Source organism: Ursus arctos, unplaced genomic scaffold (assembly GCF_023065955.2).
Source record: "Ursus arctos isolate Adak ecotype North America unplaced genomic scaffold, UrsArc2.0 scaffold_4, whole genome shotgun sequence".
Taxonomy (NCBI): domain Eukaryota; kingdom Metazoa; phylum Chordata; class Mammalia; order Carnivora; family Ursidae; genus Ursus; species Ursus arctos.
The window spans coordinates 93,395,174-93,464,984 of record NW_026623056.1 but is presented as its reverse complement, the minus strand read 5'-3'; the positions used below and the strand labels follow the sequence as shown (position 1 = coordinate 93,464,984).

The 69,811-nt window shown below is 59.6% G+C and overlaps 1 protein-coding gene across 5 annotated transcripts; it reads right to left on the bottom strand.

Annotated features, from left to right (window-relative positions):
- Positions 1-22,707: 22,707 nt before the first annotated feature.
- SLX9 (SLX9 ribosome biogenesis factor) lies at positions 22,708-57,954 on the bottom strand. Of its 5 annotated transcripts, XM_026492404.4 has the most exons (7): positions 57,779-57,837; positions 56,324-56,395; positions 55,357-55,465; positions 37,994-38,062; positions 30,634-30,784; positions 25,682-25,750; positions 22,708-24,093 (listed from the first exon to the last, which is right to left on the bottom strand). In XM_026492404.4, the coding sequence occupies exons 3-7, from the start codon at positions 55,451-55,453 to the stop codon at positions 23,970-23,972; spliced, it is 510 nt and encodes a 169-aa protein (XP_026348189.2). In that variant the 5' UTR covers positions 55,454-55,465; positions 56,324-56,395; positions 57,779-57,837; the 3' UTR covers positions 22,708-23,969. The 5 variants fall into 5 exon arrangements, with proteins under 5 accessions (XP_026348189.2, XP_026347966.2, XP_026348045.2 ...); XM_026492181.4 differs by lacking the exon at positions 56,324-56,395 and having other exon boundaries at positions 57,779-57,954; XM_026492260.4 differs by lacking the exon at positions 56,324-56,395 and having other exon boundaries at positions 25,682-25,747; positions 57,779-57,954.
- Between the last annotated feature and the right edge of the window lie 11,857 nt (positions 57,955-69,811).

Below are 69,811 nucleotides of genomic sequence, written 5' to 3'. Positions count from 1 at the left end.
TCTACATATCTGATACGAGCTGTAGCCAGAATATATAAAGAGCTCTCAAAACTCAATAACAAGAAATTAACCCCTTTGAAAACGGGTAAAGGATTGAAACAGACAACTCACCAAAGACGATTTACAGTGAGTAAATCAGAACACAGAACAAGGCTCAACATCATTGTCATTAGAGAAATTAAAACCACAACGAGACACCTTTATTCACCGACCAAGAGGCCAGAAATAAAAGGCCTGACAATATGAAGTGTTGGTGAGGGTGTGGAGTGATCCATACACTGCTGGTGGGAACGGAAAGTGGTACAACCATCTTTAAAAACACCTGGACAGTTTCTTCTAAAATCACACATACGCCTTCCATCTGGTCCAGGAGGGATGAAAACACACCTGTCCACACGACGACCTGTGCATCAACGTCCATCGCGGCTTTATGTTTAATCGCCAGAAACAAGGAGCAACCCGCATGTCCACCGACAGGGCAACGGGGAAGCCGGCTGCGGCCTATCCCCACAAGCGAACTGTGTTCGGCAGGAAGTGGGGGTGAAACATTGGTTCACACAGAAACACAGACCAATCTCAAAATAATGTTGCTACAGATAGAACGACCCCGTTTATGTAAGACGGGAGAAAACGCGCTAACCTATAGTGACAGCAAGCAGGCAGCTGTTGCCTGGAGATGGCGGTCCGTGCACAGGGCAGGGGGGAGGGCTCTCGGATGGACACGGGGAGCCTCGCTGGGGTGTGTAGACGTCAGACCGTGTCAGCCGTGCACTTCACGTGTGTGTAGTTATTGTATGTCAACTTCGTGAGGCTGTTTTTAAAATTCTGAATAATGACATCGATAAAATGGCAGAATACAGACATCTGAAAAGCCTCTTCTCCGTTGACGCAACGAGAGTACTGGCAGAAACGGTCAGAAGCAGCTTTTCCAGCCTCCGGAAACGAGCCACAGACCTGCCATGTGGAACATGTGTTCGAGAAAGCGCCTGGATCTGGGCAGAAACAGGAGCTCCGTGCCACCCCTTCACTTGCCGGGCTCCCATCTGCCCCCCATCTCCACGGTAACCCTGAAAACCAGCAGCCTGGCAGCCAGGGAGGGGGCAGAATGGAGCTGGGCCCTGCAAAGTCCCACTCCCAGACAGGTGCCGGCAGACCCGCTTGCTGAGCCATCTTCGTGGGACACGACCTGGAGCTCACCCGTGGGAACCGCGGCTTCTCCAAGGGGATCGCGCACAGAGAGAAGCATCGGAGGCGACTGCCCAGCCTGCGGCCGCCTGAGACAGTACACAGCAGTCGGGGCAGAAAACAGACCAACCAGCAGCTTGAAAGGAAATGCTGGGGAGAGAGACACGCGGGGACAGTGGAGGCTCCTACACGTCGCTCGGGATCTGCACGGCCGTGCGCGCGCCGGGGCTGTGGGGGCAACACCTGGGGCACACGCTGGCCCCCCCAGTGTGGGAAGATGCCCTCCCGATCCTCAGCTGACCACTGGGCTAGCCAGAGACAGACAGACGTCACAGACCTGGTTCATGAAATCTCCGTACAAACAGCGGCAGCAAAACCAGAGGCGGGGGGTCTGACTTCCAGAGCTGTCACGTCGGTTATTTAAATACCGATGTTAAAACAAGGCAGATGCGCAAAGAAGCGAGAGAGGATCGGGGCGCTTGGGTGGCTCAGTCGTTAAGCGTCTGCCTTCGGCTCAGGGCGTGATCCCGGCGTTGTGGGATCGAGCCCCACATCAGGCTCCTCCGCTATGAGCCTGCTTCTTCCTCTCCCACTCCCCCTGCTTGTGTTCCCTCTCTCGCTGGCTGTCTCAGTCTCTGTCAAATAAATAAAATCTTAAAAAAAAAAAAAAAGCGAGAGAGGACCACCCCATGCGCGCAGGGCGAACGCGGGGCTCAGACGCCGGCACCCCCGTCACACCAGGGCTTCAAGGAAACCCTGTGTAACAAACGGAAGGGACGTGTCAGCAAACGGGATCAGCGGAGAGACAGAAGAGCGAGGAGATTCGAAGCACGGACGACATGGTGCTCAGCAGCAAAACGGCGGATTTCAGACTATGAGTCAAACCTCCGTGCTGAGAAGTTCTGTAAGATGAGCGCACCAGGCCAGTTCACACGGCCCCGCCGTCGGTGACCCACGGCCCGCACACCCGGCGGAGACACAGCACAGCAGGGCCCGCCCCGCGCAATGGGGTCCCCGCCTCGGCTCTCCAGGAGCAGCCCACCAGTCCTGAGCCCGGACACCCTGCACCAGCAGCGCCCTGGCCTCTGGCCGTAGCGGTTCGCACCCTTGGCCGGCTGGCAGCACTCTGCCTGCGAGGCCCGTCCCTGCCGTGATGCTAAGAGTGTTGCGGTCTGCGGTACGGTGGGATGGGTGAGCGTGTCTCTGCAGGACATTCTAGAGGCCGGTCCTCCGGGGCGGGGAGGTGTGTGCCTGCTATCTCCCTCCCTTTGGCAGCCACGCCTGGTGCCTGCGGAGAGGCCTGGTGCGGGAGGCTCCGGGTACCAGGTCTGGGGACACGGAGCAGGCCCAGGACTGAGGCCCCTCATCTTCCTGGGAGGAAACAGGCGGGTGGCGGGAGCGCGGCCAGGCCCTCGCTCCTGGCCAGAGACAGCCTGGGATCCAAGCCCCAGCTCCCGCTCCCGGAAAATGGGACAGGAGGACGCTGCAGATCCCAGCATTTTCAAAAATCCCCTTGCTGGCTCTTCAGCAGGACGGCCACGTGGCTGTGGGTGCACCGAACCAACCCAGAACACACGTGGCCACAGGGACCCACAAGGACTTCGGTTCTCAGGGAGTCACGGGCAGCCCCGCGACTCTCTGCCAGCAGCGGTCTGTGCGTCTGTCCAGAGCCCCGCCAGAGTTCACAGACACCCAGGGATACGCGCGGATCAGACGGATACAAATCCTACCTCCGTTCCTGCGCAGCGACATTTCCCGGCCACGTGCGCCGGCTTCCGTGCTCAGCTCGCCGAGACTACCAAGATCGCTGAGACCGCCGGACACGGCTGACCCTCCAGGCTCGGGCTGCAGCTGGCTGAGCTCTGACCTGACCTGCACGGGGCCGACCTCACTTGTGGGAGATGGGTCAGCTCGATCCCTGCCTTCCCTTGGCTGTGTCGGAGCCACCTTCTGCAGACAGCATGGGGCAACACGTAGGAACGCGGGCGAGCCGCAAACCGGCCCCGGCCTGGCCTCCAGTCGGGCCATGTGCACAGGACAATCTCAGCGGCCTGTCCAGCGCTCCCTCACTTGTCTCTGAACACCCAGGGCTCCCCGCTATTACCTCCGCCGGTGAGTCACCCTGGCAGAGCCGCCAACGCTGAGAAACGACAGGGACGCCGTGAAGATGGCCAAGGCCCCAAGGTGGTGCCCGCTCCTCAGGCGGCCGGCTCAGGATGATGGGCATTCTCTACGAGCACAGCGGGGTGGGACGGTGGCATCAGGACACGGGCCTGTCACTCTGGCCATCGCCGCATGAGCACCAGGACGAGGTGGGATCCCGGGCCCGGGCTGCGGTCACTGAAGTCCCTGGGTCCAGAGAACTTGGCGGTGCTGGGCTTCGGCTCACACAGGAGTTCCAGCCAAGCCAGAGCGCCGACCGACAGAAGAACCTGCTCGCCATCACCGGAGCTTGGCCTTTTCTGGACGTCCGTGAACGGGATCACACAGTATCCGGCCTGCTGGGTCCGCTGGGACACGGCATTTTAACCCCACCCGTGCTGTGTGAGTAACAGCTCATTCCTGTCCGTCCCCGTCTGACTCCACGCTCACCTTTCAAACCATCGCAGTTCTCTCCAGGTTTTGGGGACCACGGAACTTGGCCGTGAACGTAAGCTTCCAGTTCGCCTGGGTTAATACCCAGGAGGGGAGCCGATGCGATGCTGAGCCCAGGGCTCCCCCGGCTGGAGGGTCTGCGGGGAGGAGGCAGGAGCTTCTGAACACACCTGGACAAGGATGTTCTGGCGGCTTCGGTGGGTATGGTCACCAGAGGCTCCCCTTCAGCCCTCAAGGCAGCCACACTGGAAACAGAGGCCTCTAGCTCCTTGGAAGGAAAGGGGGGACGGGGCCACAGCCCCCCAGCACACGGCGCAGCACTGGCAGCGGCCCGCCCGTCTGCCGAACCACAGTGCGCTTCCGCGGCTCTTCTCGGCTCCAGGAAACCAGGCGCGGGCGGGCGGCAGTGCTGAGCCCACCTGCTCTGCAGAAGCAGGCTCCTCTCTGGTCCCCGAGCCTGACCTCGTGCCTCCGTCCACCCGGGGTCACCCGAGCAAAGAGCTCCCAGGAGTGAGATGCAGGTGGAAACTTCCGCCATCCAGCCTGAAGTGCGCTCCCTGCATGCCCAACGGGGTGGCCCCTCTCTGCGTGAGAAGGGTCAGGGCTGCCCCTCGCGCGTCCCCTCCCCGCACCACCCAGAACTCCCCGCCTCTCTCTTACAAGGGGCGGCCTCAGGGCCCAGCCACGCAGCAGGTCCACCTCCTTCCCTTAAGATCCTTGATTACCTCACAACCGTTGCCACACGGGGTGACTCCAGCATCAGGATGTGAACACAGCTCGGGGCATTTTTCAGCCCAGGTCCCAGATTTTTCCATTTTCTAAATGGATGACTACTGTTCAGCAAAGAGAGACCTTTTCACCTTGTGCGGTGAGACAGCTTCCCACGCCTCATCTTCCGCGGGGGCTCCTGTCCCTTCAGCTGCCTCCCCCCACCCCCGGGCACATGTGGAGGCGGCAGGACCACGGTGGCATGACTCACGTGTCCAGTGTTCTATGGCTCCAGAACACTGTGTGGCCACGGGGCACTCACGGCCCCTGGGCTGGGGTGTGGCCTGGACGGGATGCGTGGCCGCGCTGCCGTTGGACACGATGGACGCTTAGAGTCCAAGTGCATTTTCATATGATCTTGAAGGTGTCCCTCAATGTCTATTTTCCGAAGGTGGTTTTGCTTTGTTTTGTTTTTGTTGGTTTTTTGTTTGTTTGTTTGTTTTTGGCAAAGTAAGTTATCAGGGCAGGAAGTCTCTTCGGGGAAGATCACGGGAATGAACGCTTTATTTGCACAAACATGAGACTGACATCCAGGGTTTTTCCTGAAGAAGCCGTAAAATCACCATTAGCTCGCCCGCAGACATTTCACTGCCGCGGAGCCTAAGTCCTGCTTTGTGTCTGGAGAACCGCGTGCTCAGAAGCCGGCGACCGCGGGAGGGGTATCTGGAGGGCAGAGCAGCAGCCGGGGGACCAGGTGGCCTGCAGCTGACCGATGGGTTACAGGCCCACGTGGGGACACCTGGACGGAGCAGCAGGCAGGGGCTGGGCCCGAACGGGCCGCCCGGCCTGCCGGCGACAAGCTCGACCTGACCACACAGCGAGCAGCAGTGAGGCTGTGCCAGAGCCCGTGCGACTGGCTCTCGCACGACGAGCTTGGGAGAAGGATGGGCCACGTCTGCAGGAGCGGTGTGGGAGAGCAGGATGGACAGGGCTCCTGCTTCCCTGTGGCACTGCAAGGAAGCAGCTGGGCTGCCGGGGAGACGAGACGACCTGGAAGACGTCACAGCGCAGACCTGCCTGCCGCTGCAGCGTCTGCACACGTCACAGAAGGACCAGAGATTGTCCCAGCCCAGGAAACGCCTTGCACCAGGATCCACGAGCCAAGAACGCTGGGGGAGAGAGGACAGCCGACGCGAGCCCAGGCTGGGTGCGCGTGAAGACCCTCAGAGCCACAGGGCAGATGCGGCCTCACTCCCTGCAGCGTGGAAAGCACAGGTGGGTTGGGCCCCGGCCCCGAACGAGCAGTCCCCGTCTGCCCACGAGCCCTCTCCACCCATCCCTGCCTGCCAGGCCTGGGGGGGCATCGCCCAGGACCAGGCGGCAGAGCAGGCCTGCCGGACACAGAGCAACGGGAGAAGCAGCTGGCGGCGCTTAACTGTCCCTGGGCGCCTAGCACTCTCCCGGAGTGACAGTCGCACCCCTCATTTCATCAGCCAAGGCAGGCCCTGCCGCGCCACGGCAGCCGGGAGATGCAGCCAGAGATGCAGCCCGTCCGAGCGCCTGGAAGGGGGAGCGCTGGGTAGCTGTCAGCAGCCCTACTAGCTCCCCATGGAGACCATCAGGGTCTCTGCAGCCCGGGGCAGAGAGGCAGGCCCAGCAGGGTCTGGACTCTGCCCAGCATGACCGGGACCGCACGGAGTGGCAGAGGTGGGGGCCCACAGGGCCGTGGGTGCCTGGAAACCGGTGCAGGGGCCACAGGGCACCATGCCCCACCCCAGGGTGCTGTTGTGGCCCTTGCCCCTCCCCGGAAAGCCTGGGCCTCTCCCGCCACCCACAGACTGGGGGAGTCTTGAAAGTGAGGTCCCTGGGGACCCGGAGTGCATGGGCTGTCCCGTTCTTTTTACCTCCGTCTCTAGGTTCCACCGAATGCAGACGAGCCTGGCCCACCCCCCTCCAGCAGGGACACGGCTCCTGCACCCACAGCGGGGTGGAGGAGGGGGGTGAGGTCAGGACCGAGCAGTCTGGCTCTCACAGCTCCCTGAGCACGGCCCAGCCTTGAGGAGGGCGCTGGCCAGCGTTCCAGAGACCCTCCCTGCTCACCGGCCTGCAAAGGGCCCGCAAAGGAACCCCAGCACGCGAGGGCCAGAATTCGGAAAGCAATGAACAGTTGGGGCGAGGAGCGAGGCTGCACAGCCGTCTACACCCGCACAGACTCCACCAGCCCAGCTGGAGACACCACGGGATCCTGATGCCCATGATCCGACCGGTAAGGAAATTGGGTGAAAGCCGACTTAAAAAAAAAAAAAGGCATTTGAGGTTTTCAGAGTAAAAGGGAGAGTGAACAGCATCCTCAACGGTGGGAAGATAAAGCCAGCGAGTCCCACGGGAGAGCCTCTAGGACGCCCCGAGCACAGGCCCACCGCCTTCCCTGGCAGAGAGGGGGTGGGGCAAGTGAGAGGCTGAGCCCTGAATAAGACTTTCCATGAAAACCAGAACACTGACAAAACAAGTTTGGGAATCCTGCCGGCCCGCCCCTCTGGAGGGTCAGAGGTCACATAGCCCATTAAAGGCTCTGATAAGTCCTGCTGCAGGCAAATCTTCAACCTTGCCTAACGCTGTGTCTCCCAAACTACTTTGGCCAAAGAACCCCCTTTCCATTTCATGGCTGACACCCGCCAGAGCTCACAGAGCTGACCTTGTCCGGGCCGCTGCAGAGGAACCCCACAGAGGGGGAGGCAGGATCTGGCCTCCTGATAGGGGCTCCTTTGAAGCCCTCCCTCACACGCGGGCTGTGTCTTGGCAAGGCACCTCAGCTCCCGGAGGGACGGCAGGCCCTCTCCCCAGCAGAGGAGGGGTTCAGCGGCAGTGAAGGCCAAGCCCTGAAACAGAGTCGGGGAACGACCAGAGCTGGAGATTCCTGCCCAACAGCGTGGACACAGCAGCAACGGGACAGGAGGCAGGAGGCAGCAACCTACGGGTGGGCCGCCCAGGCTGAGGGGGCCCTGAGGACGCGGCAGCTGTGAGGCCCACGGGGCCGGGCAGGGCTCACGGAGCTGGCCCTGCACAGGATGCGGCTCTCCGCACAGGCAGGAGGGCCCAGGGGCCCAGGGACAGGCCTGTGGGGTCCAGGGGGCTCTGGCCCAGGGCAGGCCCCACAGTCGAGGCTCTCCCCACAGCCTGGCCATGTTCAGATCAGAGGCTCGGCGTCCACACAGGTGTGACCCCCTGGGCACCCCTGGAGCCCAGAGATGCCAGCAGCCAGACGGGTGAGCAGCCAGGGCAGCCCAGACCCAAGGAGGCTAGTGCTCTGTCAGGAGCTGAGCGCGCCCCTCAAAGCACAGCTGAAGCCCTGACCCCCGGCGCCCACACCGTGACTGCACGGACAGGGTCTACACGGAGGGGATTAGGGTAGAACGAGGTCACTAGTGTGGCCTGATGCAATCTGACCAGTGTCCCTATGAGAGGAGATCGGGACACAGACCCGGGCGGAGGCCGACCACGTGGACACAGGGAGAGGACGACGTCCACACCCAGGAGCCAGGCCTCCGGAGGAGCCAGCCCTGCCTGCACCTGGACCTCGGACGTCCAGCCCACAGCCCTGGGAGAGCACCTTCCTGCTGACACCCCCGGGGGTGGTATGTGTTCCGGCCACATGCAGGCCGTCCACCTGAGCAGCCAGGGGCCCTGACTCTCATCATGACAAACATGGAGCACCCCCCCCCGAGGGGGTTTTGCAGGGAGAGACAGACGGCACGGGCCTGGGCCCCCCAACACTATTTCAGTAGCTCCCTTGGTCCCTCTCAGGAGAGAGTGTCACGTAGCCAGGAAACTGCCTTCTCCGAGAGCACAATTGCTGCACGCTGCGTTCCCGACCCCCCCACCCGGGGCAGGAGGACACGGTAAGGCCCTGGGGACAGTAGATGGTGAACTGTAGGCACTGGAGAAGCATCGGGGGCAAAGGGTCCAGTCCTCACAGATTAGGGAAACGGAGGTCAGAGGGGGAGGGGCGTCCCCCAAACACCACTTTCAGAGTGAGCCCCCCTGTTCCTGCAGCTCCCACCCCCAGGGAGGCCGAGCAGCGCCGGACAGGAACCAGGCCAGCGGTGGCAGGAGGGGCTGGTGGCCCCCACATCCTGAGAACACAAGCAGCTATCCAGGAGCCTTGAAAGATCCGGACAAGGTTCGACCCTGCCCCAGGTCGCCAGGCCCACTCTGGGGGCCGTGGGGGGGGGAGGCAGGGCCCGTGCCAGCCCCCAGGGCCATGCGTCTCAACATGCCAGGACCCTTCCAGCTTGCCAGGGGGTGCCCAAAAGAGTGGCCGGGCCCCTGCTGCCCGCCAGAGCTGGGCCTTCTGCGGCCACCTTGGCCGCCCCTCCCTCCCCAGCTCCCAGGGCCTGGCCGGCCTCTGCTCCTCCCCTGCAGACCTCAGGGTAGGCCCTGCGTCCTGGGGGCATAGGGACAGAGCGTGGCAAGAGACAGGTGCCCAATTCCTGATGTCCCCAGCCCTGGGCAGGGAATTAGGGCTGCTGGTGAGTCCTGTGGGCGCCTCCCCACGGCCTCCCAGAGACAGCTGCTGAGCGGGGGGGAGGCCTGCCGTATGGGCAGCACAGTCGCGGGGGCCCCTGGGGTCTCTCCTGTGTGGGCTTTTGTCTGGTTATTGTCCCTTCGTCCACTGCTGCCAGGGACTGCTCACAGCCCACCCCCTGCCCCCTTGCCCCTCAGGGAGCACATGGCTCCCCGATTCCCAGGCCTGGAGGGAGGCTCAGCTCAGGGCTGCGGGGGGTGCGGTGCGGACTCCTCCACCCACACCTGAGCGGCGCCTGGCGGCCCCCCCCCAAAGCTACACATGCACACTGAAGATGAAAGGGGTTTCTCCCGCAGGCGCCAAGCCGCACAGCAAGCTCCGAGCCATGTCACACAGGGCGCCAGACAGAGGGGCTCCGGGGAAGGCTGTGGCCAGTGGACAGAGAACCTCAGATCCAGCGCTGCGGGCTGGGAGGCACTGGCCGTGGACCCACTGCCCATGGGGCCCACAGTCCAGCCTCTGTCAGGCGCACAGCTTGGGGCCTTTCTCTCCTCTGCACCTTGGCCAAGGGGTCTGAACCCCGGCGGCAAGGGAGAATCACCTGGGAAGAGCAGCTGAGACCTGGGCTTCTGTCCCCACTCAAGCCCCAGGGGATCAGGACCTCAGGGCCAGGCAGCCTGTGTGCAGCTGGGAGCTGGGGCCTTGCCCCTCACCTCTTTCCCCATGAGGGTGGGACTCAGCCCAGAGGCCGGGTATAGGAGGGGACGGACTGATGCCCACTGCCCCTGCCCAGGGCAGGGCAGCGCCCCCCCCCCCGGACGCCCCACCAGGAGGTCCCCTCAGCAATGCCAGCCCTTGGAACTGTGTGTGTGCAGAGCCTCCCCAGGGCCCCCACCCCGGCTCATCCTTCAGGTCTCTGTGGTGCCTGGAGCAGAGCTGCCACCTGATGCCAGACAGGACAGGCAAAGGTCCCGAAGGCCCAGGAAGAGCTGGGGCAGCAGGGGTGGAGTTGGGGCCTCCCCTGTTTTCCCAGCCTGCTCCACCCTGCCACCACAGTGGCCACAGCAGCAGCTCTGCCGAAACGGGAACATCGAACTCCAAGCAGCAGCAACGCGCTGCCCTGCACCGGCCTCCCTCGCCTCTCCCGCGGGGCTGCCCTGCACAGGCCTCCCTCGCCTCTCCCGCGGGGCTGCCCTGCACCGGCCTCCCTCACCTCTCCCGCGGGGCTGCACGGGCACCGGCCTCCCTCACCTCTCCCGCGGGGCTGCCCTGCACAGGCCTCCCTTACCTCTCCCGCGGGGCTGAGTTCTGAGGAAAAACCTCATGGATTTCTAAATAATGTAGCATGTGAGTCCTGTCAGGGCTCTAGCCAGGATGTATCCCCAGAGGAAGCCACCAGCCCTTCCCCACAAAGAGGTCAGGTCCAGGGAGGGGCCACAGAGCCATTTCTGAGGGGCAAGGTCACCTCACCCTCCCAGGCACCAGGGCCTAGGCTAGAGGGATGATGGAGGCAGAGTCCCCTCCAATGAGCCAGTTCAGGGAGCTGGTCTCTGAGGCAGGGCTGAGCCTCCGGGCAAGTGGAGCTCCATCCCCAGCAGGGCCTGCTGCCGGCCCCTGGTCACCTCAGTGGCCCCGACCCTGCCCCAGCCAGGCTCCAGGCTCCGGAAGCAGAGCTTGATGCCTGAATATTTGTAGGGGTCATCTCATGTCCCTGCCCTTCCTTCCTCTGGCCCCAGGGGACAGACCAGCAGAGCCCAGAGCCGAGCCAGGCCCCAGCCCCAGCCCCAGCGGCTCCCAGGCCTGGCCTCAGGGAGGCCTTAGGTGCCCAGACAGCAGCCTGAGTGTGCGGGCCGCTCTGGTACACAGCAGCTGACAAGCTCAGCACCCCCTCCCCCACCCCGCCGGCACCTGGGGGGCCTCCAGCCATCCTGTGTGTGGCCACCAGTGGCTTCTTGCTTTCCTTCCCTCCTGGGAGATGGACTATTCCTGTTGCTTCCGGAAAGTGGTATTTGGCTCCTGGAAACACCATCTGATTAAGGAGACTGCCTGGGCTGCCAGTCCGGGGCTGTAGGCACTCAGGCACCAGGCGCAGGGGGAGGCCACTCAGCTCTGCTCCCAGGCTGGGACCTGGCTCTAAATGGGGAGCTGAAAGAACTTGGGGAACCCTCTCAGCGTAGGCAGCTCCCCAAGCGCCTACCTGTCGGAGTCGCACGCTGCAGGGCATCACCCCAGACGCGGACGGACACCCTGGGTGCAGGAGTTCAAGGACAAGAGAGCCCCCTTTCACACACATGCGTGCACAGAGCCACATATCGCACACTCACGTGCACACACAAGGGGCACACCTACATACGTGCATGCACAATGCACGTGTTTGAACATGTGTGTACATGTGTGCACAAGGCACACAGGCAGGCACGCGTGCAGACGTGTGCACATACGTGTAGTGTGTGTGTGCACCCCAACACAACGCGATGCAATGTTTGGAAAACACGTGCATTCACACACAAGGCACATACACATGTGCACGTACAAGGGACACGTGTGTGCACAATGTGCACGTCTGAACACGCATACATCCACACGTGCGCACAGAGGCACACACATGCAGCCCCTCAGCTCAGCACCGCGGTGCAGTTTAGAAATATCGGCTGGACACCTAGCAAATAAATAACTGAACAAAAATGTAAATCATTAGCAATGTCTCATAAACAAAGTCCGTGGAATTTAGCTTTCTACATGCAGGAATGCAGAGCACTTTAACAGAACCCCATCACCAGCTCTTCTTCCTCTCCAGACACTCTGAGCCCTCCCGCCCCGCAGTCCACAGTTTCGGGGACACAGGCCAAGATGGGAACACCGTGCTGGGACAGACAAGGTCCTGACAGAGGACCCCAGCACTCCCCAGGGCCAGCGCCACCCAGCTGGCCAAGGATCCCATGGACAGTGCCTGGGGGTCACCCAGACTCCAGGTTATCGCACATGAGGTCATCAGACCTCATCCCAGCCCCAGGGTGCTCCTCCGAAGCACTACCGTGGGTAGTGAATGGGCCTCACTGACAGCACACGACCTCATGCCTTCAAGAGGACAGGGCCAGCTCATTCCTTGGTAGCTCCTGGGGCTGCAGTTTCACTCCCACTGCACCTGCCATCCCATCGCCGGCCCTGTGGCTCAGGGACACGGATAATTAGGGTTTTGTCACCTGAATGGTAGCTACTGAGGGTAGGCACCTGACATGTTCACTGGGGCTAGGACGGGTGTATGGGACTAGGTTTGAGGGATGCAACAGTGTCAAAGATGAGCGAGGTGTAGGGCATGGGACAGGTGTGGGGGATGGGACAGGTGTCAGGGATAAGACAGATGTGGAAAATCAAACAGGTATGGGGATGAGTCAGGTGTGGGGAATGGGAGAGGTGTGGAGAATGGGATAGGTCAGGGATGGGACAGGTGTGGGGGATGGGACAAGTGTGGAGGATGGGATAGGTGTAGGGGATGAGACAGGTGTAGATGTGATAGGTATGGGGCATGTGTGGGGGATGGAAGAGGTGTGGAAGATGGGACTGGTGTCAGGGATGGTACAGGTCTGGGAGATGGTACAGGTGTCGGATGAGACAGGTCTGGGAGATGGTACAGGTGTCAGGGATGAGACAGATGTGGGGGATGAGAGGTGTGGGGATGGGACAGGTGTCTGGATGGGACAGGTATCAGAGACGAAACAAGTGTGGGGATGGGAAGGCAGGAGGGGAGGAGCGTGCACAGCCTGCATGGGTTCTGGACACTCCAGGCGGGGCTGGAATTTGGGAAAACTTCCTCCAATCCCAGGAGAGGTGCAGAGACAGTAGGGGTGGGGTGGGGGTGGGGGTGGGGGCAGGGAGTCCAGTGAGGCCAGAATGGAGTCCCAGAGACATCAGTGAGGAAGAGATGGGCTAGCCAGGCAGGAGGGGGCTCGGGTGGCAGTCTGGCAGAGCTGGGATGCAGGAGAGAAAGCAGCATCCGGCCTGTAGGGATAGCAGGCCCTGGGAAGGGCCAGGCCAGCCTCACTGCTTGGCCCTTGTGTCTGTGTCCTTGGAGAAACACCTGGCCGTGTGGGAGAGGCGACACCAGGTGGTGGAGGTGACGGGGCCATCTTGGGCCGGCTCTTGGGAGCTGGTGACCGGGGCCTCAGGCTCCGCTCCGTGGGGGAGAAGACCCAGTCTCCCATCTCAGTTTCCTCCTCTGTGCTGCAGGGCCACGCAGCACCTCCTTGCAGGGTTGGGAGGGCTTCACGAGCTGACGTGTGCACCGCCAGAGGCCAGGAGTGGCACGCCTCACCACCCTTATTACCACACAGCCACGGCCGGAGAGAGCAGCTGCGGAGGACAGCTCCAGTCGTGAGGCCCCTTCCCAGCTGACGGTAAAGATGGGCTTGGAATTTGGGGCCCAGGAGCTGTGGAACATGCCGCAGGGCTGGGCTGTGGCCACGCTCACGTTTCTCTAGGTGAGCACGCTGCAAACAACCCCAGACGGCATCCGAAGGCTCCGCCCTGTGGTGTGGCCGCCCGGGCTGCAGGGCAGTCTTGCTATTTCCATCCAAACAGCCCTGCCTCGGTCTCAAGCAGCTGCTTGTCTTTCTGCTCACAGCCTTGAGCTGGACAGGACGAAGGAGAAGGCGTCTGAGGCCACCTGTCTGGCCGGGAGAGGGGCCACGTGCACGGATGGGGTCCCTCAGCCAGCATCACCCCAACAACGCTCCACAGGGCCCCTGCTTTCCCTCAAGGAAGGGGACTTGGCGGAGCAAGCTCAGCTCTTGGGGCCAGGTGGGAGGAGAGGCATGCTGCTTCTTTCAGTGTTGGGGGTCTCCAGGCAGCTCCCCAGGACCCACACTGGCATGGCTGAGCACAGGGGTGCAGAGGGCACCTTCCCGGCCCGCAGGCCCCACCGTGGCTCCACAAGCATTCAGGCACTCCGACATTAGGGGCTCCGGCTCTCTTCCCAGATTGCCAGGACATCACTTGGGCCATGAGAAATGATCCCTTTGGAGCAGCCAGGGTCTCTGACCCGCTGCACCATCCTGGGAGCCCAGGTCCCTGTGGCTCAGTCCAAAATCCTTCCCCTCGGTAGAAAGGGCACGAGGCAAGACCAGTGCCCCACTGTCTGCCCCCAACGGCATCTCAGAGACCAGAGCAGAGAGCTCCAGGCTACTGCACAGGTCTTAGGGGAAGGGAGTTGGGGGGAGAGACAGAGGACAGGACAGGGGGAGGGGGGCAGGGATGAAGGGGCAGAAGAGGAGGGGAGACAGGATGGAGGGGAGGGCAGGAGAGGGAAGGGAGAGGATGGAGAGGAGGGGAAGGGGATGTAGGGAGCAGGGGAGGGGGAGGGAGGAGGGGAAGCCAGGCCCATGTTCCTGGTGCCATCCTCAGAGGCAATGGCAGAGCGCCACGTAATCAGGAAGGCCATCTGCAGGTTCTGTCACTGTCAGTGGGGTGGGGGGTGCTGGGTGGGGCACAGGCCAGGCCGAGGGGCACCTGCCCAGGGCTGCCCTGACAGCCGACCAACTCCCAAAGCTCGAGTCCCCCAGATTCCTCCCAGGGGACGTTCATGGACTTGGCTTCTCCGTTCCGATGTGTGCTGTTGGCCAAACCAGCCACTCTTTTTACCTTTGTTCACATGTTCCTCCTGCTTCCTTGGGCTTTATTTTCCTTTCTATGGTCTGGAATTGAACGTTTAATTCACATATTTAGTTCTCCCGCTCTCTCAAGTTGGCTCCATGCCAGGCGTGGAGCCCAACACAGGGCCCGAACTCATGACCCTGAGATCGAGACCTGAGCTGAGCTCAGGAGCCGGACGCGCAACCGATGAGCCGCCCAGACACCCCTCTTCCATTCTGTCTTGATTATACTGAGGCCCTTTAAAATGGTAAGCTTTCCTCCGAGTACACTGTTGGGCGCCTTCTAGAAGCTTCACCGGGCAGTGTCTTCTGCACTCGCAGTTGTGCACTGTTGCCGCCTCTGACTCGAGTCAGGTGCACAGCATCGGTGCCATTCCCGCTGTCCTATGGCCTCAGTGGGGCCTGCAGGTGGATTTCCAGCCCCACTGCACGTGAGAGAACCATGCGTTCGTGGGAGGCTGTGCGGCTCGCTGCTGCAGACACCTGTCGTTTCCGGGGGTTTCTGGCCTGGCTTGGGGAGGCCCCAGCTCCAGACCTCAGGAGCCTGAGTACCACTCTCTAGTCATTCCTCGGTCTTCTCGGTGGGAGCCAGAAAGCAGGTGCGTCCATCACAGGAAGGCCCATTCCCAGATAGCCAGCGGCTTCCACCATCACTGTGGGTGGGCCAGGGCTCTGGTCCCTGTGGTGTGCACAGCCAGAGCCCAGGCTGCTGGACAGGCCACCGTCCGCAGCCCTGCTGGTCACCACACCAGCTCGGTGCATGTGCACAGACTCTGGAAGCATCCCCCAAAGTGGCACGTGTCCCTCAGGCCCGAGGCCAGATCAAGTCCACAGCTGTGCCCAAATCCAGGGGCAGGGGGTGCAGGCCCACCACAAGCTGAGGACGGTGGGATAGGGTTAGAACAGGGTCTCCCCGCCCCGGTGGCCTTGACACTGGGGACCCCTGATGCCCCTCGGCCCCAAGCACCCCCAGCAGAGCCAACAGTCAATGCACGCCCAGGCTTCCTTCTGAGAATTGGTCACTGGGTCCTTGGGCCTCCCCTGGAGGCAGCCATGGGCAAATGGTCCTCTGTGGGTCCCTCAGGGCTCCCCTCCTGGGGCTGCCCATCCCCCAGGACCCTCCCCTTCCACATCTCCTGAGATCGGGCCCCCACTCCTGAGCGGACACCTGATTTCAAGCGCGTTTTACAGTCAAGACCGAGGGAAGTGTCGAGGGCGGCACGGGGGCAGGCCGTGCCCACCACAGGCTGGCCGTGCCCTCTGGCTGTTCCGTGCAGACAGGCTCAGAGGCCCCGTGGAGCTTGCATGGAAGGAGAATGTGGCTGACGGACGGGGATGTTCCTCATGCAGTGGGGTTTTGTCACAGATGACAAGGAGAACGCAGCAGGCTTCAGGGGCCAGGGAGGAGGGTGGGGCCTGTCTGGTTAGGGACTGTGCGGGCAAGACCCACGGCAGGACCGAGAGGAGTAGTGGGCACGGCACAGTGACCCATTCCTTCTGGAATGCTGGGAACAGGACATCCACGGGGCAGGCCGGGCCGGAGTCCTGCGGGGCCCACAGTGGCCTCCACAGAACCTCAGGACTCCGTCCCCAGGAGGAGGGCGGGGCGGGGCTGGAGGCTGCACTGGGCCCTCCCACCCCCCACCCCCCACCCCGGGGCTCCAGCAGGGCAAAGACAGGGAACATTTGCCTCCTCCCCCGCCACCCCTTCCCTCTTCAGAGGGTAGAAGTTCAGAGACACCGTGTGGAAAGCTTCCTGGAGACCCGTGGGTTTTCAATGCGATGCCCAGTCTGCACCTCTCAGCGCCCCCCCACCCAGGAAACCCCAGCAACCAAAACACAACCCAAGCCAAGCACGTGACCCCAGGAATGCAAAGCCGAGCAGCAGGAGGAAAAGTAATCACACCACTAGCCCTCCAGCAGGAAAAATAACAACAAAATAACAAAACACAGGACTTTCTCCACAGGAGCCAAGAAGGAGATCAGTAAAATTCCTGTCTTCTTGACACAAGTGCTCCCGAGTCAGGAATGACAGCTTTCGACCCTATTCCAGTTGGAAGTCATGCACATAAAAGCAACGCCTACACAGAACGCTTGAGTTTGCACCTGAAAGCATGTGGGCACACACACACGCGTGCACACGCAGAGGCAGGCGCATACTACACGTGTGCACATGCGAGCATGAACGGAGGCATTCATCCCCACACATGCAGAGCACACACGCTCACAGTCCCACACGTGTGCCCGTGGCAGCTGTGTCCTTAAGAGTGGGACCAGGTGTTCCATAGGACGGCCAGGCCACCTGAGTGGAGCTAGGGTGAGGACTTCCCCAGGTCTCCCAGGTCGGTGCCCTATCACCCACCCCCGCCTGGCCCCCCCAACAGGATGTGACCCCAGCAAGCAGCAGCATCTCCTGAGTCAAGATAGGTCCCAGTGCTGTCTCCTGTCCAAATCTGTATTCACCAGCAGCCCCCACCCCAGGGGAAAACTGACCGAGGAGTTTGGGGCACTAGGTCCTAAAGCAGGAACAGCCAAGGGTCAGTGCTGTTACTGACCCTCACCCCCAGCCAATGTCATGCAGTCGTCCCAGGGGCTTTGCAGCTGAGATGTCCCCTGAGTGGGGTCCTGCTCAGGCAGCCCTGAGCTCTGCTGGAAAAGGGGGACCCCACATGCTCCCAGGGTTGGGCCTATGCACAACGTGGGGCCCTCACCTAGCCCTTGGTCCCAAGAGAAGATCCCCACCCGAGGCCTGTGCTGTCGGGAAGGGCAGCCACCTCCTGGCCCCAGGCAGCTCCGAGAGAAGGGACAGGGGCGTTGAGAGAGGGGGACAGCGGACCGGCCACTCCCTGCGGCACTGACAATGATCTGGGGCTGCAGCAGGCTGCCTGACTGCTCCCGCCCTCATGTGTTATCCCAGACCTATCCCCCCACAGCAGCCGGGGGCCTTGGGCCAGGTAAGGCGAGGGTCCCAAGTGTGCAGGAGCCAGGCACGGTGCCCTGCCCAGGTTAGGGCACTTAGAAGAGTCTGGCCTCATGGGTCTAGGGGCGTGGTGGGGAGGCTGAGTCTCTGAGGACAGAGGGCAGCCTGCAGCAAATTCTAGAGGAACCTCAAGACACCCAAACCCTCCCAAACACATCCCTCTCCTGGGTATCCCCTCCCCGCACACCCCTCCCCTTCCCAAGGCATTCACACAGAAGGAAGACTCTTCCTTTCATAATCCGTCTGAGCACGAGGGGGGCCACCAAGCCGGTGGACAGCTTGATAGGGATTCCAGTAGGCCTTCCCCAGAATGTGCATTTATCCACACGTATACACCCACGCTTGTCCACACGCATGTACCCCATGTGCATGCACACACTTATCCACATACACACGGGGCACTGTCCTACTCCGTTTGAGACGTACACAATACGTGCACGTGTTTAAAGACTAGGGGCCTGGACCCTGCATCCATCTGGACAACCCCTGCCTGAAGCCCAGGCGCTGTGGGCAGGGGCCAGATCTGAGCCCAGCAGGGGCCCCAGCCCCCCTCCCCTGGAGGCGCCCTAGCCCTCCTCTAGGTAAGGCTGGGGCTGAAGCCTCGGATTTCAGGGCCACTGGGTCTCTTCACACACCAGGAAGGTCGCACTGCTGCCTCGACAGGTCTCCTCCTCAGACAAGACGCAAGCAGAGGCAGCATGCGAGCACGGCCCACTACGGCCCCATTAAAGGCCCAGCTCCTGGCTGCCCCCAAACCCAGTACAGGACCCCAAACTTTACTTGGATGCAGCTCTGGTCCCTCCCCCTCCCTTCCTGCAGAGTACCCCACAGCCCTGCCTCTGCCCTCCTGCTGGCTCTAGGGGGCTCCTCCCTCCACCCCTCACACCCATCTGCAGGGCCAGAGGGATGTGTGTAGGGCTGAGCCAGAGCAGGACCGCTGGCCACCTTCTTCTCAGGGAGCACCCTCTTGTCCTGCTTTTGGACATCTGACCTGGGCCCAGGGCCCGAGGAGTCAGATGTCCAGGGAAACCTTCCTGACCATCCTGCTGCCACCACCACCCTGCTGCCCCTTTGGCCCCAGGTCAGAGGGCAGCTCAGACCCCTGGCAGCAGGAACAGCAGCACGAGGACCTGGCGAGAGGACGTGCTGCACATGCGATGCTGAGATACACCAACACCCACCCGGCTCGCTGGGGGCCGTGGCCGAATGGACGGCTCTGCTGAGGAAGCCCAGGCCTTGCCCTGCCCTACTGCCAACGGAAACCATTGTCCACCCTCGGCCCTCCCCCTTTTCCTGCCTGGAATGTGGATGTGATGGCTGGGGAGCTAGCAGCTGCTTTAGCAACAGGGGGAATAAGACACAGCTGCTGACGGCACCTTAAGTCCAGGCTCTCATTCTGGGAGGGACAACCCACCCCATTTCAAGCTTGGGTTTTCAGTTACAAGCAGTATAGCAGGAACTAGCAGATGACCAACACACCCCCTCTCCTCTCAGGTCCCCCACTAGATGGCATCCCCAGCCTGCTCTGCAGGAACGCTGGGTCAGTCCCAAGCCAGCCTCCCGTGTGCCCCTCACCCACCCATCCCAGGGCCTCCACCACTGGTGTTTGGGACGGGAGTTCAGCTGGCAGGAGCTGACATCCTCACTCACACTTGCCACTGTGCCCTCCCCTAGAGACCTCCTAGTGGGGCCCAGGGACCCCACTGAGCTTACAGCAGCAGACAGCTGTGCCTGCCCCCACCAGACTGAGCTTCCTTGGTGTGTGCCGGGTGTGGCACGAGGGTCAGCTACAGACTGGGGCAGAAAGGCTGGCTGGGAATGAGAGTGGGGGGCGCACCCTGCCAGGCGGCAGGCTGGAGGAGGGAGCACATCAGCCTGTTGGGTGGGGGACGTGCACCTGCAGGAGGCAGAGGGAAGACTGTTCACACAGCGCCCAGAGCCCAGGGCTGACCAGAACCGATTCTCTAATTACACATCGTGATGTAATTAGAATGTGCTCCCAACTTAGGAGACTGGAGCTGGGAATAATTATTGCCGCACAAGGACCCAGGGCACCAGGCAGGGAGAAGGCCGCCTGAACCCTGTGCTGTGTGGCCCGCCAGGCACTGACCTGAACCCGAGCAGAGGGCGAAAGTCAAGGGCATGAGTGGGAGTCCTGGGGGTAGCTGAAAGCTCTGCATTCCTGAGGACCTCAGCCTCGGCAGGAAAAGCACCTGATACCCCAGCTCCAGCCCCAGCCCAGGGGGCACCCCCCTCTCCAGGCTCTTGGGTTTCCCCCAGCAGGCCCAGCCCCCAGGGACCCCTCTTCTGCCAACAGCTACCAGATCAGGAGGGGAAAAGGCTTCAGCCCGGCAGGAGGCCCCGCAGACTGCTCGGCCCGGCAGCCTCTGTGGCACCAGAAAACGTCTTAATTCAAAGATACAAGTAATCACTGATTTTCTCCCCGGAATCTGAAAAACAACATTTCCCAATCTTAACAAAGCCTTAAGAAACACAAGCCAACATCAGGAACACGTCTGTGGTTATCACTTTAACCCATGTTATTTTAACACCTTTAGAAGAAAATGCAGTTTACTGAGTCTGTTTGACTTCAAAGTAAGAAGATTGTCCACGCAGGCCGAGGGTCTCAGGTCCAGAAGCAGGCGACTAGCTGGCTCGGGAACGCGACATCAGAGAAAGACCCGGAAGGCTGGCGTCTTGCTATCTCCAGGAGCCGGCTGGCTCTCCCGATATCCTGGACACATGCGCTGATAGCAGCACCCTGGAACCCAGCTCATGGGTGGCGGCCAAGAACCCGCTGGGCCATGCAGAGGCTAAGCCCCAACATCTCAGCACAACGCAGCCAGCCCAAGCGGCTGTCATGGGTGTTATCGCTGCACAACGAATATTCCAGAAGCAGTTTGCACGCCTAACTTCCAAGCAACACGGGATCTTGACAAGCACATCTGCCCGGGCCTGACTCACCACCCAGCTGAGGCCACCCAGCACTGATGCCCATCTTTGCCCGAGACAAAGGCTCTGAAGCAGCAAGGGAGCCTGAGGCCACGGAAGGCTGGCACGCAAAGGCTGCGGGGCTGCGTCGGGCTCCGGACCCAGGCCCCTCTTGACAAAGCCACGTGCAGTCGGGGTACAGCCATCATCAGTCCAACAACCCAGACACCTGAGAGAATAACCAAACGCAAGGCAGCCCAGCCGAGGCCTGCTGCTTGCAGGCACACCCAGAACAGGAGTGGACCCCGAGGGCCGTGCGCTCCCACTGACTCCTTCCTCCCCTCCAGACACTCTGAGCACCCCAAGGAACCCTCTCCCCGCTGGACAGTGTGCAGACATGAGGCCGCCCTGCCTGGACCCTGGGCTTGGTCACCTGGGCCCCCACAGGCCACTGTTTCCTGCCTCTGGATCACTCACTGACTCGCTACTATGTGGGGCTGCTGACCCCAGCAGCACAAAGCAAACCCTGCCCTCAAGTGTCTCCGTCCCTGGGAAAGCAAGCGAGTTGTAAGGTTAACACCGGGCAGGACAAGGGCAGATGTGCCAGAGAGAAGGGCTGAGGTGCCAAGGTCTGGGGGAGTGCAGGAAGGGGTGGGGGCACCAGGAGGCCCTTGTCACAAGGGGACCCCAGCCCACGGCCCAAAGCCCCAGCGCAGTACTCTGCTGTCCATGGCTGTCCCACACCTGCCAGTCCTTCTCCCTTGTCAACGTCCCAGCCCACGAGCCTCCCAAAGCCCAGCGCTCGGCCCCGTAGGCGAGTTCACCTCCTACTCCCCCCTCCCCCGCCCCACCCGGCGAGAGGCTGTCGACTGGGGAGGCGCATCTTCTGGGGAGGCGCATCTTCGCATCTTCGGTTCGCCTGGGAGCGTCTGAGAATCCCACTGCCCTGACCTCCCCCCAGATCCAGTGTATCTCCAAAGATTCACGTCTACCTGCAACCTCAGAATGCAGCCGTATCTGGAAATGGAATCTTTGCAGTGGAATCGGTTATGGGGAGGGTGACCTGCAGGAGGGCGGGGCAGAGGGAGGGACAGGAGCAATGCAGCCACCAGCCAAGGGACACCAGAGCTGCTGTCAAACAGAACTGCCCCCGCGTGGGGCCTTCAGAGGCGGCACGGCCCTGCCAGCGTGGACCAGACTCCAAGAGAGAATGCATTCCCGGTGCCTGAAGTCACCCCGTCTGGTCATCTGTTACCCAAGACACAAATTCACGGGGTGCCTCAGGCAAGAGTCAGGCCTGGCCCAGACCTGGGGTGCAAACATGAGGCTGCATGTTTGGGGGACGTCTGTCACACAGATACAGCAGCTGAGAACCGATCCACACGTCCACCAAAAGAATGGGACACAGCATACGTGGCAAGCAGGGGCTCCAGAAGGGAAGAGGAGGACAGGGGGGTGTTCTGGGGAGGGAGGGTCCAGGTGGATCGCTGGGGTGCTTTAAAAGGTGGTCTTGAAGATTTCTGGCTGGGGGTGAGCCTGCGGGCAGGTGCCAGAGAGACACAGACTCACACACCCCTGCAAAGCAGGAGTGCACAAGGTTTAAGAGGCACAGATCCCACGAACGGTTCCACTTCAACACTTAAACCTGCCACCATGTCAGCCACGCCCACGGCACACAGAGAGAAACCACACACATGCACACTGCTTCCCTTCCCGCTCTGCAGCAGGCGTCCGGCCACACCCAGGGGACACCCAGGGGACGGCCTCTCCTGCAACAGCTGTCACCGGGGTCCGGCACTTGGCTCGGGGGGTGAGGTCCCCACATGTTCGAGGCTTCCCTGGTGGTTCTCACGGGGTGAGTTCTGAGGTCAGTGGTTGGGGCGGCGCACATGCCTCACCTGCTCAAGAGGCGCCCGCCGCCCTCCGGGCAGCCCCTTCCTCGCCCACAGCACTCGCGCTCCCGGGCAGCTGGGGCACAAGGGGAGCCGAGCACGCCCAGCCGGGGTCTCCTTGGAGCTGCCGGAGGCCAGGAAGTGGTATTCCCTTCAGATAACATGTAGCAGCCTCACATTCACTGTCCCCGAACTCGGCCGTTCGGAAAGCGTATGGAGAAACATCTAGGCGTCCGCACCACGTTCCAGGAGGCTGGAACTCCATTTTTCCCAGCACTTGTTTATTGCAAAACCGAGTTTGTCACAAATACCCCTTTGTAAACAGCTCAGCTCACTTAGGGAGAACTGGTTTCTGTGCTGACGACGAGAGCACACTGTCACTTAGGGGCTGGCAGTCCTGGCTAGACGGCCGTGCTGACCTCCCACCTGCAGCCTCCGTGGTCACACCTGCCCCTTTCTGTGTCCCATTCCTGGGAGGCGTCCACACTGTGTGCTCTTGTGCAGAGAAGGGGCCCAGGATGCCCAATGGGGCAGGGCACAGGCTCGGATTCCCTTCAGCCACCCATGCCCGGAGAGCCTTGGGAGACACTGCTCCGGTGTCCGAGCGTCGCAAGCACGCCAGCCATGGCACCAGAGGTTGGGAAGGTATCTGGCGCTCACGCCGATTCGACCACAAAGCCCAGAGTGCTGGCTGGGACCCACTGATGCAGCAGCCCAGGGCTAGAGCCACCCACATACCACAGCCTGGGACAGGCGCTCACTGGGCCCACAGCTACTGCCGTGGGTGCCCAGGCCTCTGGGCCACACGTTCACCACCAACAACCCTGCAGGACACGGGCGGTGAGGACCCACGCAGTATCCACTCCCAACTCCCACTCCCCGGACAAGCCCAGGCCTTAGAGCTGGCCTCAAAGTGAGGGTTGAAGTCTGTTCCTGCACTCTGGCCTCCAAACCCTGGGCTTCTAACAGAAAACAGCCATCTTGCTCCCGGGTCAGCCGTGTGGCGCCAGGGCAGCCCCAGGCCTGCTCCCAGTCTCCGGGGTGCTAGACAACGGTGGCCTGGCTCACCTCAATCACAAGAGCAGGCGGGGAGCAACCAGGGCTTGGAGCCAGGGGAGGAGCACAGGGACCACAACCAGGAGGGGCAGCCAGGAGCCCCCGGGAACCAGGAGGGGCAGACAGGAGCCCCCGGGATCCAGGAGGGCAGCAAGTTCCCACAGAACCCACCGTGACAGCACCTCAGGGCTACGGGGCAGCTGGGCATCCTCACGGCCTGCTGGGTGGTGGGTCATGCCAAGGGACATGGGCAGCCTGCTGGGCGGCCCGCCTGGAGAAGCCAAGAGCAGTCTGGAAGGAAGCCCAGGGCCGAGGGGGTTACAGAACTGCCCCCATCCCAACGCCTGAGATGGTGTCTTCATTCATTCTCACAGTGGGCTTTCTTGCCACTCGGGGCAAGGACGGCACGGGGCGGGTCCCCGGAGCTCATGGCATGCCTCCAGGCCGGTTCAGAGCTCACTGCCGCCGTCCAGCTGCATCTGCTGGGCCAGCTGCTGCCCGATGGCCAGGAGGGGGCTGGCCCTGTAGGTTGGACTGGCCAGCAGCTCCCGAAACCGAGCCCTTTCTTCCTCACTGAAAGACATGAGATCAGAGCAGGTCAGCACACTCCACGCCCCTCATTCTGGAACAAGTATCAGCACCACCCCAGCCCGGCCATCCCACCCCTGGGCACCGCAAGGCAGGCTAGGCATTGCAGGGGGCAGGCCAGGGATTACACAGGGCAAAGCACCTGCGGCCTAAGGGTCACCATGGGGAGGTGGGCGGGGGCAGGGGCAGTATTAGGAGGGGAGGGGAGGAAGGCAGCAGGGCAGCGAGGGGGCTCAGGAGCGGCCTTGCCGGGTCAGGCCCAAGGGGGACTGAGGATGGGGATCTGAGAGCTAACAGGCGCTTTGGGCAGGAAGGGACTGGCCGCCCTGGGGCCTCCTCATGATCACACACAGGCTTTGGAGCCACCGTACGCACCCGTGGGTTTGGGGACCGGCACCTCTGCCCTCCCCAAGAAGCGGGCTCCGGGCACCCCCATCCCCCACCTGATGAAGAGCTGCTATTCAAAGCAGGAAGAAGCTGACACACGTGGGGAGGCAGACATGTGGCCTGCAGACACGTGGCCTTACGTAAGAGGCGCCGTCCCTCCAGTGCTGCCAAAGCCGAGGCTGCAGTAACACAGCGGTGGAGCACCGCAGCCCCGTGGGCCCAGGACCAGCCCTTCCCACAAAGGGGCGCCCGGCGACAGAGAGGGCAGCGGCTGCCTCTGATCGGAGCTGGAGGGCTTCCTCCCAGGGGAGGTCCTGAGCCCCTGGAGTCCACAGTGGTGGCCGCCACTCTCTCCGCGTGGGTCTCTAAACCCAGGGGCCCCCAGGTGGAGCCAGCAGTCATGCTGCCTTTCAGAAGCACAGGGGCGGGGCGCCTGGGGGCTCCTTCGGTGAAGCATCTGCCTTCGGCTCAGGTCACGATCCCAGGGTCCTTTGATCGAGCCCCATGTCAGCCTCCCTGCTCAGTGGGGAGGCCACTGACCCGCCCCCCTCTCAAATAAAATCTTTAAAAAAAAAAAAAAAAAAAAAGGCAGCACAGGGGCCAGCTAGACATTTGCAGGTGCTTCGGTGAGGTACCCACAAGAGAGGACACCTGTGCATGAAAAGCCCGGGAGGGCGGTTCCAGAAACGTGTAGGCAGGGCCTCAGTGGCACCGCACTGGGGGAGGTGCTGCAGCAGGGCCGGTCCTGGCCCAGGGGCAGCGGGTGGAGCCGGGCCGGCGCTGCCCCTGGCGTGCAGGATGGAGGGCAAGGCCAAACCTCGAGGTGCCTGGCTTTCTTGGCTGTTGGCAGGAGTCCGAACCCCTGGACTGACAGTCTGAGCCGGGTGTCCACACCCAAGACGCCTGGGATGGCGGCGGCTCTGGGCTCCAAGGGTGATGCCCTCAGAGCCGGCATCTCCTGTTCTGGCAGCTTCTGCTCTCCTTGTTCCCCGGGGCAAGGGACTCCCGGCCCCGCTACAAACAGGCTGCATCAGGCCCATGAGAGGAGCCACTGACCAAGCTGCCTGCAGGGCCCAAGTGGACCAGGGCTGGGGGCACTTGGCCAGAGGCCGGACAGTACGGGGGGCGAGATGGGAGGAAGAGGTGGGAGCATCGGAGCCTCATTCTGGCAACAGGCACTACTCACAGCAGCTGGAGCCTCTGCGCGGCGCTCATGCGGCTCAACTCGGAGGGCCGGGGCCGGCTGCTCACGCTGCTGCGGACAGAGAGGCAAGTCGGCACAGGCTCCCCCGGACCCCTCCTCACCCGGGACTCCGGGAGCACGTGGACCCCACAGCAGCCAGCACCGGAGGCGCACATGTCTACGCAGCCCACAGCAGGAAGGGCAAGAAAACCAGAGCCCCAGGCCAACACCTAAATTTAGCCTCCAGACCAACAGACCTCATCCTTTATTCATGGTTTCTGTTAAAATATGAATGAACGACCTGTCTCGGGAGTCTGAGACGGCACCGGCGCACTGTCCCCACACCCACTCGCACTGACTCTGGCGCCCACGCGGCCTGCAGAGACGGCCCTTGGCCACTCAGAGCCACATGCGTCCCCAGGGCCGTCGCGGACGCCCTGCCTGCAGCCAGCCTTCCCCGAGTCACCCTCAGCCCCAGGCCGCCACGGCCCTGCTCCCCTCACTGCTGACCCGCCCTGTGTCCACGCCGGCACAGGCCCCTCGCAGGAGCGGCTGGCGTCCCAGACACTGCCGGGAGATCGGGGAGCCCAGGCCTTGGATCCGACCCCCCACAACACCCCTGCACCCCCATCTATAAAAAGGTAAAATCGGGGCGCCTGGCTGGCTCAGTTAAGCATCCGACTCTTGACTTGAGCTCAGGTCATGATCTCAGGGTCGTGAGATCGAGCCCGGCTCAGGCTTCGCACTTGGCAGGGACTCTGCTGGAGATTCCCTCTTCCCCTTCTCGTAAAAAAAAAAAAAAGATAAAAAAATAAAAATAAAAAGGTAAAATCCACTGAAGCCACGCACGGCCCTCCAGCTCTGATAGCAGTGTCCGTGTAGACGCATCTGGGAGTCCCCTCGGTGCCCAGGGCCAGGTGCAGTCTCTAGTGGCTTGAGCCCCCCTTGCATGGTGGAGCCTCAGAGCGTGGCTAGGACCTGGTAAGCAGCTCCTGGGGGAGGCTTCTGTCCTGTGGACAAAGGCAGGCCGACGGGGTGAACAGAGCCAACCCCAGTCCTGTCACCTCCGTCCAGACAGGTGCAGGCTTCAGCTTGAAGTCTCTCGGATGAAGAGCCCCTGGAAGGGCAGAGACTCGCTCACGGCATCAGAGCGTGGTTCCGGCTGCAGACGCACCAGGGCCAACGGTGGGCTGCGAACTCCCGCCAAGAACGATGTGCAGCTCAGACACACAGCCTGCTTGCTGCTCGAGTATCTGCGGAGATGACCCCAGCCCACCAGCACTGGAGGGAATGGCTCTGGACACGGGCTGACCTGGGATGAACCTTGGGAAAACCACTGCACCCCCGAAGCCTCAGCTTCCCTGTCAAACAGGCAAATGCTTCCTGGCAAACTTGCGTTAGCCACGCCTGCAGTACAAGACCGTGAGCGCACAGGTGCACCCAGGAACTCCCAGCTTCTCGCTCTCCTGCAGGCAGTGGAGCCCAACCCTGCCACTCACCTGCTGATGTGAGTGAGCCCGCAGGGCGTGTCCCACCCCCAGGGGCCTGGGAAACCAAGTGGGTCTAAGAAACCCCAAACAATGCAGACTCCTGTCCGAGTCCACAGCCCCGGCAGGTGACGCCCCGAAGTCCACCCGGGGGCGGCCCAGTGGCTCCTACGGTGCTACTCCCAGCCAGCTCTCCGGCAGCAACTGCTGGCCTGTACAATCCAGGAGGGCTGAGGCAGCAGGAAGCACCCCTACCCTGGCTGCCACCCAGGGCCACTTGATCTGTGGCAACAGCCTCGAGACGTGCCCAAGGCCACTGGGACCACACAGGGTCCAACTGGTGGCTGGCCTGGTGGCTCAGCGGCACAAAGCTCCCCACCCCAGCTCATCATGACAAGGTGACCTTTGCCTGATGCGCTTTCCCCCGGAGGACCGACTTCCTAGACAGCCTCATCTTCCACCGAGGAGCGGCATCACTGTCCACGTGCGCCCTGTGCCGTGTGCCGCCCACCCAGATGGCGCGGGACACAGCGCGGGAGGCGAGCTCTGACGGCTCAGAGCCCCAGGCTCCACACGGCCACCGCCCCGTGAGGCCACATCATGGATGTGGGACGAGCCTGTAGCGGGCCAGGGCCTTGATCAGGGAGTCCCAGTAGGTGACCGGGGCCCCATGCACTCAGGTCTGGGTGTCCAGGGCCACAGAGCCATCCCCACACCACACCCTGACCCACCCCAACCTCAGGACACACCTAGAGGAGGGGGGACAACACACTCGGATCAGAAGGGCCACCTGAGCCATCCGTGTGCTTTCAAGAGTCAGCCACTGGTGCGTCCCCTCCAGCGCAGAGCCTTCTCCCTAGCTCCAAGGACGCTGCCCCGGCGGAGGTCAGCAAGGGAACCAAACCCCTCCTGTGATGGCACCGGAGGCTGGGCTAGCTCTCAGGGCTGAAGGGCTGACAGCATGGGGACCCCACCCTGTGAAATGGGGCAAGTAAAGAGACCAAAGGCAAAGCTTACCGGCCGCCTGGGGGAAGGGACACCAAGCTCAGGGAGCACCGCTGGTTGGCAACATCCCCTGTATGTTGTAGACGTGTACACGGACAGTAACCTCATCCCACCCCAAGGGGACAGGACGGCTGGAAGCTCTGCATCTGGAACCCTCCTGGTCCCTGCCCCACAGGCCTCTCCCTTGGCTGACTTAAGCCCGTACCCTCTAGCCTGGTCAGCTCTGAGTCCTAGGGAACTACTGAAACTAAGGGTGGTCTCGGGGACCCCCAGACTCGGAGCTGGTGTTAGAAGGGAAGATGGTCTTGAGGCACCTGGGTGGCTCAGTCAGTGGAACATGTGACTCTCGGGGTTGCGGGTTTGAGCCCCACAGTGGGTGTGGAGATTGCTTAAAAATAAAATCTTAAAAAAAAAAAAAAAAAAGCAAGGATGGACTTGTAAACCGTTCTGGAAACTTTGCAGAACACACTGGGGTGCACGCACACACAGAGTTCCTCACTCTGGCAGCAAGACGGACCAGGGCTCCCTGCACAAACGCTGAGTCTGGGGCCGGGCAGGACGTGCCCACAGTGGGCCAAGGAAGGAGGGGCTCAAAACCAAAGCACAGCCCCCACCTTGATGGGCATGTCAGAGGGACACAGGAGCCAGCTGCAGGGGCTCCCGGTGGCCGGAGCTGGACCGGTCCCAGCAACAGAGTGGAGTCGTGTTGGACTATAGCCCACACTATAAGATAGGTACCGTGAGTCCATACTGACATCCGTAAGTGATTCACTCATGCACTGATACAGAAACGGTATTGATCTCCTCCTCCGAAGGAGAATCCCACAACGTCTGCACAGCTGCGCCGTCCTCGGGGAGCAGAGCGCACCTCCCCACTCCTTAGGTGGGCTGTGCGTGGCAACTCCCTTCCCCAGGGGACAGTGCGGGAAAGGGAAGGAGCCACCTGGGGTGGGGACACCCGGCAGACCCACCTCCAGGTGACCACGGCCAATGTGAGCAGTGACAGGTCGTGTTGACGGCAGGCACCTGGGCCGGACGGGATGCACGGGCACTTCCCTCTGTGGTCCTCCCCCCAGCAACCCCTGACCCCAGTCCACTCATGAGAAACCATCATGCTATCCCAACGAGGGGCATCCCCCCAAATGCCTGACCGGTCCTCCTCCAAATGGTCAGGTCATCAGAGAAACTGTCACAGCCAAGAGGAGATGTAAAGGGACATGATCAATGTCACATGGCGTCCTGGATGGGATCCTGGGACAGAAGAGGGACATTAGGGGAAACCAAGGAAATCGGAATAACCTCTGGGCTTTATTCAATCACTAGTATTTACGTATCAATACAACGCACCACGTAAGCTGCTCCTGACGGGGAGCTGGGTGTGAGGGACGTGGGAACTCTTAGTATCCTCCCATCATTTTTCTGTAAATCTAAAACTGTTCTAAAATAACATTTATTCAAACAAACAGCTTGCCAGTGCCAAGACACACTTAGGGAGGGACAGTGACCCCTGTCCAACAGGAGGCTCAGCTAGGAGACGAGCTGGGGACCTTCCCGCACCCAGAGAGCCGGAAGTAACCTCAGCTACAGCCCAGCTTGGCAGCCCAGGCCACCCGAGGCCACACACATTCCTCCTCGGGCTGCCGACCGGGTGTTTACGTAGCAATTCCCCCCTCTGGGAGCCCCGAGCACATTTTTCAGATGAGAAAACTGAAAGCAGGGGAAGGACACTTGACCGGGGTCACATTTTTTATCAAGAATCAGAGGGAGAATTTGCATCTCAGGCTCTGGCTCGATTACCAATCTCAACTGTGAAGGCCACTCCTCGACTCCTTGTCCAGACCAAAAGGTTCTGGGTGCTTCCATCCCGGGAGCTGGCCTGCGATCTTCCGGCTCTGCGGCCAAGTGGCCTGGAGCACGTCGTCGGACACCCCCCACCCCCAAGCCGATGAAGGGGGACAGGGAGGGACAGCAGAGGGACTGGCTTTTCTAGAGCACACATGCCCCAGGAGGCAAGCAGCACTCCAAGAATGTGCTTCTGGAAGAGGGTGCTAAAGGCAGCGGTATGATGGCGGGCTGTGCCCCTGGGGAGCGAAGCCCGGCGGCTAGGAGGACCCACCACATCGCAGCCCTCCCAGCTAAGCTGCACCAAGGCCCACACCGGAGAAGGCTGACAGGTGCCCCCTCATCAACATGCTGGCCGGGCCATTCGCCTGCAGAGGCCCCAGGGCTCCAGCCCCACATGAGGGACTCACCAGACCACCTGCCTACCTCGAGGCTCTGCTCACGAAGCAAGGGTTTCTGCATCAACAAGGAGGTCAGGCACCTCTGTGGCCTTTGCCTCTCCCTGCCCCTCCCCTGCTGGTTCTTCTCAGGGGTCCCGACACAGGTCAGTGGCTGCCACTCTGGAAGAGCCGGCCCTGTCCTGGCCTCGCAGTCCCAAGGCAGCCACAGACGGACACTCACCCTCTGGTACGTGGCTGCCGACTGCCGGCCTCCAGCTCCAGCAGCTCAGGGAGGGCGTCTCTCAGGGGCTGCAGGTCCCCCACCACCACCGTGGCCCTCCGTCTCCGCTCCGCCTTGCGCTTCTGCTCGGCCAGCTTTATGGCTTCGATTTCTGAGGGGGGGGACAACGGGTTGGTGAGAGGAGCAGAGAGCAAGGGACGAGCACACGAGCGACCAGGTTCCTTCCTGAGCAGGGCCGGCAGGTGGCACCTATGTTCGCCCCGGGAACCTGGGAGGCAGGCCGGCAGCCTCACCTCGGAATGCCGAGAAGGAGCTGCAGGTGCTGAGGCTCTCTCTGAGCCACCCAGGCGCCCTGAAGCCTGGGGATTCGACTTTCACTTAGAAATGTTTTTACTTCACAACCGCTAATAAAATACGTACTCAAATGTGGTATTTCCAACGTGGCTGGTGGGCAAGGCCCGCTCGGCGGTTTGAGTACAGCTCTTACCCAGGGGGACAGCGGGGAGGCCCAGGGCCTGTTGCACGTGAAAGACGCGCGGGCGCGGCGCCCTCGGGTTTGTTCATTCGCTCTGTGCCAGGTCTCTCCCTGAAAAGCTGGGACAGGACAGCAGCTGTGGGAAGACCACACCTGAGCCCCGTCTGACCCTGCTAGAGACAGCCAGCCACACACAGCAGCACAGCTCGAAAGGCCGCGAAAGCCGCCTTCCTAGCACACAGCCAGAGGACTCACAGCCAGAGGAGCGTCAGCAGCCAGCACGTGCCAGGTACGGGACCGGGTCCTTCGGAATGCTGCAGCCGCCCGTCACCCCTCAGAAGGGCCGTGACCACCAGGCACAGGGCAGACCAGGAGGGGAACCCCACACTGAGGACAGACTCGACAGCCCAGCGACGGGTATGGAGGGGCCGGGTCCACACGGAGCCCCGGGAAGCACACATGAAGGGAGAGTCGTACGCGGTGACCAACAGGCTTTCTCAAGAGAGGAATTTCCAGAAACTGCAACTATTCACCTAGCAGAGAGAAGCACCAAGGAAGGCTTCCAGAAGCAAGAGCCGCTCGACAAGCCTGTAGTGCTGGGCCACGGCCGCCCACCCCAAAGCCCTCGGCTGCCCAGGGCAAGCTCTGAAAGCCCACCTTACCTGGCCCAAAGTCAGGGACACCCACACTGCCCCCAACCATGGCCCCTAAGAGAGTCCCAGAGGGCCCCTGGGGAGTGAGGCTGCCCCCTCACCCCGAGGAGTGGAGCTCAAGGGGACAAGGACGGCTCCACTCGTCAGTCAGCTCCTCGTGCACGGAGCAACCCCTCAAGGCTCCGGACTGTTAGGACTTACAAGGGGACAATTCAGTCAGTCCCTTCCCTCTGCCGGGAAGAAGATAAACAATTTACTGAGCATCTCCTCAAACCAGGTGCCTCTTCCCCGAGAGCTGCGCATCCTGGGAGGGAGGCAAAGGCCAGAGCGGGTGCTCTGAGCCCACTGCCCCTTCCATGGCCGACAGACCAGCAGCGGGACCAAGGGCAGCAAAGCACATGCCCAGGCTCCCGGGGGACAGACGCACGCAGCCTCCCGATGTCCGCAAATCCATGCTGGAAGTGCTCGAAATTACTAACACGGGCACCTAGCTGGAGTGTGACTGAGGCACGCAAGGCCAGTTCACACGCAGACATCTGCCAGATGCCCCACGGGGGTCTGTTTAAACACAAAGGCCATCCACCATTGCCGCAAGAAGTGCCAAATGGAACATGATAGAATTCACTATCCGCTCACCATAAAATGACAATACGGCTGTGAATGGAGACCGATTCCTTAATGTGACAAGAGATTATCCACCAGGAACAGCACGTTCTCTAGCAAAACATCACAAGACCCCACACCAATCCCTTGTGGCCAGCTCCATGCCCAAGGAGGGTGGGCGGTGCTGGGCTGGCGACTGTGAGAACCCACAAAGCTCACACAGCCTCCAACTTCAACAGGATTTTCAACCGAACCTGTGAAGCTAATTACAAGTCTTACTTTGAAAAAAAGACTAAATGTACAAAGTAGTCAGAACACGTTTAAAGAGAACAAGGAAGTGGGCCTACTGGACGCTGAAGCACACCAGGAAGTGACAGAAATCCCAGCAGGGCAGCGTCCCGGGGCAGGTGCGAAGGGCAGGCTCCGACACACTGGCAATCCTTCTGGGGACAGGTGGGTCCCTCCCGCCCACCCTAAAAACTAAGAAGTAAACACCACGAATATAACAAGTAAGAGTCAAAAGCCACAAAACACAGGCGTGCACGCACACCAGGCGCTTCTAAAGCTCCACCCCAAGAGGATGGAGAAAGGTCTGCAGGTCTGATACCGCCCAGGCCGCCAGCGCCTGCTCCCATCCGCAGCTCGCTGGGCAACGGGTCTTCAGCTCTGTCGTCTCACCTGAACAGGTTTATAACTTCTTTACGTGGGACTGAAACAATAACGCGTCCTCAGATCTGGGTGCCCTTCATTCCAGCCTGGGGGCTTGGGGGGGGGGGTGCGAACAGTGAATTTAAAGGGGTGTAGTTCTGGGGCACCCAGCTGGCGCAGTCGTTAAGCGTCTGCCTTCGGCTCAGGGCGTGATCCCGACGTTCTGGGATCGAGCCCCTTATCAGGCTCCTCTGCTGGGAGCCTGCTTCTTCCTCTCCCACTCCCCCTGCTTGTGTTCCCTCTCTCGCTGGCTGTCTGTCAAATAAATAAATAAATAAAATCTTTAAAAAAAAGGGGGGATGTAGTTCTGTGCCACTGGGCTTCAGGGCTCGGGGCCGGCCACGCTCCGCAGAGGACAACCACACTGACATCACCCCGGGCCCCTCCCAGTCTCCCCTTTCTGTCCCAGAGCCGTTCCCATGCCTTCTAGCCAGAGACAGGGGTGCAGGGCGAGGGAGATGCCCGCCTGGAGTGCCCTCTGACACCCGGACCCTGCTACGCCTTCTTCTGGCAATGAATCCTCCCTTCTACCCCCCAGGCCAGGTAGAGGTAGGGGGCCTCCTTGCCAATCTTTGTACCTGGGCTGGAAATCGCCCCCTTCATTGACTTCTCTCCAGGTAAACCCTTCCTGGGGTGCTGGAACGAGACAGACCACACACCGATGTTACTCCCCGGGGGAGAATCTCATAGCCAGCCCACTTGTAAGCAAGCGGGGGCAAGGGAAGGTCCATTCTACCAACTGTATGGTCTAGGGCAGTGCATTCTGAGCATTTGGGGGCAGGGGGCTCCTCCTGCCTCTACCACTCCCCCTCCGCTGGCTCTGGAAGGTTCCCAAGGATGACACTCTGTCATTCTAAATGGCTTAGTTGAAAACTAGCTTGAGGTGTAATCAAGAAAGCATTCCATATCCTAATTGAACCTCCAAAAACCAACTCATTGGCTACAGGGATGCTGACCGTGGGAGACTCTTAAGGGCTGGGCTCCCTGAAGGCCAGTCCACATCCTGCTGACACAATCCAGGAGGAGGAGGCAAGGCATGTGCCCCTGTCACTCTCCTTACCTCCCTGCCCACATGTGCCCATGGATGAGAAGCCTAAGGGAAGCTCCTTAGAAACCGGGCCTGAAGCAGAGAGCATATGACGGCACCTTCCCCGTGCACCAGTGCGGCTGGGTCCCAACCCCTGGCCCCCAATTCCCAGCCGCGGACTGGGAACAGTTCACACCCGTCTTCCATCACCGCCCAACAGAGGCTCCAGCCCCTGCCGTACGATGAGAAGACATGAAAACGTGAGGTTTGGAGAGGAAGATGAAACTGTATCCATTTTAGGTGGCATGATTTTTTATGTAGAACGTTGTCAGGAAGCTACAGAATAACTATCAGAATACGTGATTTTAGCACCGTCTAAGGATGTGCCTAAAAAACCCATCTTTTACATACTAGAGCACTAGAAAGAACACTAGAAAACGCAGTGTTTGGGGCGCCTGGGTGGCACAGCAGTTAAGCATCTGCCTTCGGCTCAGGGCGTGATCCCGGCGTTATGGGATCGAGCCCCACATCGGGCTCCTCCGCTGTGAGCCTGCTTCTTCCTCTCCCACTCCCCCTGCTTGTGTTCCCTCTCTCGCTGGCTGTCTCTATCTCTGTTGAATAAGTAAATAAAATCTTAAAAAAAAAAAAAAAAGTCGAAACACTGTTCTGCACTTTGTTTAAAAAAAAAAAGAAAATGCAGCGTTCGAGAATCCCATTTATAACAACTCCAACAACTCTGAAACTACTAGTAATAAGCTTAACAAAGCAAGACCTGTGTAAGACCTCTCCTCTGAAAACTATACAACACCGACCACAGAAGTTAAAGAAAATCCACATAAATGGAGGAATATAGCACATTCGTGGACTTGAAGATTCAATATTGTTAACACGGCAGTTTTCCCAAACTGATCCACCCACTCAAGGCAACTGCGGTCCTAAGTCCACCAAGGCGCTGCTGGTGGAGCGGGTTTTAAGAAGTCCGCGTGCCCACGGTAAGATCTACATGGAAACGCCAAGGCCCTGGGCATCACACAGAAGAACCGAGGGGGAGGGCGTCCGCTATGTGACCCACGACCTCCCCACGCTGCCCCGTACTTGTGAAGGCACAAGCTGCGTCAGCCAACAGAAGACGCCCCAACACAGCCACGCTCTGGAGGCCGTGCGACGTCTCACAGAGACACGGAAACAATCACACGAGGAAAGAAGAGTCCGTTAACAAACAGTGCCAGGGACCGAACACCCACGCTGAGGCAGAAAGAGCCTCAGGACCGCAGGCTGCCAAACACACCTTAGCGTCAGAACCCTAACCAACCTACCCGCAGAGTTCTCAGAATAGCCGAACAGCATCTCGAGGACTTCGGGTTGCACAGTGTTTCCTCAACAACACACACGTACACAAAATAACCGTATTAAAAAAAAGATAAATCAGATGCCTCAAAGTTAACTCCTGTTCATCAAAAACAAACTGTTAAGAAAATGAACAGGCAAGTCATGGTCTGGAGGAAAATCTGCAAGCAAGCCCTTGACGCAGGGCTGGCCTCCAGGACGTCAGAACCCTTCCCGCAGTGTGAGTAGCAGAGGGCATGGGGCCCCACGAAAGCACACCCGGCTGGGGCGCACACGCAGTGCTCGGGGGTGGCTGAGAGCGGAGGCCACGAGGAGCTGCCGACACCCTGCAGAGCTGTGGCTGGTGGCAGTGGGAACGCACGACCACTCTAGAGACACGTCTGGCACTTGCTTATAAAACTAAACATACACCTGCCCTATGACCCAGCGTTCCATTCCCAACTATTCCTCCAAGAGAAATGACAACACACTCCACAAAAAGACCTGAATGTTCACAGCAGACTTTCTCACAGTAGCTAAAAAGGGAAAAACAGACCAGGTGTCCATCAATAAGACAGGGGGCAGCAAACAGTATCTCCAGATAAATCCTTCTCAGGGAGAGAAGGCCCGGAGCCACAGCAGAGCGGACTCTCCGGAACATCATGTGAAGCAGAGACCCAGACACAAAGCGAATGCGTCCTACAGGGTTCCACTTCTAGAACGTCGACAGCAATAAAATCTGTGACTCTGAAAGGATGAGACAGTGGTCACGTCCAGGGTCATGGAGAGTGGGGCCCAGCGGGAAGCGCAGGGGGCTTCTCAGTGCTGGTGCGGCCCCGTCTCTCACAGGGACTCTGGTCACAAATCCCTGAATGCACTCAGACTGGCACTTCATCATAGGCCGGTTTTACTCAAAATAAAAATGAAACCGTCAGCAGATGCTGGACTGTAGCGCGCTCACTGGGATGAAAGTGTCTGGATGCCTGCCGCTCGCTCGGCAGAGTGTGGACAGAACACAGGGTGGCAGACAGACGGGAATGGACAGAGGAACAGATGTGGTCAAGAACAGTGTCCACGTCAAATCTCGATGTGGGAATCAGGCTGTTCACTGTCACGTTCTCCCTGCTTCTCCGTATGAAACTTCCCATGATACAAGACGAGATGAAGCCCGAGGGGCGGTGCAGCTCACACAGCCCTCCAGTCCCAACCAAAACCGTAAAAACAATGAGCCAAGTAACTCAAACCTAAAGAAAGCAAGAACAGGGTATTAGAAAAACAGAAACTAGTAATTTAGGGCACAGGAAAGTAGAATTGACAAGTAAATACAAGGCTTAATTCTTGGAATGGAAGAGACAAAATAATGAGAAATTCAAGAAAGGGACGCAAATAAAGGACAAACGGTATCAATGATGAGAGGCTAGGAGCCAATGAGGGTGGAGATCCGATCAGAGTAGATGCTTTCGTGGGAAAACAGGAGTGGCCACGCAGGGCTCAAGGAGAGACCACAAAAGACCAACCAGCACGGAGGGAGTTTTAAGTACCATGGCACACGGTAGCGCAGGGACGCACAGGGCCCCAGCGGCCAGTCTGTCTGCTTCTCTACGTCTAGCTTACAGACAGCATGCCGCACAACCCCACGCGGGGACTGTGGGAAAGAAACCACACGATGAGTCACTTCGTAAGAAACACCCAAAAAGGTTCAAAACAGAAAAAATTGTGGAGGGGCGCCTGGGTGGCACAGCGGTTAAGCATCTGCCTTCGGCTCAGGGCGTGATCCCGGCGTTATGGGATCGAGCCCCACATCAGGCTCTTCCGCTATGAGCCTGCTTCTTCCTCTCCCACTCCCCCTGCTTGTGTTCCCTCTCTCGCTGGCTGTCTCTATCTCTGTCAAATAAATAAATAAAATCTTAAAAAAAAAAAAAAAAAAAATTCATAAATTTCAAAAAAAAAAAAAAAAAGAAAAAATTGTGGAAGAAGTTGACAATTTTCTCTAGAAAATTAAAAATGTACACTTTCTTTAAAACCTTGTTTAAAACAAAATAAAAAAAATAATTTTAACCATAGAGAACATAAAGGGCGTTACAAATTCATTTTAAAAAGTCAAGAGAACCAAAAAATACTATAAATAAATAAATAAAAATAAAAGGGAGCAGAATCACACTAAAATGAGAACAGTAAGAAAAATATTGCAAAGCAGGGCTCACAGGAAAATCCTCAGAAAGCCACCCGTGCGTACTCAGCATGATGAAAACTAACTCCAGGGAGCGAGGCACCGGGTGCGGTGAGGCGCCCTTAGGAAGCCCTGGACGAAGCCCCCCCAGACAGGGCCTCGGAAAGAAGGAGCGGGGCCCCGCCACACCCCGTGCATCCCAGACGGTTCTGCTGGAGAACCCTCGTGACAGCACTGTCACCTGCACACGAGGAGCCCAGAGCGAGGCGCTTGGGGAGGAAGAGGGCGCTGCCCCAGGCCATCCACCAACTGTGGGGGAGGCAGGGGCCGCGGGGACAGGGCCGCGGGGGATGGGGGCGTGGAGGACGGGACCCACGGGGACGGGGGCGTGAACTTACTCTGCAGCCACCGCTCCCGCCGCAGCTTCAGCTTCTCCTTCTTGGGGAGAACAGCCCTGGCCTCTGCACCTGAGGACAGAGAACACATGGGGGTGAGCGGGGTGCTCCGTGCCCACCGGGAGGAGCCAGGAACTGTGCACAGTGGCCTAGTGTCAGACGGGATCCCTGAGCACTTCCTGTGGGGCTGCCCGGGGACACTGTGACCCAGGATGACCTCCAGGACAGGCTGCGGCGTGACCAGGCAGCCCAGAGATCCCACACGACTCACGAGGAAGCTCACGCTCTCCGGCTGGGTAGAAGCCTGGCGGCACCAAGGGGAAAGGTCCATGCCCCCGAGCCCGGGACCTGGCGCCCTGTACTGAGGCTCACGGTCCCCACCTGTTTGCAGTTTCTCTGCACAGGCGCCACCCAAAGCCAAGAGTCTCAGGTGAGTCCAGTCGAAGCAAGAGATGGTCCCAGATCTTGTCACCGATTCTACCAAGGCAGTAAGAAAAACCCACTTCTCATCACACGGTGCCTTCTGTGGGGGGCCAGCCGTCCGCCCTCGCCTGCCAGCATGGGAACCTGTCCCCAACGTGTCCCTGACCTCGCCATCCCATGGTCAGGGCAAAGAGTGCAAAACACGCCCTCTCCTCTGTCCCCAGAACACCTCCGTCATCAGCACGCAGGCCACCAGCTGACCCTCCCACCAACCTCCCTGCTCCCTCCAGCTCAGGGGTGGGTGGCCTCCCCTCCCTCATAAGCCTGCCCTCACCCCCGTGGTATGCCCTCACCCCCCACTTTAGGGACTACACTGTGTCCCCCAAATGCACATGCTCGAGTCCTAACCACCAGCCCTCAGAACGCAACTGTGTTTGAAGACATGGTCTCTAATGAGGTCACCAGGGTGGCCACATGACTGGTGTCCTCCTAAGGGATCAGAACACAGACGTGCACGGGGACGACGACGTGAGGACGTGGGGACGACGGCCGTCTACATACCCAGGAAGAGGCCTCAGGAGGAACCAAGCCTGCCAGCATCCTGACCGCAGATGCCCAGCCTCCAGACCGTGAGGGATACAGGCGTGGGGTCTGTTCCGGCCGCCCGAGCTAACGCCCCACATCCATCTTCTCAGGAATAAGGCAAAGCCCCGTGCTTCCGCCATCGGCCACGCAGCAGGCCAGGCGGCCCTGCCCGCCCAGTCCCCGTGCAGACTGCAGAGTTACCAGGCACCGACACGGCGTCGCCCATCACCCACGAAGGAAAGGGGCACAGCCGTAACACTCATTCACGAACCACCTGAAGAAACCTGCTGACCTTTAGGCGCACCGGGCACCTTTCTGTCAGTGACCCTACAAACTAGTCCCACGTCAGAGGGGGCCGGAACCCCCTCAGGTCACGGGAACGGCTAGGGACCCGACTGGAAAGGAGCGTGAGAGCTGAGCCTAGCGGGCCTCCATGCACGGCGGCCTTGGGCCGGGCCCTCCGGAACTCCACCAGCCGCCCTGGAAGGGAAATGGAGACCCAAGCCCTGAAGTAAAGCCCGAACTATGTGGGCATAGGTGGAGCATCTGGGAGTGCTCAGAAATCGCACAGGGGGCGCCTGGGTGGCACAGCGGTTAAGCGTCTGCCTTCGGCTCAGGGCGTGATCCCGGCGTTCTGGGATCGAGCCCCACATCAGGCTCCTCCGCTATGAGCCTGCTTCTTCCTCTCCCACTCCTCCTGTTTGCGTTCCCTCTCTCGCTGGCTGTCTCTATCTCTGTTGAATAAATAAATAAAATCTTTAAAAAAAAAAAAAAAAAAAGAAATCGCACAGGGCCCTGGCTGTGGGACACGGGGCTCCTCTCCTCGGCAGGCGGATGCAACGGGGGCAGGACAGAGGAGGCCCAGCGCCCAGCAGGCACACAGACTGGTAGCACTAAACCCGACGTCGCTGACCACACACCAACTCCCAGCTGGAAAAGCGCGTCATCCTGCGTCAGCAGAAGCCATCTACAGCCCCAAGGACGCTCAGGCAGGGCCTGCTGGCGCATCAGACCGCACTGGGCCTCCCCCCGTCCAGGCCCTTCCTTGTGCAAGGGCAGGACGTCAGGACGGGGCCGGAATGACACCTGAGCAGCGGGACACCCACGAAAGGAGAGATCTCTCACCATCACTGAGCCTCTCCAGCCTCTGGATTCAAGGGTGAACGGGCGGGACAGACAGCAGGGTAACTTGGGCATGATCTATAAACTTAGGACACAAACCCTGAGAGAGCGTCACACCTTTGGAATTCTTCCAGCCGGGGAGAAGAGGGGCTACCTCACATCCTGAGAGCTGCCACAGGCGAAACACACAGGTGTCCCCTGCCTGACCTGGGGGCAGGGAGCAAAGCGTCGCTGCCAGCTCTGGGAGCACAAAGACGGAGTGGTCTGAGTGCTGTCTGCCCCACGTCAGGGCTGTGGCATGTGGGAGCGCAGGCTGGGAGGGCGCTGGGCCAGGAGACGCCGGACGCTGCAGACGGTGTCTCTGCCTCCAGTTTGCTCTGAAAACAGAGCGGTCTCCAGGCTGGCTCCACTTCCTTGGCCTTAGCTGGTTTCCCCAGAGATAAAGCGGCCTAAGCCCAGGGCATACCCCACCCAGAGCACAGGCTCCGAGACAGCTCATCTCCCAGTTTCTATTTCACGCCGATCTTCCCGGCTCGCACAGCACATCCATGATGTCTACACACAGAGCGGACACAAGTTCCATCAAGAGAAAGGAGGTGTGCCTGTTAAACTAGACTCTTCACCCAAGGAATGTGCATAAAACCCTGTAACCTGGGACTCCCAGGAGGATTTAATCCCTTCTCCAAGAGTAAGACCCTGCACGCTGTGGCCTTGGGTTGAAACTTCCAGACACATTGGAGCTGACCTACTTTCCTCCTTACGGCCCTGACCTCCTCCTCTGCCCCCAGAGAGCAGAAGTGTTGTGTGACTTTCTAGTCACCCTCAGCTGCTCAGAATGGGAGAGGGTGCGACAGGGTGGACAGAAGGGGCTGCATTTGAGACAGCCGAGCACCTGGAGAGTGAGGTCCCCCAGAAGCTGCCCAGAAGCACCAGCCCCGCAGGTGGCAGGCGGCAAACAGACGCTGCCCACGCCAGGCATGAGTGGCAGGAACGAGCATGGGCACCACAAGCCCTGCTCACCTCAGTGTCTGTCCCTGCTGGGTGCCCCCAGGGCATCTGGAGGGTTCCAAAAGCCCAAACCCCCAAGGACTAGGCAAAGCCCTTGCTCTGCACTGAGGCTACAGCCTCGAATGAGACAGATAAGACGGCAGGAGGGGCGTGGTGGCCAGTGGGCCAGGTGGCCAGACCCTCCGGACAAGCCATGTAAGCAGGGGCTTCAGAGAAAGGTATATGGGGGTGTCAGGATGGTCAGGCAGCCAGAGCCTGAGGCTGAGCGAGGCAAGGCAGCTGCCCAGGTGCCCCCTGCTGTCCCTGCACGGGGTCAGACCCAGAACAGGAGCAGCCCCGGAGGCCATCTCTCAGCGCTGTAGAAAGAGAAACACAGATCCTGGCAGGGGAGGGCTCCACGGCAGCCTTTCTAGCAGAGATTTTCACGCACATGCGAGAGAGGGAAGACCACAAAGAACCCTCGAGCACCTCCAGCCGCATCCACTCCAACCCCGGCCGTCGACAGCACACCTCCGATGCACCCTTTCGTGACCTCGGCCCCCAGGCCCCTTGCTGGGCTGGTGCCTGCTCACCAGAGTACCCCAGGTATCCTGAGCCAGCACCTGTGAAAGGGGACCCACCCACAGCACTGGCGCCAGGGCCCTCGTGTGGACACACCCCATGAGAATGGGCTGAGATGGGTCAGGAGATGCTCAGGGGGACACGGAGGTGGCCTGTCCAGTCCTAGTGCCAAGCCCCTACCACGGCCCCACTCGGGACCCCCTAGACTCAGCCCCGGACAGACCATCCTCATGAGCCCAAGCGAGGACACCTGTCCCGGGTGGACGGAATCCCCACAGCACTGGCCAACTGTGGTTTCTCTGCAGCAGCATGTCAACGGGGCCTCTATCACAGGGGCCAGCCGCAGGGGCACTAGTTCGTGCCCTCCCCGGGAACCCCCACTTTAGATGCAGCCCCAGAGTGCCCCCCGAATTCTGCTGCAACTCAGTTATTCCCACCCCACCTTGCAGGCTTCCCTCCTGTGGTCACAGGGGTCAGAGGGTGCTGGTCCCACAGGCCCTGTCCCTCCTGGTGCCGTGCAGGCAGCTGTGCCACGGCACACATGGAGACACGGAGGCAGAACCTGCCCAGAACCCGCGAAGACAGCGCCACGGGCACCTCGCGCACCAAGGCCAACAGACCCACACGCAGGGTCAGCATGGGCTGTCCCCGTTCTGACACTCACAACAAGGGAAGCACACCGAGTCTCCCGTCACCACCTCGGTATAGCTCTGCGTGACCCACAACAGCAGAAACACCAGCCTCAGAAAACCGGGCGGGTGGGGTGACGTTGGCCTCTCTGGCCCCAAGCAGGAGGTTGACAAGTACCGCATACAAGCCTGGGTCCTAGTCCCTCCCAGGCCCCTGTCCTGGGTGTGCCCTTACCTCCAGAACCCCGGGTCAACAGGATAGCCCCGCCGCCCTGGCGGAAGGGAACAAGAGGTGTCCAGCATTTCTGACAAGCGACAAAGTGACAGCAGCTGAGCACTCAAAAACGACCCGTCCCAACCCGAGTGCCCAACCCGAACTCAGGGCAGGTGCCAGGAATGCCAAGTCTAGGCTAGGCCTGGCCAAGCCTGGGTGTCCACGTGACCCAGCGAGCCATGGATTCTCACCGTAAGGATCAGAAAAATTCTCCAGAATCTAAAAACCACACTTAGAACAACCAACCCACTGACCACACTGAGCACAGGAGGAAGGGTGGCTTCCCACCCCCTGCTGTGCCCATGTCCCACCCTCCTTCCGGGCCCCACCCTCCAGCCCGCCTGAGGCACCTCCACAGCCCGAGGGCGGTGACCTCAGCTACAGACCCAAGCTGCCCTGGGCATCCCGGGGAGAAAGGACGGGCACAAAGTCGGGCAGAGGCTGCCCTGACAAGAAAAGCTGACGGGAAGACGCAGCTTCCTACAGCAAGACAGCGAGCTCTCGATCTTCAGCGGGAGACACAACAGTCTTCTCGTCTGTGTACGGGGAATGCCGCTGCGGCACGTGTTCACGAGGTTCCAGACTGGAGTAAATAAAGCTCAGCGGGAGGCCCGCCGCAGCCTGCCCAGCACTGCACCTGTGCCCCGGCGGCCGGCCTCCGATGCAGTCTGCTGCCCGGGCAGGGCATGCCAACAACAGGACAGGGGTGACGCCTTACACGTGATCACAGGACGTACGTCCTAACGGAACTGGAAGAAGAATCAATACATAATTAGCTTTTCCATAAATGACATCAAGAACCTATTCTCCTTCCATCAACAAATATGTGCAAAAACCAGCACAGGTAACAGGAGGCGGAAGCTGCAGGTCTCGAAGCAGCTTCAGGAGCAGGCTGGCGTGACAAGGCATCCCAGGACACTGTCGCTCAACCTCGACTTCTCAGTACATGCTACCAAAGACACATTGGGGGAACAAAGCAGGAATCCTTCCCGTCCCTCTGTGCATCAAAATAAGGTCCCAATGCATGAAATAGATAAACAACAAAACCAGGAAAGTACTACAACTACAAAAAACACACAAATGAGTCACAAAACACAAAGAAAACATCAATTCAACTACATACAAGTTAAGAACTATAGTGAAAAAGTTATGCGAACAAACTCAAAAGGCATTACTGATAGATATACCTGCAGATAACAAAACAGGCTGCTTCCTTCCTATGTAAAAAGCTCTTCTCAAGCAATAGGATTGATTATAAGAAATACAGGAATAGGAAAGACACAGAAATGGGCTGCTTACAGAGGAACGTGGCTAATGGAACTTCCGAGGAAGCGCACATTTCACAAACCTGCCCCCACCGTTCGCTCCTGACGTTAGCAGAGACCTAAGCGCGCACCAGCCAGCTCAGACCAGAGGCCGACTCCCACCTCAGGAGGAGCTCCCACCGAGCGGCGTCTCTAGAAGGCGATCAGGCAGCATCTACTGACTTCTGTTGTTTTATGGGCTTCTTGTGTTGGCCCCCAGTCAGAGGCATGTACTAATACCCTGGGCCACAAGTGGGGACTTGGGACGCAAACCTGGGGCCAACGGGGCCATCTAGCTCCCAAGACCACCTACTGATTTTTTTAATGTCTGCACACCTGACTCGGCAATTCCACCGCTACATTTCCATCTAGAGGTATTACTAGCATCCACAAAGATGGGCGGACACAGCGTGCCCTGCAGCGTAGGTCCCATCATACGACAAACCCCAACAGCCTTGCAGAGGAGCGAGGTCACCGTGTGCTGATGGGCAACCACGCCCAGCACGGGGAAGCACGGGGCCAGGGCCAGCCACGTGTGCAGACGGTGGGCACGGAGAAGCCTGCAGTGGGCACAGCTGCACCAGCGCAGAGTCTCCACACCCGTCTGCGCCCTGCTAACGAGAGGGCAGTGGTGTGACGCCAGCTCAAGGAAGGGCAGCTAGCCCTCGGAGGCACGGCTGGGTGAGCGCTGTGGGCTCTCCAGGAGGGAAAGCATGGCCGGCACCCGGCGGCCGGCGATGCAGCCAGAACAAGGAGTGCCTGCGCTCCCCACCGTGGCAAGCCTGAGTCAGGTGTCATCTATAGACGGCGCAGCCAGACTCTGCTCCCTTCGTTTTTCTGTTTATTTACACCGCATGCTGCAAGAAGACGGCCATTTAGAAATTTTTAAAAAAACCAAAGATATAAAAAAAAAAACACCCGGGGAACAAATTTCCCTCAACAGAGACAATGTCTGGGAAGAAAAGTGACAAGACTATTAACCAAAAAGGCCACACCAACATATTCTCAAAAACACACCCACCCAATTTTCCTGTTAAAGCACCCTTTCTGTTGATGAAAACCTCTCCCATGATGAACTCCCATATGTCCCAAACTGTTGCATATGTCAAAAGGACAGACTCGAAACCCTCAGGACCAACTTCTAACATAAAGACACATGGTGACGTGGTCACTGGCACAGCTGTCAGAGCTGAAGGCTGACGGGGCCGCCCGTGGGTTTGGTTCTGCAGCCGCAGAGCTGTCCTCCTTCAGAGGTGGCCCTGCCCACCCGACAGACTGACGGGAGGAGGGACGAGAGCAGCACCCACGGGCAGACAGGAGGGGCTCCTGGGGGCTCCCCTCGGGGCAGACTGTCCTGCAGGCGCCTGGGCCCCTCCCCAGAAGGACGCGAGGAACCCGTCTGCCCCTCCCACGGCCCCTCGTCCCACCTCCAGCACCTTCCGCAGGCCACTGTCAGGAGAGAGCAGGTGGGGGAACCCTCCAGATAAGCAAGCGCCACAGGCAGCAAGCAGCACACTGGCTCTAAGGACGGAGGCGAACAGCTCATCCTCGTGGGCTCCTCTCTCGGGGAAGGAAACCTGCAGGCAGCGCCTCCCCCTGACAGGCTCCAGCCACGCGCAGCCTCCCTCCGGCGGGGGCTGGGGGCCTCAACGTCTGCCGGGGAGAAAGGGGATGCTGGGCAAGGTGCCCCAAGGGCCCCCCCAAGCAGCATGTACTCAACACGCTCTGGGGGTGTCCCCTCCTCTCCACAATCTACGAGGCGCCCAGGACGATCGCACAGGGGGCAAGGCCAGGCCCTGCTCTAGGCTCCTTGTCAGGCCACACCCCTCCCCTACCGGGAGCACCAAGCCCGCAGCACAGGGGGGAGTCACAGGCAGACGGGCAAGCAGAGGCGGCACTCAGGTTCAGTGGTCACACCGCTTTCACTGGACAGTGCCTCCCTCTGAGCAGGAGGGACGTGAGGACCCTTCGTCCACAAGAGGCCCAGAGGGCCCCAACCTCACAGATTCCGCCTGAGTATCTTGAAGTGGCCTTTGGAAAACCCACAGCTTGCAGGCGCCCGAGGGAGGAGGCTGCCACGGCCGCGGGCACCAAGCCCCGACAGGGCCGGACGACGTGGACGGACAGAGACCACATGCACAGGCCTCCAGCCCCCTCTCAGCCACCGGGGACATGAGCGACAGGAGCAGCCTCGGCGGGGTGCTGCTGCCAGGCTCCACAAGCATCGAGAGCCTGAAATAGCTCCTTGCCGCCAAGTCCGGAGTGCCGGGTTTAGAAAGAGTGAGCCACACGCTCAGACAGCACCTCCCACCCCGTCTTCTCCAGCATATGACACTTGTGCCCAAGGAGCAGTCGCCCTCACAAAGGAATGACCCCCAAACGGCCACATAACCCCACATGCCCCATCGGGTCCAAAGGCCGCTGCTGGTGGGCGGCGCTGGAAAGACAGCGTCCCCCCTTGGAAGGCAGGCTCTGGAGCGGCAGGAGAGGAGAGAAGGCTCTCAGGTGGTATCTGGTGGCAAAGGAGACCCGAGGACCTGCCCGCGACCAGACCCAACTCTGCTGGCGGAGGAGCTCCAGGACTGAGGCGGCACACCACCGTCCACACCGGGCCGCCCCCGCTCCGCGCGGCCCTGAAGACCTCCTGCTCGGTGTGCACAGAAGCAGACAGGCATTCCGCAAGCCCTGCAGGAGGCAGCCAGAGCTAGTCCCGGATGGACATTCCCCCAGACAGGGCCAGCGGCTCTACCCGGCCGGCCACGTGAGGAGGGGCCCGTGTGCACGAAGGACAGCGAGGCGGGCTCGGCCTAGGGGCCCGCCGGCCACTCCCTCAAACGGGGCAGGTGGCATCGTTCTGACCAGGTCAGTCTGTGGGCAGAGCCGGGTCACAAACACAAAATCCCATGCAGGGACAGTGGTGTCTGGGTGCAGAAGGAGGCTTTGTCTTTTCTATAAGCACACATGCCTTTCCAATTACGAAGTGTTCCCTTTCACAAAAGCAGTTTCAGAGGGAGGCCAGTCCCTAACTCGCGAGCCTCCGCCAGGACTCAGCCTGGTCGTGTAGGGTGGAGGATTCAGGGCACCCATTCAGGCATCAGCTCAGCTTCATGGAGCCAGGATCTCGCAGAGCACAGGGCGAAAGGGCTTCTTCCACAGCCTGGCCCCTCCTGCTCCCCCCAGGTTCCAGAGCGAGCCCAGATCTGCTCCCCGCCGACTCTCCATGCTCCCCATCTCCTGTGCGTGGAAAGGTCCACTGCAGCAAGACGCTGGCCCCCGAATGGCTGCATGTTCTCCCCCGTGCAGGTGTCAGCCATTCCTAAGACGGTCAAATCCAACAAGCTACTTGAACCGGATGAACACGAGGCTGCCATGCTGCCAGGGAGGGTGCTGCCGTCACAAGCTCCAGGACAGAGGACAGAGTGGCCATGAGCCTCCCTGTCACCTGCCTGGGCCGTGCTCTGCGATCAGAGCTCTACAAGAACGACCTCACAGGGCCTTCCAGCGGCTCTCTTGCAGGGGAGGGAGCCAATTGCAGAAAGCCTCAGGCCGCCAGTGAGAAAACGGTGGGCAGGACGTAACTGAGCAGGCTGGCTCCTGACTGCCTGCCAACACAGCACAGGGGGTCACTGAAGCGTGCACGCCCTGGGACAAACGCAGCAGCACCACAGACAGCTGACGAGATGAAGACAGCCCCCGACAGCAGAGACCGGCCGGGAGCCAGAGCGCACCCACCCCACTGCAGCATGTCCACAGCGCGTCACTCATGAGAGTGCCAGGCTAAAAGGAGCAGAAGAGCTCGGCCTCCCAGGTCCCCAAGGAAGTGACAGAACATCCGACTACAGGAGTGTCCTCACGCCAGCCACTGCCCGCTGTGGCAGGAGGCGGCTCGGGCGCAGGTCGGGGCGCGACAGACGCCCAGAGCTATCTAAGAGCACAAACATGAGCACTCCCAGGGTTTGAGCCTGATCCAGACCTAGACCTGGGGCCTCGCCAACAGGCCCACCAACGCCCGGCAGTGTGGAACCCCAGTGGCCTGGCTGTAGAGTGGGGTACGGTCCTTCCAGTCCCAATCCTGGTCCTCTTTTCCATTGACTGGCAGGACCTTGGGCCTTAGTCCTGCGGGGGGGCTGCCTGGCTCACCCCGATGGTCCCCTTCACTCTCCTGAGGGTGGACACAGGTAGACACTGACTCCCGAGTCTACTCTGAGCCAAGCCAGGGACCCCTGATGGGAAGAAGGAGGGGCCCCGTGCTCAAAGGGGCTGTGGCCCTCGTTGAGGCCCTGGACCCGGTGAGAGTGGTGGTGATGGGTGGTGCCTCCACACTGACTCTGGGAACCCCGGGTGTGCTGGGCATGTCCCATCTCTCCCCCACCCCCAATGTGGGCTGTTGTAGCCCTGCTGGCATTTGGGTCACCAGGGCTGGGCAACAGCATGGGGACAGGGTTTGGGCTGGGGCTCTCAGAGAGGGGCACCCAAGAGAGGGCCTGGAACTGGGCAGGGAGGTCCCTGCCGGAGGGGTACACCCAGCGACTGGCCGGACCCTGCCCGTGGCACCCCTGGGCTCAGGCCCACAGGCACGGCTGTTAGGCAGACATTCACCACACCACACCTACCCTGCTTCAACCCAGGCAAAGACACGTCCTAAAGCCACCAGGCCTGCTCCAGCATGGATTTCAGCCCCCACACCACGCTCAGGGCTGCTGGGACGGGCACAGAGGCTCCGGCTGCTCAGCCTAACACAGGCATGCCCCCCGCAAGCGCAAGAGCTCGATGGGCGGACGGCAAGCTGCGGCCACTCTGGGGTGCTGGGGTGCCGCTGTGCTCCTGGCTCCACACCTCATCCCTCTCAGCACAGACTGTGCACGCAAGTCCTCGCATGGCCGGGCTGCAGCGCCCCTGGGCCTCAGCCAGGTCCTCTCAGGCTTCATCTCCCACGAACAGCCCGTCTAGAGGCTGGAAGTGGGTCTTGGAAACGAAGTGGCTTTGGCTTGTCTCAAACTGGGGAGGAAGGGGAATTCAAACACAGGACCAAGGACTCCCATATTCCTCTTACCCAAAGCCCTGATGACAGAGGGAGTGGGATGCAGGCCCCGTGCCCCACAGCCTCACACCCCTACCCTCTCCAAACCATTCAAGCAGGGCCCTTCCAGGCTGCTTCCTTAACCTTGCCCTTCCCTGCTTCCTGTTGTTAAAATAATGGGCTGGAGGCAGACCAAAGCGCGAGCAGCCCGACAGCAGGCCCCTTCCTGCCCCAGCACCGCGTGACCGTGGGGCCAGATGCCATCAGCATTCCAGCTCGGTGGACCCGCAGCTGCCAGCAGGCCCAGAGCCGAAGACCCTGCCTTCCAACCCTCTGCTTGGTCAGATGAACAGAACTTCGGGCCCTGCAAGTCACCCCCCGAGGCAGTAGGTGCCCCTCCCTGGGACTGGGCAGAGGTGCTCCCTCCCAGGGCCTACACCCATGGCGAGGAACCAAGTAAATGCCCAGGCGACAGCAGAGGGGCTCACAGCCAGCAGCCTGGAGTCACAGGAGACGCAGCCGCCTCCAACGGGCAGAAACCACGCACAGCAACAAGGAAACAGGAAGGCCCTCTGGCTCCCAGACCTGATAACACCACCGCCCACCACAGAGCTCTGGGCTTTTCCTCTTCGAGAGGGCAAGAAGGCCACGGGGGAATCCAACAGCCTCTCGGCCAAAGCAGGCCCCAGGCAGCTACCAGCAAGGCCGCCGGCCTGGTCCACAGAGCAGTAATCCCCTCTCCTTGCTCACTGCACACTCAGGGTGGCATGGGGATAAGTAATGAAAACCTTCTGGGTGGGTCTGGTCTGGCCCCTACTTCACAGCTGGACAGAAAGGGGTGAAAAGTCTTTGAAGGGAGGGCTTTACAAAATCCCTGAAGACGAGCCCCGGAAAGCCACCGGAATCCGTGCACAGGAGCTCCCCTCCTGGAGGCAGGACCAGCCTCTCCAAATCCAGGCTCGGCTGCACAGGAGACGCAGCTTTGCCGCCCTCTGCTGAACAGACTGCATGCCTGCACCTGCTCCAGACAGAGCCAAGGTCACAGCCCTGCAGCCTGGAGCCAGGAGACCAGAGGGCGGGGCCCACATGCTCTGCTCCTGGGGTCCCTGCAGCCTGGAGGCTGGTCTGGCCTGCTCACCGTCGCCACCTCCCTACCCTCTCCGCCACAGCCTAGTCAGCCCCCACAGTACCTCCTGGCAGCCTCCATACCACCCAGCGTGCTGGCCATCCAGTGTGTCCTCTTCCAGGCCTGCCCTTGGGTGTCTGCCTCTCTGGGCTTGAGTCCTGGGGCCAGCGCTGCCTGCCCAGGCCACGGGAGCACTGGTCCAACACCCTGCGGTGCTTATGTGACAACAGACTAGGCTTGTTACCTGCAACCTTCCAGCACGGAAGAATGCAGAACTAGAAAGAGAACTGCAGGGCGGTGTGCTGCGCAGGGGAAGGACGCAGGGGCTAGATCCTCTGGCCCGGCCGTATGCCCTCAAAGACGGATACAGCAGAGCTTCGAAGCCTTGTCACATACAAGTCCATGAGCCCATGGACCCTGACCCTCCGGGCAAAGCCGAGCTCTGCTGCCAGGGGTGGGGGGCCATCTGCAGCAGGAACTGGGGGTGACCTCTGGCTCCCCACCACAGCCTCCTGCCCCCAGGGTGGGAGACGGAGCCACAGCACTGCAGCAGCCCCACAGCCCACCGCAGAGTCCAGCGGGCGCCCCACGGGGAGCTCAGCATCCCTGCCTGGAATCAGAAGGTGGGCCCCAGGAGGCACAGACTTGGCTCACAGGCCAGCAGGATTCCCAAAGGTCTACATACAAACTCAGGGAAGATGCCACCAGCAAAGCATCCACAAGGTCAAAGAGGCCCCTTGGGTGTGAGCACTAGTCCACACCAGGGGAGCCACACACGTGCACACGGTGGGACGTACAACAGGCTGAGCCCCCCCACCCGGAGGCAGGCAGCAGTTCTACCTGTGACTCGGCCCAGGGCAAGGACTCTGGAGGGACGAGTTTGCGCTAATCCAGGCCGAAAGGCACCCCCACCTTTCTGGCCCAGCAGGTGACTGAGCAGCAGCTGAGTCCTCAGAAGCCACCTTCCACAGGACCCGCAGCTGCCTCAGGCCACCAGCCGCCACTCAAACCTGGGGAGGGAGCCACAAAGCGTGTCGTCCCCCTGTAGGATCCAGGGCACCGGCAGGTCGGGGGACAAGGTGATGCGGGCCAAGACGGAAGAGCTGCTGGCAAAGAGGGCGGCACGGCGTCAGGGAGGCCAAAACCCCGCCACCGGAGCTGTCTGGACACGTCAGGCCGGCAGGGAAGGGGCTGTGGCTTCAGCAGCACCAGCTGGGCACTGACAAAATCAAGCACCCTGTCAGACACTCGTATCTACTAACTACCTTCAGCAAAAACTGGCCAAACCCCAAAGGCAAACAGTATTACCGCTTCCCTTCCACAGACGTACCACCGAGGCCCAGAGCAGACCCAGCGCCCTGCCCGAAAGCTGCCAGCGCGTGAGGCTCCTGAGCGCACACTCCTACCCACCAGCAGCTCGGCCCCAGGCTACCTGCCCATTTCAGGGTCCCCAGGACCCAGGCCTCTCCCCGGGGCCCTCTCGGTTCTCCCGAGCGCTGAGCTCCACACCCCAGAGTCCAGGCCCTTTCATTCTGTAAATATTGTTTAATTTTCTGTATGTTATGACTTTGGACATCCTAAAAATACACCTTCCTGGCTGAGGAGAGACACCCCCCCCACTCCAGACCAAGCAATTCCCGTCTTCGGCCTCCTAACCCCCTCCCTGGCGCCCCCACCTGTGTGGCCTGTGTGCTGTGCCCTGGGCTCCAGGACCTGAAGAGTGAAACATACTTTTCTCCTAAGCTTTTTCTCACTAAGCTTCTCCTCCCTCTTCTTGTGACCCCTTCTGACTGCCCATCCCATAAAGACACCCTAGCACCTTCCTTCCTTTCCCCTCCCCTCCTTCTCCCCACCTCTCCTTGGCAGTTCAGGCTCACATCACCCAGACTTTCACTGTTCCCTTTGCTAGGAAGTAACGTCTTGCTCCTTCTGGGTGGTCATGCTTTCTGTGGTGGTCTGGAATTATCTAAAAAGCCCTGGTACTCCATTCGAAGGCAAGAGGTGACTGAGTTCTGGCCCCTCGGCAGAGACCCGAGCGCAAGGCCCCCGATCCGCTGCAGGCCAGCTGAGGCTGCGAGGCGCTACCACTCCCGGGGCTCCCGCAGGACTGCCGTGGCTGAGAGCACCCAGTCAGACCAGGAAGGACATGCTCACGCAGAGCTAAGAACCGAGAGGACCGGGCTGGACCCGAGAAAAGACGGGAGAGGCTTCTGTGCTCCTCTAGCCGCCAAACAGGACCCACTAGGCTCCTGGCCAGTATCCTGATAGGGCAGCATCAGAGACCACTGGAGGGGGTGGAAACAAGGTCCAGCAGGTCTCGGTGGGGTTCCCGTGATCCCGGTGCTGGCTGGGGACCACCCTAAGGAGGGGCACACAGCCTCAGCGGCTCTCTCTGCACAGGAGAGATGGAAAGGGGAGGGAAGGAGTGAGGGGAGAGGCGACTGGGACCATGCCCTGCAGGGAACAGTGCCAGAGGGAGGCCCCACTGTCACTCCCAGTCCCAGGTGGGGCCACATCTCTCTGAGCTCAGCGAAGGGAGGGTCCAGCCCCGACACCATCACTTCTCCTCCTGTGCCATCATTGTGAAGGGGGACAAAGTATGCCGGCCCCTCCCAGACATGGGAGCACTGCCTGGCCACCATGGAGAGAGGAGCTCCAGGCAACTTCCAGGCAGGCCACGGGGCACACCCGCCCAGCAGATGTCACGCTTGCCAGACAGCCGAAGTTCAACACACACTCCAAAACCCAACAGCCAACACTGTGTATCACCAGTGGTCCAATGCCGGACCTACAACTGCACACGAAGGCTCTGTCCCCTCCACTCCCACCGAACCGTTCGGGGACACTGCAGCATAGACGGCTTCTCCGCTCTTTGCCCTGGGTCCTCACCTGAAGCCAGCCCCTCACCGGGACCCCACTACAGGCAGGCCAGAGGCAGGCTCAGGACTAGGGACCCCGGTGCCCATGGAGAGCCCAGCCGAGCTCTAGCCTGCCAGGCCCACCCTCTCAGGTAAGTGGGAACCTGTGTGCACTTCCACGGACACGACTGTTACTGAGAGCTGTCTGTCAGCAGCTACAGGAACAAAAGCCACATGATACTACCTCCACCACGCCCCTGGAGGGAGGGCACAAGCGCCCGGCGCCCATCACCGCAGCAACAGGTCTGGCTGGGCTCAGTCATTCCGGGCTGCGCGCCCCCGCTGCCTTGGGCCGCACGGCGCCAGCTGCTCAGCGGCAGATCTGAGGCTCTCTTGGAAGGACGACCATGGGAGCACGCGCCAAGCAGTCCCATCTCCCGCCTGGCTGCCCGCCCACCCTGCAGAGGGCTCAGCCTGTGCGGAGCCAGACCAGGGCCAGACCAGTACGAGAGCCCATCCCACGGGCAGAAGGCAACCAGCCTCACAGCCGCCAGGAAGGCAGGCGGGCCAGGGAGAGGCCACAGGTGGCACGCAGGAGGGGGACACTGTCGGAAGACAGCATCTGTCAGCTCTCTGAAGGAGTAACTTGGTAGGCGATTTAAAAACTCTAGAAGAGCTAACCTGTACAATCAGACAGCTCTCATCCAAGGCTAAGGAAAGTGGTAAAAACCGTCTGCATAGAGAGACCAGAAGAGAACGGTGAACACACAGAGAACCGCTGGATCACGCTGGTCAACACAAAAGCCTGAGCGCCTGTGGCCTCCAGGCACAGCCCCGCCCCGGCCCCCCGGTCCCTGCGGGGGCACAGGGGCCCACACCAGGGCAGCACACAGACCGAGCTGCAATCTGCTGTGCGGTGTGCATCCTCAGAAACAGTCAGCAGGAGGGTCTGCGAGGGACGAGAACGTGCTCCCCCAGAACGTGCCACTCTGGCCGCCACAAGGATTCCTTGGAGCTGGAGGCAAACGGGATCAACAGATGCGGAAGGCAGCCCTCCCACGGCTTCCCTCATCTGACTAAAGCAGAAAATTCTGACAATGACTGCCTGGGTCCCTGTCGGCGGACGTCTTCGGACCGTGAAGACGATGGGAAATCAACACCTAGATGCACCTGTGCCAGCGGACCTCCCCCCCCCCCCCCAAGTCCCCTGAGATTCACCTGTCTGAGCCCTTGGGAGCCTACAGAATTCACCTTCTATGCTAAGACCCACAGAAGCCTCAGTTCCAACTGCCCCTTGGAGTTTCCGCTCAAAGAGGCTTCTCCCAGAAGATACACTGTTTTTCTCTAGTTTGCCTGTCTTCTGTTAGTTTACTTAGCAGGCTCCTGGCCAAGAACCCAGGGGCGGGCTCCCGCTACAGATTTCAATGTACTAAGAAGCGCAAGGAGATGGGGATGGGCACATCTCCCCTGCGAAACAATAAAACCCCCAAAGCGAGGTGTAAACAGCATAACCCCAAACAAAGGGCTTGATATCAACCACAGCTGTGAAATAATTACAACTTACAACCTTAAGAACGGCTTACAAACAGGAGATGTAAACCTGGAATGATATTAAAAACCAGGAAGCCATATAATTACCCAACAAGAGAACACTTCGATTGGACAGAGTTCCACGGGGCCACAGAGATCAGTGGTTACAGCAGCACGGCTAGAAGGCAGCTACTTACAACTTCCAAGACTGAAAGGCAGAGCTGGCTTACAGACCATACGGCCCTGCCCTGCACAGGCTCACAGGCCGCCAACTGTGAGTGCACAGCTCCGGGGACCACAGAGAGGCCTCTCTCCAGGCGGCGGTAGTGGCAGCGGGGACAGCGGTGGCGTGCCCTGCCCAGGCCAGAGCCCACCGCACACAAGTGCTGGTGACCAGCAGCAGCCTGTCAGAGAAACAAGCAGCAAAGTCCCAAATGCAGGAAGTACACTGGGAAAAATGACCTGCGCCACATCATAAGACATGAAGGAAAAAGTGGGGCAGGAGCTGCGAGGACCGGTGGCCTCGTGTGCACGCTGATTTCTGCAAAGAAATTTTTAGGTGACCACGACAATGTAAGCACCCCGTGCTTATATGATGATAAGGACAACGACTGACTGATTTAGGTGTGACAGCGGTATTGTACATTTATGTTTTAAGAGCCCCATGAATACATATTAAAAGAATTTACGAGTAAAACACTGTTTGCTTCAAAATAATCCAGTGTGTGTTGAAAGAGGGTGATGGGTACAAGGGATATCTTTACATCCTTTTCTACTTTAGTACACCTTAAAATTTCTCCATTGGACAAAAAACCTTTGAAACACGTACAAGTGAGCTGAAACTCACCCTGGCCCACACATGAGTATGTTAAACCCGGCCTGGGGCCAGAGCTGTGAACACACGGACCTTAGCCACGCATTCTCACCTCTCCTAATGGAAGCCACACTCCTCGTGTCCGGGTCCAGCTTCTGCACCAAGACTCCGGGGTCTATCTTAGTTCCGGCAAAAACGTCAGTGTTCATGAAAGCCCATTCCTAAAAAGGAAAGAAGATATAAGATTTCTCTGTGGCTCCAGAGTACAACGCGAGGCTGGTCACGGAGCAGGGAGAGACCCCGGAAGGGCCTCTCGATGAGCCAGGCTGGGCCAGCTCCTCCATGGAGAGCCAGGGGAGGTAACCCCCGCCTACCCAGAGCTGAGCCCAGGGCCCTGGGAACCTAAGGCAGCACTCCCGCCCGCCCGCCTCAAACCGCCAAACATGCTTTGCTCCTGGTGTGAGGCCCACCTTAGCCCAGACTCAGGATGGGTAGTGGTTATGAACATTCAGAAGCACTGTGACAGGAACCAGATTTCCCCCTTGAACCTGCACCATCTTCTTCCCACAGCACTGTCCCACCTCAGCAGTCTCTCCCCAGGCCTGCCTCCGACCCACACTCATACCACAGTGAGACTCCAAAACCCTCCCAGTCACTGCCAATCACACTGTGCTGAGCCAGAGCCCACCTCCCAGGCCCATGTGGCTCATGACATGTCCAAGCTCCAGGACGGGGACCCTGGAGGGACTGCAGCATCAACCCCCAGGGGAGTCACAGACCGAGACAGGACTGCGGTGAGCAGAAACCAGCCTGAGTGCCTGCAACCCAGAGCTCGCACAGAGCACCTGAACAAGAAGCCCACGCTCCTCGGAAGCTCCCAGGGTGGGAGGGAAAGTCGGTCAGCAAGAGACATCAGAAAATTCACAGGGGGCAGTGCTGGAGCCTGGGAGGCAGCTGGGAGGACCAAGCAGGGAAGGCCTCCCCAGCTGAGCCCTCCTACCAAGGAGGAGCCACAGGAGACCAGGGGCAGTGTGCAGACCCAGGCCGCCCACGGCGGTGTGCACACAGCCAATCCTCACCTCTTTTCACGTGGCCATTCAGACACTGTCCACAGTGGCGCTTCACACCTCGTTGCTTCAAACTTCTGGAACCTACTATAACAGGTATTGACATTACGAGGCTGCGGTGTCTTTTGAGGTGTGCAATGTCATTATGTGACGAGAAACCAGTGGCCTGTGTCACTGCCTATTCCGTGTCAGGGTGCAGCAACTGTAATCTTCGTCTCTCCTCAAGGTTTTCTTCTGCTTCCTTCTCTTCTACAGTCCAGACATCCCTACTCCACAGTCTGCATCTGGTAATCCAACTTTTGGCCCTCACAGCATCTAATTCCAATGCCGATGCTTATTCTCTGTGGGCTGTTTCCTTCTAACCTGGCTGCAGTCCCGAATCCAGCAGGATTCTACCCGCAGGGGGAATCGCACCTGGTCTGACCAGCCCAGGCATGGAGAGCCAGGGCTGCAGGGAGACCCTGCTCAGATGGGCAGGAGAGGGGTGCGGCAGACGATCTGCCAGCAACCATTTAGCTAAATCTCATCACGAACTAAAGACCTATGGCTTAGGAGCTATGCCCTGTTCTCCAACCCCTCCTTACAGAAACTCCCTTGGGAGCTCTACTCCTCTGCCCCAGCGGCCAGCGACCCCTCCACCATGTGCCACGGGCTCCAGTCCAAGAAGGTGAGCCAGAGGATGAGGCTCCCTTCCCCCAACTCGCCCCCACCTGCTGAGCAGAAGCTCCACCTCAGGCGGGGAGGGCTGGGAACAGCAATCTCACCTCTCACCCCAGCTTCTGTAGGGCAGAGGTACTAACGAGCCAGGAAGACTAGGGGCCACCTCCTCGGGCCAGGGTAGGGTGTCTCTCTGGGGTGACGAAAATGTTCTGAAATTTGTAGTGACGACTGCAATCCTCTGCGAATACACTAAAAAATGCCCACTGAATTGTCCACTTCAAACGAGCCAATTCTACGACACGCAAATGACATTTGAAGAGTTTCCATGAAAACCAGGGCGCCGGTGCCAGACCCCGTGTTAAAGCATCAGCTCCTCCATCGGCAGCTGAGCGTGCCGGGTCATTTCTCAGCAGCAAACAGGGTTAGGGCCGTCCGGAAGTCGTAAAGTCGTGGCCGACCAAGCACTTACTACTACACCCGGCGTCCACGTGCGCAGGGCTCGTACCCCCGCCCCCCCGACCCGCGCGGTGCGGTCCGCTCGCCAGCCCCCGGCTCACCCGCAGCGCGCACCGGGAGAAAGGGCGCGAAGCCCCGGTCCCGGGGTCCCGGCCGCACCCCCACCGAACCCGAAAGCAGCAGGCGCAGCGCGGCCCCGGGAGGAGGAGGGACGGACGGACGGACGCGCGCACACATGGAGCGGGCCTCTCTCCCGCTCGCTGCCCCGCTGCCAGCCTCCCTGACGCCGCGCGGCCCCCACTCCCGGGGGCGGCCCCCACGCCCGGAGACGCCCACCGCACCGCCACTCACCTTCGCGCCGACCCCGCCGGCCGCCGCCTGCGCCGGGGCCGCCTGCCGCGCCGGAGGCGCGGGGTCGGGCGGAGCCTGCCCCGCGGGCCTCACCGCCGCCTGGTGCACGCGGGCCCGCAGGCCCCGCACCTTCCCCATGCTCCCGCGAACCCCGCCGGAAGCCTTGCGACGCGCGCGAACCGCCGGCCGGAAGCTGGTCCTGCGCGCGGGCGGCCCGGGCGGAAACGGGAGCCGGGTGGCTGGGGTCCGGGCTCCTCCGGTGCCGCCAAGCAGGAGCCTGGGCGGGGGCGGGGCTAGGACGCGCGGCCCCGCCCCACCGGCCCCGCAGGTGTGGGAAATGTGTGCGGTCCAGGCGGCCGTCCGCGACCGGGGGCAAGGATAGACACAGCCTGCACGGGCACCAAGCATGTTGGACACACACGAGTGTGTTGGCCACACAGCCCCGTGCCTTTCAGAACGCGGCCTCAGAGGACGGGGGCGTGCGGGCCTGCGTGTGGTGAGAAGCGCAGCCCATCTGCAGTGAAGCACCCGGGCACGAAGGGGAGCCCCCACACCCTTGATCCCCCTAGTCCGTGTGCTGTCACTAACTCTGATCGAACACTGAGCCTTTCATTTACTCCGAACGATCCCCGGAAACTGGTGTGACGCGCGGTTCAGCCCCAGGGCGGAGCGGGCTGCAGGCTGGAAGCCCTGCTCTTGGGACTCCGCGGCTGCTTGCTGTGCCCCGGGACGGGGCGGGACGGGTCTGTACAGGAAGGCGACCTGGCGGCGGGCCTGACTCCCATGCTCATGGAGCCCGTTGTGCTGCTGGGGACGCAAAGCTGACGAATCTAGAACAAAGTACAGTACCAAACGGGCTGTGGTTGGGGCCATGCGGGAGTCCAGACTCAGCCAGGGCACTGGCCACACTGTACCCCCTACACTGGGTCCCAGCACCCACGGCTCAACCCCGGCGGGGAGCCCAGTGGAAGCCCACCCACCCAGACGGGTCTGGGAGAGGAAGAGCCAGCCACAGGCCGAGCTGCTGCTACTTCTCCGGAGATTGGACAGACGACCACAACAGCCGCTTAAGGCCAAGGTGATCGATCCGTGATTGACTCAAGGCCACATAACCGGCTGGAATTGGTGTCCACTTACACAGCTTTATTGAGGATGTGATATTCTAGAAAAGGCAGACCATGGCAAGTCAACACACCCTGCCTGGGTCGGTAGCAGGTCTGTTCGGGGCATCCTTGGCCAGGCTGTGCAGGAGCCGACCTACCCAGTCCCAGAATGTCCCAACAGGGAATGAGGCCATCTGTAGATGAAGCAGGCACCTCAGAGGCATCAGGCCAGAACATACAGGGGTGACTTCACGGCACGGATCTAGGCTGAAGCCGCAGGGAAATGTCCCTGGAAGAAACCCCAGAAGACCCTCTCAGGCTTGACAACCCCACACTGTAAGAGCTGCCAACATGGATGTCTGACCGGCATCTGCCAGACCAGGTTGATCAAAAGGAGAGACCAGCTTCCTCTGGCTAGAACCTCTTGCAAGGCTGTGAGCAGCACTGCTTATACTTAGCACCTGGTCAGCTCGAGGCCTGCTGGACAGCTTCACTTTCAGGGTTGGCTTTTTGCCTCTTCTGTGCAGTGCAAGTTTTCTCAATAAAAGGAAAACAGTGTCCAACAAAATGGATCAGCTAGGAGTTTTTTAAAGTCCTGGGCCATGTTCTCTTTCCACCTGTCCCATGAGCCCCCTGGGTGACCTCCTCCTATCCACGCTTTCCGTGCCCTACCCTGCTATCCTGACATTTCCTTCTGCAGCTGGATCTCTCCATCTCCACCTGAATATTTAGTGAAAATCTCAAAACAGAATTCTTGGTGCGAATCCCAATCTGGCCCCATGCCCCAGCAGCATATTTGCCTTCCAAAGAATGGCACTGTGACCCACCCAGCTGCCCAAGCCAAAAACCAAGGCGTCATCTTCGCTGGCTCCCTGGTTCCTGTCACATTCAATCCAGCAGCCCCCTATCTCTACCCCCAAACTCCCCCAGCCCCACCCCGGGGTCTCCAGCCCTGGCCTCCTCAGCGGTCTCCCTGCCCTCTAGCCATACCCTTGGCCCTCCTGGAGTCCCTCTCTGCTTACAGCACCCCCATCTCCCCAGAGAGCCCTGGAAAGGCTACCCCGCTGGCCCTACCCTACCCGGGAGGCCCCGCCCCATCTGCTCTGCCCTCCCCAGCGCTCAGCCGCGTCCCGGGGCGTCCCCTCCCAGCGGATTCTATGCTTTTTCTTGGACTCATTCTTTTGTCGCCCGAGGGCGCTCGCGGCCCGAGGTGGGCGCACTCTGGGTTTCTGGGTTTCCGGGCGGAGCTGGGCTCGCCGCGGGGCTGCGGGAGAATTCGTGTCCCCGCGCCTGCTGCCCTCCGGCCTCCGCCCGCGCGGACTGCACACAGGCCGTCTCAAGACCGCTGCGCGCCGAGGCCTGGGGTCAGCCGCGGAAGGATGGCCTCCAGGAGGTGCAGACTCCCCCGGGGCCCTCAGTGAGGGACTTCCTACTGAAGGACCGGGTTCCGCAGACCCCACCAAGCTGCGTGTGAGAGGGGCCAGCGACCGCTCCCGGTCGGGCAGCCCCTTGCAGCTCCGACGCCGCCTGCACCCAGTCACAGTCCTGGGATTTGGACTCCCAACCCTGCCTGGCCCTGGGCCGCTGCCCTAACCCTGCACTCGCCAAGTGCCCAGTGTCAGCACTTCCTTCCAGGGGTGGTCATGGAGCGGGGGGAGGGGTGGGATGGCCGCCAGGCTCCCCCGTGCAGCGCCCAGCCCGGCGAACCCGGCTCCAGATAAATTCTCCCCAGCGCTCCTCACTCAGCCCTGGGAATGTGTGCTCTCAGCCCGTCTCCGCCCCTCTCCCTGAACACTCTGCTCCCTTCAGCCCCTTCCTGGCCTGAGTCCCAGTCTCAGGGTGCCCCCAGGCCTCGCTCCAGGAAGGAAGGCCGTGCTCACACACCCAGACAGCCGGCCAGGCTTGGGCTTGACTTGGGCAAGGTAGGAACATCTGGCCCTGTTTCCCCATCTCTGCAATGGGGGTGCCAGTGCGGGGTTCTTGGGGAGACAGGTAGAGCCCCAGAAGTGCCTGCAGGCAGTGCGCTCAGTAGGTTCCAGGGTCCCGGAAAAGGTAGGCAGCAAATGCAGCCTGGTTCGCGGCTCAGGGAGGGCTGTGGGGACGTCCGTCGTGATGTCGGCGTGGGGTTGGCAGAGGCAAAACCCTGAGTGCACCCCAGCCCATCCTGCCCCGCCCAGGTGCTCGAGGGCGAAGGGATGGGAGGGCGTTTTCTGTCCCCCTCCTCCATCTTCCAGACCCTCCCTAGCGTTCTGGACTGAGCGGCTCGGGGAAGGACGTGCCCGCTGCAGGGCGTGCGGCTAAGACCTGCCCCACTCAGCGCCCAGTGGACTCGATTCACTGGCTACAAATCGGGAGACTAAGGCAGGCGCCAAGTCCCGCCGCCCTCTGCCTGGCCTGGTTTCTCGGTGAGGAGCGCCGAGGCCACGCCCAGAACCTTCACCGAGACCCCGAGGGGACGGCCCGGAGAGGGGCTGCGGGCAGGGGATGGGGGTCGTCCGCGCCGCGTAGACGCGCTGGCATCTGGGCGCAGTTGCCTCTCGGTCGTGCTATCCCACCGAGGCGACCCCGGCTCCCGGCGGGTGGGGACGCGGCATGCTGGGCCGACAACAGAGAGCTGGGTTCGTGGTCGCCTCCACCCCTGTGACCCTTGGCTTTGCTTCAGGGACTCCTGAGGTTAAAAATGGTCGGTTGGAATCTCTGCGGGGCCATTTGTCGTCCGAACGTCTCCATAACCAGACGAATTTCCGGGAATCGGGCACACACGCCTGCCTCGTGGCTCCTGGAGAGCGCGGCGGGTCCCCAGCCTGGGCGCGCAGGTGCCGCGGGGTGGACCGTCCGCGCTTATCCGCGCCCAGGAATGCGACAGGAAGCTCAGATGCAAACAATTCGGGGCTGTGCAGTTCCCGAATTTGGAAACTTTTTGGGTAAAAACAATGTGCTCGACTCACTGCATGATGCCGGGGGCGATCGGAGGAAGTGGTGAAGAAGGGGTGGGAGGAAGAGGCCCAGGGAAGTCGCGATTTCACCAGCGCGCTCTGCCCGCGGGGGTGCCGGGTGGGGCCCGCGGCCTCCCTCCAGGGGCGGTCCCAGAGCCCCAGGCCCCGAACTTCCAACTTTGTTTTTCGCCTCTCCTTCCAGCGCCCCCCACCCCGCCCCACAACCCACCCCCCCAGCCAGGTAGAGAACCCTTTCCAACGTTTGTTTTACTCCGGTCTGATTATCTCAGTTTATAGTTAACATCCTTTTCTGATTTTTCTACGTGGCTATCGTAAGCAATTTGGAAAATACAGAAAACGACTTTAAACAGCTAAAATCCCTTTGATCCCCTTGCCCAGAGGCGCCTGGCCAAGAACAGCCAGTGCCTCCCAGCACCCCTTCCTCCCCTGCCTGGGTCTTGCAGACTTTTTGACTTGGAATTTTCACGTTGCTCAGGAGTGAGAAGGGTCAGGTCTCCCTGGCGCTCACCCAGCACACAGCCCTGGGTCTCAGTCCAGCCCCCCTCCTACCCATGTGACCTTCAGCGGGCAATTCCCTGCGTGAATGGGGTCACACCCAGATGAGGGCAAATGTTCCAAACGCACCCCAACCTCAGCCTCACCCCAGCTTAGCCAGCCCCTGGGTGCTTTGCCATCAGAATGGGATTTTCCTCTCCTATCCCTCCCCTGTGTCTTATTCACCAGCCCTAATGGGCTGGGCCCTGGCCACCTGGCCCTGACCCCTGCCCCACCTCCACCTTTCCAGGCTCTGCCGAGAGCTTCAGGTTTTTCATCTCAGTGTCCTGAGAGGAGGACCCTTCACCCCCACCTTTCAGGAACTGGGCTAAGGCCTTGCAGCTACCTGCCCAGCAAGTGCCTGGGACTGCAGCGCAGGGTTCCCAGAGCCCAGGCAAGTGGCCCACCACCGCTCACCTGCCCCGCTCCTCTGTGGGCCACAAGCAAGACTGACCATGGGGCCCCACGCTGGAAGGGTGCTGCTATTCCCTTGAGAGAGAAAACAGGAAGAAGACGACAGAGAAGACTGCCCCCAGCCTGCAAGGGCTTCCCAGGTGAAGGAGGGTGAGATCTTTCCGGATAGGTCCCTCTGGGCTGACAGGCCAGCTCTGGACTGGGGCGCAGAACCAAGGTGGGGGACGGGAAGCAGGTGGGCAGAGCTGGGGCACTTCATGGGAGACTGGGAAAAGAGGCCCCGGCCCCAGCTGGATGCCCACAAGGGTGATGTGGACCCAGGTGGGACAGGCACAGGAACACCCACCTCTGGGGTATGGGGGGGACCTGGAGAGCCCAATGAGATGCCTCAATGTCCTCTGTGGAGCAGGAGGAGTCTTGAAACTAGTGCAGGAGGCTGAGAGAGCTCTTCAAAAGAGAGAAAAGGCCCCTAGGTTTGACTTCAGCTTCAGGTGATCCCCATTCTGTCCCGGGGCTCTGAGGTCCTCCCCTCCTTCCTCCCCAGCACTAAGTGCCTTCTAGGTGCGGGCCCAGTGGGGCCTGGGGCTCAGAGTCTGCTCTAGGACTAGTCCCCTGCTGCCTGCCCATCAGACCACCAGCAGCGTGTTCCACGGACACTCGGGACCCACCCCCATCAGGATCTGGATCAGTGGGCTGGGTGTGGGCCAGGCGATCTGCATTCCTCACAGGCACCCTGGCCAGCACTTCGGCCGGGGTTTCCAGCTTCCTGAGTGTACTTCCTCCTCTCCCACACACCGTCCTCTGTCCCCAGTGAATCACTGGTCTCAAGCAGGGCTCTGCCCGGTTTTGAGCACAGCAAGCTCATTACATAGGATGGGCCCCGGCTGCCCCTGCCCCGGAGCCACAGCGTCCAGCCCTGTGACCAGCAATAGCCGAAAAAACACACTGCCTGCTGTTCCCGCACTTTCTCTGTGCCGGGCACTGTTCTTTGTCCCTATTGGCCCATAACCTCACACGCACTGATGTCAGGCCAGTGGTCACTGTCCTCACTGGCAGATGAGGGGACTGCTTGTCACCACAGCCACGAGGCGAGGGAGCAGCTCAGGTCTCCGTCCTGCACCACTGCACGTCTACATCCTGACACACCCGTGTATGAGGTGTCACCCGAGGCAGAAGAAGGATGGCTCCTTACCAAGTGCGGAGGCAGCAGGGAGGCCCGTGGGGACACAGCATTGGGTTGGGCCCTTTATGATGGGAAAAGCACGGGCAGGTAGGGGGGGCTTCAGAACGCACCGTTCGGGCAAGAAACACAGATGAGTTCAGGGATGAGGCAGGAATTAGATTTGGCCAAAACATGGGGTTCCCAGTGGGGGAGGGAAATTGAAAGTGGTTCTGTCGACCTTCCCAGGGATGCTGGTTGGGGAGAGGAGTGAGCAAGTTTCTCACGTACTCCTCCAAAGTCTCAACCTGCCCTGAAACCCACCTTCTGGGGACGGGCAGGGGCAGGTGCTGCCACCCCCGCCAACCCAGGAAGGCCTCAGAGGCCATGCCTTCCTCCGTGTCCTTCTACCTTCATGCTGTCCACATTCAGGGAAGCCAGGTTCTCCTCTGCGCCGCACTTCCGGGAGGGAGGGCAGGAAAGAATTTCATTCCTATCTATTACAAGCAAAGAAACAAATGCAGAAAAAGTAAGTTAGTCCCCCAGGTTCACAAGTTAAAAGGTAGAAGCAGAAAATTCAAGAAGAAGAAATTTCTTTCTTTCCTTTTTCTTTTTGTAAGAGAGGGAGGAGTCGGGAGGGACAGAGGGAGAGAGAAGGAGAATCTCAAGCAGGCCCTGTGCAGACCACAGAGCCCAACACAGGGCTCGATCTCAGAACCCTGAGATCATGACCTGAGCCAAAATCAAGAGTCAGATGCTTAACCAACTAAGCTATACAGGTGGCCCAAAACGAAATTTCTCCATAAATCCAGGTATAGCCACTCCCCTCAAAAAAAATAAATAAATAGGGGCGCCTGGGTAACGCAGTCGTTAAAGCGTCTGCCTTTGGCTCAGGGCGTGATCCCGGCGTTCCGGGATCGGGATCGAGTCCCACATCGGGCTCCTCTGTTGGGAGCCTGCTTCTTCCTCTCCCACTCCCCTGCTGTGTTCCCTCTTTCGCTGGCTGTCTCTGTCACATAAATAAATAAAATCTTTAAAATAAATAAATAAATAACTAAGTACTGTAATTTTATTGAAAGCTCCATGATCCCTGGGACCTTGTCTCTATCACCTTTTTATGATTTGCAACCTTACATTTATTGGTACCTGTTGTGTGTGCCAGGCCCTTTGAGGGACCCTTTCATATATCTTCATGTGTCCTCACAATGGAAGGGGGGTGAGGGAAACTGGGGCCCAGGGAGGGAAAGGGGTTGAGTGTCTCGAGGCTACTACCACTACCAGTGGGCCTAGCTGTTGGACCCCAGGTGCAAGCTCCTCTCTTAGCTCAGCATCCGTTCCCCCAAACCAGGCACCTGGGGCAAGACGAGCTTAGAAGCCAATCATGGAAACTGAGTTCCTTAATCCAGGGTTAGAAAGTACAGAGTTTCTTTGACAAAGGCAGGCCAGACTTTCAGTGGGCACACATCCCTAAAGATGTCCACGAGTGGCTCTATTTGGCATTGGTAGAAATGACAAACTGAACAGGAAATGGCAATTTGATAGGTACCCTAAAGAGAGAAATGACCCCGGGACCTGGGTTAGGGTTAGGTGGCTCCCCTGACTTACCGGAGCCCCATAGGTCAGCCCGGTCTTCATAGTGAAGAGAAATTAGATTCCAGGGGACTGGGAAGGCATTGTGACCTTCCTGTTGTGGTAATGAGGATGTTAGCTTCTCCCACCCCCGCCCATCCCTCACATTCTGTAGAACAGTGAACAGTTTCATTTTTAAATTATTTTTTTAAGTAGGCATCATGTCCAGCATGGAGCCCAAAATGGGGTTTGAACTCGTGCCCCTGAGATCAAGACCTGAGCTGAGATCAAGAGTCAGATGCTCAACTGACTGAGCCACTCAGGTGCCCCCAAACAGTTTCATTTCTAATCTAGGCTCAGTGCTTTTGTTTTTCTGACAATGTAGACGTGAACTACTGAGCCTGGTGGACATCCTATAATTACATTTTCTTCCTTATACAACTTCTGGTTTTCCCCCAGAGTTGATAATTGCTTAACCTTTTCTGGCTCAATCTCCTTTGATCTAGAGCCAAGTCTTCTGTCCCCCTACAGGTTCTCAGTGTGACCTCCCACAAAGTCAACTCTGTTGGTTAATCTTTATGTTCTGATGAGGCTTGGGCAGTCCCTGCTCAGGCCATAGGCCTGCCCCTGCCCCAGCCTCCTCACGGCGTCCTTCCTTTATTTGAGTTGAAGGGAGGAGCCCTGAAAGAGGAAAACTAAAGAGAAATGTCTGCTTGACATGAAGGTGGTAGTTGGGTAGTAAGTGGGGATGAGGATATGTAGGCCAGCATCCAGGACGGTAGGTGGCTAGAAATGGCCCCAACCTCTCAAATACCTTCCCTACTTTCTATGCTCACCTGGCTGCCCTAGCACCCATGTGGCCTGGATTACAGTGAGGATCTCCACTGCCCTGGCAGGGTGACTTTCTGCCTGTTGGGGTGGATTTGTGGGAGACCCAGGGAGAGAACTGTCTGGGGCACCTGCCAGGGCAGACACTGTTTTCTGCTCTGTTCTGCCCAGCCGCGCTGGCGCATGCTTGCGCTTCCTCTGCAATGCTTCTGCCAGCGCCTCCACCCCCTTCCTCCACCGCAAAGGGACCAAGAGCTGAATCAACATTGCAGAAGGAAGTTACTGGTAGGAAGAAATTAAAAAGAAAATAAAAGCGAAGATGGGCGAGGGGGTCACAAAAAGACAAGAGTTGGGGCAGAAGGAAGTTGGCAAAAGGATGCAAGATGGGGGGGCGTGAGCTGGGAAAGCGCTGTCACAGCCTTGCTGTTGGCCTGAATGCCATCACGTCACAGCCCCTCTCAAGGGCCCAGCTTGTTCTCTGCCTTTTTTTTTTTTTAAAAAAAGATTTATGTATTTATTTGAGAGAGAGAGAGAGCACGCATGCTCCTGGTCAAGCAGAGGGAGGAGCAGAAGGAGAGAGAATCCCAGGCAGACTCCAGGCTGAGCACAGAGCCTGAACTGGAGCTCCATCTCAGGACCCCGAGATCATGGCCTGAGCTGAAATCAAGAGTTAGGTGCTTAACAGGCTCTCCCGTTTTCTGCCTTTTGAGTGCTGGGTAGGTTTTTTCCCCGGTGCCTCCTCTGATGAGTGGGCCCCCAGTTCTCATGCCTTGCTCGTCATACCCGCACGGCACCGTGGGCTGTGCTGCCTGACTCTCCAAACTTTTCCCCAGCATCGACTAAGATACGGCAGCCCTGCCTGGGATTCTCTGTAAAGGGAGCCTCATGTTCTCCATCATTAAAATATTTCATAATCTTCAAACTCCCACAAAGGAGTCCCCTCTAGTCCTCTTGGTGCTGTGTGTGTAGGGATGTGGCTGGGTGGGAAGTGGGGCTGGGGCTGCCCAGGCCAGCAGCCAGGACAGCCAGGGAATGGAAACAGCCTGCCTCTTGCATCTCTTCCTCTTTCTACATCACTTGGCTGCCCGGTGCCCCCACCCCCATGCCCAGAATACTTTGGGGGAACCTCTGCTCATTCTGCCTTATATCACTGTGACATGCTTGTCCCTGAACAGGGCCACGATGTCCTGGAGGGCGCAGGCTGTGTGCCCTCTGGGCCTCTAACACAGAGCTGGGCCAGGTACCATGTCCTCAATGAACACCTGGTGAAATGAAGTTGATTTACTGGGAGGTTAGGTGAAAGTGAGTGCAGATGGAATTTATTGGCTGACTTTGGGGAAAAGATTATTCCTAGAATTTTGTTCTTTCATCCCTGGCTTCAGCTTTCTTCAAAACACAAAGCCTCGTCTCTCGTGGGCACTCCCCACGAAGGCGTCTGCTGGTTGGTCATCACGTCCTCTGTTTCGCACCGTTATTCCTGAACGGAGAAAGCCTTTGGCATGCACCGCAGGCTGCCACCTGGCTGCCAGATCACTGGCACCATGCCCTGGTCGCCACTGCTCCATGATGGTGGACGCTGGATGCGCCATGGTCTCTGCAGCCATTTCCCTGTTACTGGATGTAATTTAATTACATTGCGTACGACAATGCCCCAATAAAGACACAAACACTTGGTGGTCCTGGTTGTACCTACCAGGAAGGAGTGGGATGCCCATTAGCCACTTAAGTATGTGACACCAGGTGCCCTCCATTACCTCACGGTCTTTCCAAATTTGCCCCTGCGGGAAATGGTCTCTTGTGTGGATTTGATGTCTATCTTTCCAGAGTCCATGGAGTCTCTGTTTTGCTGGCTTTCTGTATTTCCCCCCAGCTCTCTCATCCCTGGAATTCACTTGTGCGTGTCAGACCATAAATTTCCCTCTCGGCGCTGCTTTTCCTTCATCCTATAGAGATGAGGTGCAGTATTTCAAAAAATATTTTCTAAATTACCTTGAGGCTTCCGTGCGACCCACGGGTTTTTCAGAAATGTGTTGTTTCTTTGAAGGGTTCTCTACATGTTTCTGTTGCTTATTTTCTGGTTTGGTTCCACGATGGTTACAGAACATACTGGGCGTGATGTCAGGTCCCTTCCATGTGTGCAGGAGTCAGTCCTCCCTGGTGACTGTGTCGCACGCACGTCTGCGGCTGCCGGCTAGACAGCGTTTTCGGATCTTCCGTGTACGTGCTGCCCTCCTCTGCTTCTTTCTAACAGACCACTGAGGGGGGCGCCGATGTCTCCAGCTGTTCAGTGTGTGTTTGCCCCATTCTCCTTTCAGCTCTTGTAGTGTTTGTGAACTGCGAGCCCTGTTGTTAGACACGTGCCCATTACAGTCCCTACATCTCACTGCACCGGCCGTCACGGTGAGTAAAGCCCCAGTCTACACGTGGGGGCTTTCGCTGCTGTGATGTTTACTTTGCTTGAGATGGACGTAGTGATTCCCATTTTCTGCTGATGAGCACTCCCATGTACACCTCCCCCTTCTTCTATCCCCACCTACGTTATCATAACTAAAGTACGTTTCTTACGGGCAGCAGAGTTGGGACAGGTTTCAGAAACCCCACTTGAAGATATTTGTCTTGCAATCAGTGTGTTTCAACCATTTACACCTAATGTAATTATTGAAATGGTTGGATTTAGGGCTATTGTTTAAATTTTTGTTTTCTGTTTGTTCTTTGTTTTCCATCTTTGTTTCCCTCTCCTGCTTCTTTAATTGTGGATGTAGAAGTGTTTCTAGCATTGCGTGTTCATTTATCGGCCGGCTTCCTGACCAAGTGTTTCACTGGCTGCCCTGGAGCTTACTCTACGTGCACTAAACACATGTATTATCTACTTAAAATTGGTAGTTTACCACATCTGGTGGAAGGGAGTGGAACTTAAAGACTGCGTGGTTCCTCCTTTTGCCAGAGTGTCACGTATTTTATATCTACGTGTGTGGAAACCTGACCAGGCAACGTTCTGCAGCTGACCCTTGAGTAACACTGGTGCGAATGATGTGAGTCCATGTATATGCAGCGTGAATAAATACAGTACAGTACTGTAAATGCGGCTTCTCTTCCCGATGGTTTTCTTTTTATCTATCTATCTATCTATCTATCTATCTATCTATCTATCGGAGAGAGTGAGAACAGTAAGGGGCAGAGGGAGAGAGAAACTTTAGCAGAGTCCCTGCTGAGCTCGGAGCCCAACACAGGGCTCAGCCCCATGACCCTGAGCCGAAACCAAGAATCAAATGCTTAACTGCACCACCCAGGGGCCCCCTTCCTGATGACTTTTTTGATAACATTTTCTTTTCTCTGGCTTACTCTATTGTAAGAACACACACCATACAAAGTATGTGTTAATTGACCCTTTATGTTATCACTAAGGCTTCCGGTCAACAGTAGGCTATTAGCAGTGAAGTTTTGGGGGAGTCAAATGTCATACATGGAT

Coding starts and splice junctions, on each gene's coding strand:
- SLX9 (XM_026492181.4), bottom strand. CDS start 57,916: ATGGGGAAGGTGCGGGGCCTGCGGGCCCGCGTGCACCAGGCGGCGGTG. Junction 30,785..37,993: donor GCGGGAGCGGTGGCTGCAGA/GTAAGTTCACGC, acceptor CCCCCCCCTCAG/AAATCGAAGCCATAAAGCTG. Junction 25,751..30,633: donor CGGCAGCCACGTACCAGAGG/GTGAGTGTCCGT, acceptor CTCTGTCCGCAG/CAGCGTGAGCAGCCGGCCCC.